This window comes from Lactuca saligna, chromosome 7 (assembly GCF_052625555.1).
Source record: "Lactuca saligna cultivar CGN05327 chromosome 7, ASM5262555v1, whole genome shotgun sequence".
NCBI classification, from domain to species: Eukaryota; Viridiplantae; Streptophyta; class Magnoliopsida; order Asterales; family Asteraceae; genus Lactuca; species Lactuca saligna.
Genome location: NC_136423.1, coordinates 6,123,106 through 6,195,194, shown reverse-complemented (window position 1 = coordinate 6,195,194; position 72,089 = coordinate 6,123,106). Strand labels below are relative to the sequence as shown.

General features: G+C 36.6%; 3 protein-coding genes, 1 long non-coding RNA gene and 2 pseudogenes across 5 annotated transcripts; 3 read left to right on the top strand and 3 right to left on the bottom strand.

Moving 5' to 3' along the window:
* The first annotated feature begins 362 nt into the window (after positions 1-362).
* On the top strand, positions 363-1,530 carry LOC145006392 (putative carboxylesterase 8 pseudogene; annotated as a pseudogene).
* Positions 1,531-17,221: 15,691 nt separating this feature from the next.
* Positions 17,222-18,390, top strand: LOC145006086 (putative carboxylesterase 8 pseudogene; annotated as a pseudogene).
* A 622-nt stretch (positions 18,391-19,012) lies between these two features.
* Positions 19,013-43,625, bottom strand: LOC145006525 (uncharacterized). 2 transcript variants are annotated; one of them, XR_013662933.1, is made up of 3 exons: positions 43,478-43,625; positions 19,808-19,884; positions 19,013-19,188 (listed from the first exon to the last, which is right to left on the bottom strand). It is a non-coding gene; the product is annotated as an uncharacterized LOC145006525 (long non-coding RNA). The 2 variants fall into 2 exon arrangements; XR_013662932.1 differs by lacking the exons at positions 19,013-19,188; positions 19,808-19,884 and adding exons at positions 42,477-42,542; positions 42,818-43,027.
* Positions 24,235-25,380, top strand: LOC145006849 (putative carboxylesterase 8). Its single transcript, XM_078965884.1, has one exon. The coding sequence runs from the start codon at positions 24,274-24,276 to the stop codon at positions 25,273-25,275; it is 1,002 nt and encodes a 333-aa protein (XP_078822010.1). The 5' UTR covers positions 24,235-24,273; the 3' UTR covers positions 25,276-25,380.
* Positions 43,626-44,960: 1,335 nt separating the features above from the next.
* On the bottom strand, positions 44,961-46,564 carry LOC145007585 (glyoxylate/hydroxypyruvate reductase HPR3-like). Its single transcript, XM_078966499.1, has 2 exons — positions 45,978-46,564; positions 44,961-45,703 (listed from the first exon to the last, which is right to left on the bottom strand). The coding sequence occupies exons 1-2, from the start codon at positions 46,500-46,502 to the stop codon at positions 45,185-45,187; spliced, it is 1,044 nt and encodes a 347-aa protein (XP_078822625.1). The 5' UTR covers positions 46,503-46,564; the 3' UTR covers positions 44,961-45,184.
* A 14,094-nt stretch (positions 46,565-60,658) lies between these two features.
* On the bottom strand, positions 60,659-62,283 carry LOC145005543 (glyoxylate/hydroxypyruvate reductase HPR3-like). Its single transcript, XM_078964628.1, has 2 exons — positions 61,733-62,283; positions 60,659-61,253 (listed from the first exon to the last, which is right to left on the bottom strand). The coding sequence occupies exons 1-2, from the start codon at positions 62,192-62,194 to the stop codon at positions 60,726-60,728; spliced, it is 990 nt and encodes a 329-aa protein (XP_078820754.1). The 5' UTR covers positions 62,195-62,283; the 3' UTR covers positions 60,659-60,725.
* Positions 62,284-72,089: the final 9,806 nt, after the last annotated feature.

Here is a 72,089-nt window from a genome sequence, read left to right as displayed (position 1 = left end):
AATACGATATTTTGAAGGTTTATGAAGGGTAAATATGATATTAAGAAATTAAACTAGGCAAATATGATATTTTGAAGTTTAAGAGGGGTATATATGAAATTCTCCCTTTTAATATTACTTTTTTTTTAATCAACTCGTGTAATACACGGTTTTACACCTAATTAAAAATGTATTAAGTAAAAGTTAGTCATGTTTGCCGGGACATTTTATATTCTTGTTTATGGCCAAGTGCTTTTCCGTATCATTTGCCAATAATATTTTAATGACAAGAAATAAAATATAACTATATAGAAATAAAGTAGGATTAAAATTGATTTTGTCATTAAAGATTTAAATGTGACTATATATATCTATATACATCTATACATATTTGCATGTATAGCTCCATTTTATTCACAACAATGGCTTCTGAATATCAATCATCCAATGCTTCGGATCCTTACAAGCACATCAATGTCACCCTAAACCCGGATGGCACTTTGACCCGACACATCTCCTTTCCATCCTCACCGGCCGAACCCCAACTCACCACCGATTCCCAACTCACACTCTCTAAAGACATCCCACTCAACCCCACCACCGCCACCTTCCTCCGCCTCTACCGCCCCGTCTCTCCACCCACCCAAAAACTCCCTATCATCATCTACTTCCATCCCGGCGGCTTCGTAGTCGTTAGCGCCACCGCTGGTCCCATGCACCTTATCTGCTCCGAAATATCCGCTCAGACTCCTGCGCTCGTTATAAACGTCGAATACCGTCTAGGCCCCGAACACCGTCTCCCGGCGGCGTATGACGACGGGGTTGACACAATCCGGTGGGTGCGTGACCAGGCTTTAGGAACCGGACTCGACGGTCCCGAGGAGTGGTTGACCGAATTCGCTGACTTTTCTAGAGTCTACCTAATGGGTTCTAGTGCCGGAGGAAATCTAATCTACAACGCGGGTTTACGTGTACTTGATCTAGATCTTGATCCAGTTACGATCGTGGGGCTTATCATCGACCAAGCTTTTTTTGGTGGGATCGAGCGCACTGAAGCAGAACTTCGACTAGTAAATGACCATATTCTCCCTTTAACCGCATCGGATCTTTTATGGTCTTTGGCGTTGCCTTTAGGAGCTGATAGAGATCACGAATACTGTAACCCTTTGGCAGATCGACACGTGAAGATCGGACGGCTTCCGAACAGTTTGATCAGGGTGAATGGTGAGGATCCAATGGCTGACAGACAAAAAGCTTTTGCTAATATGTTGGAATCACATGGTGTGCACGTGACAAGAAAGTTTTATGATGAAGGAAACCATTGTGTCGAGATGTTTGATCCAAAAAAGGCACAAATCTTCTATAATGATGTCAAGAATTTCGTTTGCGCGCAGTTAACTTAGAAAGTCAGAATGAATTATTAGTATTACATTATATTATTATATTATATTATATTATGCTGTAGGCTCAACGACTTCAATTGCTTTTGTATTTAACTACGTTATGGGGATAAAATAATGATCTAAAAGTTATTATTTTTCATTTGCACAATTTATATGATTTTTCTCTGATGTGGATGTCATTAAAATATTGACGTTAAATACGTGTAACAGACTGTTGATTTCTTTTATAAACCAAGACATAATACTTGTATTTAACTGCAAAATGCAATCATTAAACAATTCTAAACTCACTAAATCAAGTAAAATATAGAAGAAAAAAAAATGGTCTGGAAGAGTAAAGAAGTAGTCCCAAAATAGTTTTATTTTTTTGGGTCCCACATGTGTCAGACTCGAAAGCTCAATGTCCTAAAAATTCCACATTTGGGTCGAACATGATTTCACATTTGACCATAAGGAGGTGGATATGCTTGACGGTTATCTGTCCAACATGATCATCAATCTCACCAAAACGAGTAAATGAGTAAATGACTCATCACTTGTGACTCACTTGGAAGTTGCTAGGGATTGGGGACGAGAGGTTCGGACTATTGAGAGAAAGAATGGTGAAGGTGTGAGTTTTCAGAGTGGTTTACGTTTCTATTTATAGGTTGAGTTCGGTGCGAACGTAGCGCATTCCCTAGACGAACGTAATGCGTTCGCGAACAGGACGCGTTCCCTAGAGGAACGCAACGCGTTCGTTGCCATCTCGTTCCAAGCTGTGGGGAAGAAGGTGTGGCCCAGATTACGCCATGTGTCACTCACAGATTACCTCAAAAACTAATTATCTTCTAAAATCGTAAATTTCGCATACGAGCTCCGTTTTTTACGTTTTTTATATTAATGTATAGACATAAACATGATCTACAACTTTCGCTTAGATTCCGTTGGCTAATTTTGAATTTATTTTTAAAGTTATATTTTTAACAGGCCGGGACATGAAAAATCTGTTAAAAATTCATAACTTCTTCTTAGAAAAATAATAACTTCCTCATACGAAGTCAGATTTAGGCATTCTTTTTATGCACACTCTCGGTTTAACGTATACTACAACTTTAGTTTAGATCACTAAGGCCAAAAAGTCATCTATCGTAAATTCACTATTTACGTTTCCCGGTTCCGTGCCGGTTTTGCCGTAAAACTTTGACGGACCATAGCTTCTTCATTATAACTCGGATTTCGGCGTTCTTTATACGTACAAAACCCTTGTAACATATACTATAACTTAGTTAAGATGAATCCTTCTAAATATTTTTCCATCAAAAACTCATTTTTGATGCTTAGTGTCTACAAATTGACTAGCCCGAAACTACGGGCTTTACAATTATCCACCCCTTAGGATGATTACGTCCCAGAATCATCAACGAAACAGGGTTGTATAATGATTCCATATGTTATATCTTCATCCTAGGTAATAACCGTAACTTATATGTTTGTTCGAACGAGTATCAAACTGTTGGACTTCTTGACTGCAGGCGGCGCTCGATCTTGCACCCGCTCTCTATCCCATGTTAGACTCCAGATTATAGTTGGAGTAGGTGTCTAAGACCATAACTATTTTGGTATGTACTTGACCCGATTGTGAGCACGGTCCTTTTGGGTTGCCTTCACCATAGCAACTGATAGGATGAATTAAGGAGAAAGAGAATTAATTATGATTTATTAATATATTATAAAAATAATATATTAAAGGAGAAATCATATTGTTTAATTAATATTAGTCAAGAATTAATTAATAATTAGTTTTGTGACTAAAAAAGATTAATTAAAGAAAGGGGACTGATTGTGTAATTATAAGATAGTTGCATAAATGGGCTAATGCACTACATAAAAGTTGGAGTGGATGAAATCTTTGGGGAAACTCATTAGAATTCGTCCAAGGCCTCTAAGTAGGGAGTCCATGGGCTGCTTAGGGCTTAAGCATTCATATTAGGGTTTCCAACTAAAACCCTAGAAGCCTAAGTATAAAAGGAACCCTTTGGCCTGCAAAAATGTGTCCAACCTTTTGAAGGGAACCCTAGAACATTTTTGGTGCCTCCTCCGTCTCTCCTTAGTCATCTTGTTGCTCATGGTGTTTGAGACTCCATTAAAGGTGCAACGTTTGAGGAACTAAGCTTTCAGAAGTCAATTACAAGAAGGATTTGGATTGTTATTGCTACATAACAATCAAGGTAAGATCTAAACCCTATTCTTATGTTAATATCGATTATATCCTTTGCCCCTTTATGGAGTTTTGGGGTCAATAAGCTTGATCCTTAAGACTTGGACGTCCCAAGTCGATTCACCTTCAGATCTAGACTCTAGAACCAAGTTCATGGCATAAACTTTATGGTCATATTAGCCCATGCATCCCTTTAGACCTTATTTTGGGTCCTTAAAGCTTATACTTCCATGCATGTACGTAAAGTTCATAACCTTACGTGCTAGATCGATATTAGAAGCCCAGATTTACCTTTTGGATGAGAGTTGTAGGCCAGCAATCGAGTTATAGACTTGGACAATAGGCGACTCGACGAGTTGTTCTTGGAACTCGGCGAGTCCGGGGATTCAGTCCCCAATATGTTGTGGTTCAAAGGGACCCAACTGAGTGATAGCAAGATTTTAGATGAGTCCAGAGGAGTGATTCGACATATTGAGATATAGCCTCAATCTGGAAACCATGGGACCCGATGAGTGTTAGAACACACTCGGTGAGTCCAAGGCAATCTCCTTACCCACAAGAACAGACTCGACGAGTTGTTCATACAACTCGGCGAGTCATAGTTTGGACGTGTTCGTATGATGAAGATCAACTCGACGAGTTGTTCATACAACTCGGCGAGTCGCATGAAGATTGACTTGAGTAATTATAGAAGGACAACTCGTCGAGTCTTTGCTAAGCTCGACGAGTAGAGTCGGGTAAGGGGGCATAAGAAAGGATAACAAGATAGAAACTTTATACCTTCTGAGACTTGCAAATGAGTTATAGAACTTGGATCCAAAAGCTCTTCCTTGATCAATGAGGCTCCAAGATGATCACCCTATTCAAGAACACTAAGATGCACTCCAAGATGGCCTTACAAGCTCACACTCTCACCATTATGGCTAGGGTTTCGAGAAGGGGGGGGGGGGGGGGTTTAAGGGTGAGAAGGAGGTTGACCCTTGAGGGTGTAATGTTCTTTATATAGTTTCACACCCTAAAAATTAGGGCTTAGTTACTCTGGGCGTACTCCTCATACGTTGGGCGTACGTCTCCAACACCCGCGACCATTTACTCCATCTACGCTGGGCCTACCACAACTTACGTTGGTCGTACTCTTGTGCTGGCCACCTCGCATGCATGGGATCTTCTTGTCACTAATTTCCATTAGGGGCTAAAATTGAAAATAACTTCAAAGTTCCATAACTTCTTCATTCTAAGTCCATTTCCGACGAACTTTATATCCACGAAAAGGTGGCGGGAAGCCCTATGCTCCTATCCGCACCCCAAGTATAAAGCCTTCCAGATAAAACCCGGGACCCATAAAAGATCGAATCACCCCAACCCTTTAGCTTCCGAGACCCCAACCGAGTACTTTCCAAAACAGGGTGTTATAACTCTCCCCCACTTAAACTAGACTTCATCCTCGAAGTCATGCATCACCATCCCCGACACACCAGACTACCTGAGCAACACGACCACAGATGACCCCAGTCTTCCTAAAGTAATCAAAACCAACCCTCGTAGGGTTCTAGAACCCTAAGATGAATGAATTCCTTGCAATCTGATTACATCCGTTCCATCTGAAACCTAAAGTCTCGAGATATTCTGTCTCCCTGACAGACTACCTACATCAAACTGATTCCACAAAAGACCAGCCTAGATTGAATACTTCCACTCGTAATACCTTGAGGCTTCTTAAAGAACAACAGTCACCGATTAGCTGCAACTACTGAATAACCCGCAATTCCACACGCAAACCCCAAATCATTGAAGTCGCTCCTACTCCTATTGTTGCCACATAAATGCTTTCCTGAAGAACGACAGAGACCTTCCTGATCCCAACTTGCCTTCCAACTATCCGGAACACCGGACACCTTCCCGATTGCTGAGCCAGAGATATACACTCAACAGTCCCACATGACATCCGAAGGACACATCGTCTGACAATAACTTCCCTGACAAGACCTCTTCTCTCGACTCCTTCAATCCTTGATCCATCCGACCATAACAGGCTGACAACTCGTCGCCACTGAATCCGTCGCAAAGATGAATGCTATTAGAACAACTATATTCTTACATCATGCCGAACTCCTTTGACCTGTCTTTTCCTGGTTCCAACATGTCGTGGTCCCATTATTGATAGAACCAACTCGAGACACATCGTGATGGCTTGATCTACCATCGAACCAAACCCATTCATTACCCTGGTATGCTGCGTTTGATGCCCTAGGAATCCTTATGCTCCCGAATCCCATCTCACATAATCAAAATCCTGTACCGAATCTGTGTGAACCCCGATTCAGAGTTCTTTCTGAAACGGTAAATACCCCCGTCACTACCTCGAGATCCATTATGCACCATAACATCCGATTACCCTTACCTGACCGGTCAATAAATACCCTTAGCCGAACCTCGAGATTTCCAGTCTCGCACCCGGTCCAACGTACCGCTTATCCAAAAGATCTTGCAACTCAAGGTCCAAACCCTTGCCTCAAAATTATGTACCAATTCCATTCCGAATTCCCATAACCATCCAGGCTCGCCCACAGATATCCGATCGAATAATCATCATCAACCCTGATTACACCTAAGATGTGGATTCACCATGACCTTGCAAACTGGTCTAAGTCATCTGAATGAATCCGTGAATGCTACAGCTACACCTGTAGACTTACGACATTCCCCATAATATCTAGCCACTTGTGAATGCTACGGAACCCCAGTAGTCTTAGAACACTTCTCGCACACACGCGATCATTGTCCATAACCCTATTGCTCATCTATCAATCCGAACGCATCTCAGCGTTGAGCGCCCATGCGGTCTATCCTCCCAGCTGAAATCAAATACTGACTATAACTCTACCTAGTTTTCCTCCTCCAAATCCTGGTATATGGCATCAAGAATATGTGATTCAAACATTGGGGAGTTTCCTAAAGTCCCATCCCTCGATATCATATATTCAGTCAGGCCCTAAGGCCGCCTTTCCTCCCCCCAATGGGGATGTGAAATACATCCTCGTGTCACGCTCGCTTCCATCCTGAATATCTAAACGATTCTCTCCCACTTAGATTCAACTAAATCCACTCGACACACGAGAATTGAAGGATTCCCTAAAGCCTCTCCCGTCCCAATTGACAATCTGCTAACGACCGGTGCCTAACAGAGTTAGAGCACCACAAATAACCTTTCCAAACAACATGACTCTTGAAAACCAGCTAGCACTTCTCGAATCCCAAAAATGCCAATGATTCTAGCTGCTCAAACTAATATCAATCTCGTAGCACTCGCACTGCAGAAATCCAAAGTTCCTGGCGTGTCCCAGAACTTCTTGCTAAGCGCAAGTGACACAAACGATCGGGCGGCCATTAGTAATGGCTATTCACCGCTGGAGCATCCGCCTTGGTAGGGCGGCCATCAGTAATCCTCATTGTGGCGGGTGCAGGCGCCGCCACCGCTCTTCCCCCCTACAACTTCATACAGTTGACCCACCTATGGCCAGTCTGGTTGCAATGAAAACAAATCAAGCCCTTCGTAGGGAAGTCCCTACTCAAGTGGCCCTGCTAGCCACATGCATAGCATCCCATGCTTGTGGTACGAAAAGCTCCATTATGCATCCTACTACACATGGAACACCGGCCCTAACCCTGCTGACCCATGCTGGATGTATCTGAGGTCTTAGGCTTCTTAGCCTAACCCCCTGCTTCCTGCATCTGTTCTGAATTTTGTTTGGTGTGGAAGTCCAATTCCATCTCCTATTCTCGGGCCTTCTCTACCATCTCATTCAGGGTTTTTGTAACACCCCGAAATTACCGGTTAAAAATTTCATTTTTAATTTAGGTTAAAACGTAAAACATCATTACAAAACATTCATGATAATAATCCATGTCTGAAAACCGGTGACATCATAATAAGAATTCAGAGTACATCCCAGAAAATCTATAGTGTGGAAAAACAGAAGCGTATGTGTGATATGATGCTACCGCGCCGACTCTTTTCCCTTAGCTAAAAAGGTACCTGAAACCAAAACTGTAAACTGTAAGCACAAAGCTTAGTGATTTCCCCCATAATACCTCATACCATGCAAGCATATAACAAACAACATTCAACTAGGAGTTATGGGCCTCACCCACACTCGGGAAGATACGGGCCATGCCCACACTTCGCTAGCCGGGAGATACGGGCCTCGCCCACACTTGTGAAGATATGTGCCCTGCCCACACTTCGCTATCTGGGTGATACAGGCCTAGCCCACACTCCACTCTCGGAGAGATACGGGCCTTGCCCACACTCAACCGCTAACTCATATTATACAAGTATCACACAGACAACAAGTACAGACAACTCTATCATACCGTCACATATATCATACTCAACTAAACCCAGAGATACAGGCTCAACCCACACTCTAGTACTAACATCTCGTCTACACGGGTCGGCCTTGGTGCCTTAGACCCGTTCCTACTGGAAAGGAAACTCACCTCGAAATAGCTGCTGGTCTGTGTGGGAATCGACTGTCTGTTGTTGCTGCTGCTCCGGAAATCCTTCCGCTGTAATTCCCACAACATACTCAATCAATCACTGCTAACTCTCCTTTGGGTAAAATGACCATTTTACCCCTGATCATGTCATAAGACAAGGTCAGAGTCAACTTTCAGTTGACCCGACTCGCCGAGTTGGCTCTCCAACTTGCCGAGTCCCTATTCAATAGACTGTCCTAGATCCCGTCCCTACTCGTCGAGTTAGACGTTGACTCGACGAGTTCTCTTTCTAAACTGAGGTTCAAGTCCTTCATCCTACTCGCCGAGTTGTATGAACAACTCGACGAGTCTGATCTTGATCTAAGGAGATTGCCTTGAACTCGCCGAGTCAGGGCAATGACTCGCCGAGTCCTTTTATGGATGAGTTCGGCTTCCAAATCACTGAGTCACAGCCCGTGACCCGCTACTCCACTCGACACAATGAAAAGGGACAAACTCGGAGACTCGCGAGCAGACTCGCCGAGTTAGATGAATGACTCGCCGACTCGTTACCATGCACTCACTATATACGCGATGTTGTTCGATTCCAGTCCATGCCATTCACAGATCTGGGTTCCTAGAGCATGAATAACACGTAAAGTTTCCAACTTTATGTGTAAATATTCCTCAATGAGAGTTTTAGGGTTCAAAATGCACCAAAAGAGTAGATCTAGGGTGTACAAGCAACATGGGTCCATAAAGGCAGTGGATCCAAGCTCCTGCAGCTCGATTCCACCTAGATCTAGAGGCTAATCAGCCTAAAACGAACCCTCCACATACACAGGCTTGGAAAATGGGTCAAGAAGGACTTTAATGGGGCCATAAGCATGAAAACATAGGGGAAAACGAGCCATACCTTAGTGAACACTCTAAGATAGCTCAAGGATGCTTGACCTCCTCTTCTTCTTCTTGATCTCCTTTCCTACTCACTCCAAACTTCAAGAGGACACACCAATGGCTTCAAATCCACAAAAACGAGGCTTAGAACGAGGTGTAGGGCTCTGAGGGTGAATGGGGGTTGGCTTGGGGCGGAAAGAGTGATTAAATAGGGTGCAAACCCCTGAAACTTAGGGTTTCATCCAACAGCGCTGACTCGCCGAGTCGCCAACTTAAACGTGTCCCGGGTCCCGTGTCTACTCGGCAAGTCGGACCTATGACTCGCCGAGTCCAAGGCTAAAAATGGAAAATACTCAAATAAGATTTACATACCAGGAACCAGGTGCTACAGTTTTGCACCCTGTAAAACTCACAAATTCCCGGATATCATCCCTTAGCATGGACTGATACCTTGTCTTCCGCATCTACTCATCGTTGACATACTATGGAATCAACAACACTCGCTCTCGAAACTTGGAGGTGATCTCCGCCACAGTCTCGGTGGTCTGTTGTAAGTCATGAAACTCCCTCACAAGTTGAAGACATTATGTGACACAATATGTGACCCCTCGATAGCGGGAGTGTATGGGTTGGTCCATTAAGTGTTACCGACCACGCTAACTATGTTAGTGAACCTTGAAAACGAGACTTTGGCAATGACTTCAACCGATTACTCATGAGGTTGATTATTGGAAAGGGTTCAAAAAGTGGAAGGTTTCAAACAACAAAGTAAAATAAGCATAACATGTGTTTTGAGTTTAAAAGTCTGGATAAGAAAATAATAATCCCCAAAATCAATATATTGTGCTATTGGAAATATTGTGATAAAAAGTACGGAATTTATGATTCCATTAAGTTTTCCTTAGGATAAGACAGTAAGACTACGCTGATTATTTCAGACCAATGTATAATTGTCCAAGAATGACACTACTTTGATGAGTTGTTAGACTTCATATGCAGGTCAATATATTGTACTAAAAGTGGGCGGAATCTGCAAGTAAAACGAATTGCTAAACGAATGAAGAAATGTTGCAAGGAAAATTGACCATGCTTCAATGTTTTGGTCATATCTCAAGTTCTGGAGCTCCGATTGACATGACTAATGAAGTTCTAAAAAATAGACAAGATTTTATACAACTTTCATGTTTTGTGTTTCTGCTAGTTATGTCGTTTTGGCCACCAAAACTTGCACGGAAAATGAAGGATGCCTCCAGGCGTCTAAGACGTCCCCTAGGACATCCAAGTCTAACAGTTGGCATCTGGTCAAATTTTGGAGTAGAAAAGAAAGAGAAGGGCCCGTCAGCGTCCTACATGGCATCTATGATGTCCCCTAGGACATCCAGACGTTTTAGGGGCATCCCGTGTTGGAATGACGTGTTTTAGAAAGTTTGGAAATCAAGGAAGGACGTCCTAGAACGCGTCTAAGACGTCCCCTAAGACGTCTGACGTTTTTGGCCATTTTTAGTGTATTTCAAGGACGAAAGATGGCATGCAAGGACGTACAAAGAACGCTTCAGCGTTATACACGACGTTAAAGACGTATCCTAGGACATCCAACGTCCCAAAGCGCCCGATTTCACTCTTTTCTGTCAAATAATATAAATAGGGACTTATGCATTCGTTTTTAGTGTTACCACCTGCGATTTTCAGAGTTTTTCCTGTGTTTTTGAGGCTTCTAAAACCCTTGGAAACATTTGGAAACACAAGTCCATTCCATTTCAATCCAAATTCAAGGCAAGATTCGATTCAATTCATCATCAAGCAACAATTGAAGATCATTCAACCAGTGATTCTCATCAATTCTAGTAATTTTCAGAAACGATTACTTTCTCCCAAGGTTTATTCATTTCATACTTTGATAATTATTAGGCTAAATTTGTTTGATGATTCTAAGTTTGATTATCAAATCTATTATGTATTTCATTTATTTCATTCAAGTAATTTGTTTTATGAACTCAATGGAAGGGTAAATCATTAGGGTTACTTTCAGGGATGTTTAGGACTTTTTGATGAACACACTTGATTATTACTTGATTCTAGTTAATTTCAGTTGTTGTTTTATGCTTCATGTGATGATCTTTGGTAATGGTAATTGAAATTGGGTTGTATGAATTGTTTGATGTCATAATTAAGATAGTCTATTGTCAATTCATCATTTGTTCCAAGTTCAATTAGTTTAGAAATAAGACAAGTGATTGAATCAACATATATTATTCCAACTTATGATATTGAATCTTAATGTTGTAATAGGAAGTTGTAAGACATTTTATGCTAGTTTACTAATTGTTCCTAATCTATTTAGTCATAAATGAGTAAGAAAACTAGTTGAATGAACATCTAGTGTGCCCAAAACCATGTTTTACAAGTTAATAAACCCTAATTGCATCTAAGTAACTGAATTAGGATTCTAGGGAAGAAAGTGTGTGAACCTAAATTGTCTGTAACCGAAGCGGGAGTACTCTAGTTTTCTCATTGAGATTTTTGTTTTAATTAACAAATTTTCAAGTTTTTTTATTTGATCATTGATTTCTTTTTCGTGACCATTGCAAATAATATATTTTTGTTGATTATTTTTACACAAAGTTTGACCACAAACTCCTCATGGAATGGACCCTTACTTACCCTAACTATCTAGTGTGTGTAAGGTTTATTTTTGACCGAGACAACGACATCAATCACCCCACCCGACTCGTAATCTCGCCCCACCAATCTCGGGACCTGTCTCTCAGCATACAAGAAGAAAATCCCATCTTTGCTGCATCTGGGTAAGAACTCATGCGCTCGGCATTCTCGATATCCGCCACCCAACGTCGGCTAATAATGGGGTCCCTGGCCTCGAAAAACTCTGGCGCCCCACACGCCTTGAACTCCCTAAATAAGGGAGTTCAAGCCCCAACTTGATCCGCAACAATCTCAGCCCTGAATGCCCCGAGTCTCTCCTCCATGATCTCCATCATGCCCTCCTTGACCATCCCAGAAATGACTAGGGTACCATCAAGGATGGCCCTGGTAACCTCAGCTGCAATAAGCTCGCACAACCTCTCGTCAATCACATCGGTAGTGTCGCCTGATCCTGCCCCAGATCCAGATCCCTATCCTGGTCCCACTGCTCCAAATTGTGTCACCACCATGCTGAACTGAAATGTCATAAATCATCACGATCATGATTTCTATATAAGGGATCTTCCCACATTGGTCTTCCTTGAAGTCGTCAGATCTAACATTGGTTCGGGTACAGGTCTTGTGCTTCCAGTAGTATGGGCCCAATGCTACCTTCCACACCTACCTTTACCTTTCCCCACTACTCTACCTGATAACTCCAATTTGTCCCAAAACCAAACCATATCCCACAACTATCGTGTACATCAATCTCAGGCTTTCCTAAGATTTAGTCTACTCATATCAATCATACCAATCATAATTGGTCGACTTTATGCATGCAAGTTGTACACAGAAAAAGGATCAAATAGACTTTCGAATAAAAGATTCTACCCTAGGACAACAACCAAACAAGGAATAGGAAATAAGGCCAAATTAATCATTCTATGGCTATAAGCTCCTATCCGTATAAAATTTTAAATGCATACACATGGCAAGTTCCATATAATCAACAAAGCTCAAGTATCAGTATAACACGGCTAACATATTGGGGAACTACTTACTTGGCTTGGCTAATCACGCACGTTGCGCTCTCATCTTTTCATTTCTTTTAAAACCCTTTTATGTTACTTTTGAAAACAATTTTACCATTTCTTTAGTTTGAGTCCTGACACACTCAAGAGTGTGCCCGAATCCCTCAAACCAATGCTCTAATACCAACTTGTAACGACCCAATTTTTACAAAGGAATTTTTCATTTTTGATTATGCAAACACATTTCCATACATTAAGAAATCCATTTATAATTGTTTTCAAAACATAAGTCAAATACAACTTTTATTCCAAACATCAGAGTGTCCCTTGAAAACGCCTGATAGAGAGTGCACGCTGCACCATCACGCATTGCCCTTACCCTTGGGATATGAAGTAGCTAAAACAAATCCACAGTCTGTAAGCTAATGCTTAGTGAGTTCCCCAGAGCATACCAAACACACAATCTACATAACATATTAGCTATAAAAGGTATCTCTACTACATAACACATATCAATTAGCTATAAAAGCTACCTCTACCACATAATACATATCAATTAGCTATAAAAGCTATCTTTACCAAATAATGCATATCAATTAGCTATAAAGTTATCTCTAACATTAGCCACAAATTCTATCTCTACCCTTAGCCATAAAGGTTATCTCTACCATTAGCCCTGGAGGCTATCTCTACCATTAGCCCTGAAGGCTATCTCTACCATTAGCTGTAAAAGTTATCTCTACCACGTATCAATGCATTGTCATGCCACACACCTTTACACAACATGTATACCAATTATCATAAAATGGTCCGGCCTTGGTGCCTTAGATCCATTGGTATGGGCCGGCCTTGGTGCCTTAGACCCTTGAGGGTGTAATGTTCTTTATCTAGTGGCACACCCGAAAAATTAGGGTTTAGTGACTCTGAGCGCACGTTGGGTGTACTCCTCGTACGTTGGGCGTACTCTTGTGCTGGCCACCTCACATGTATGGGATCTTCTTGTCACTAATTTCCATTAGGGGCTAAAATTGACAATAACTTCAAAGATCCATAACTCATTCATTCTAAGTCCGTTTCCGATGAACTTTATATCCACGAAAAGGTGGCGGGAAGCCCTACGCTCCTATCCACACCCCCAAGTTTAAAACCTTCCGGATAAAACTCGGGACCCATAAAAGACCAAATCGCCCCGAACCCTTTGGCTTCCGAGACCCCAACCAAGTACTTTCCAAAACAGGGTGTTACAGTGTAAGAGCTACTCACCAATCTCCATCAATCCTTTGGACCCGACTGAAGAAAGTTTAGGGCGTGCTTGACCTTCTGGTTAGCAGAGAAACAACATGTAAAGAAACGACCCCCCACATCAGAGAACCACCTCATCGCCACAATCGGGTCCTTGACCCTATCAAAATCCGGGAGTTTCGTATTGTTGAAGTCCCGGTACTAAAAAGACCTCTCCCCTAGAACTCCCGCAACAGAAACAACCATGGTAGCTGCAACAATAACATCATCCAAAAGAGCATCATATCAATCGTCAAAGAGCTCGATCATAGCGGTTTTGATAGAACCAAAAATCTTCGGCATATTAGGGGGTATGCAAAACAACATCCTTTTAATTCGCTTATTTTAGAATGAAGGGAGTGGATTCGGATAGGGTGGTGTAGCTGATATGACTATTTGACAACAAGTGAGCACACACTGTCATGCTAACACTACAAGAATTTCACACCAATTGGGCGTGGTTGTACCACGATGTTGGAGGTGACAACGACTATTTGTTTTATTTTAATGTCTTAAAAATTATAGATATTTTTCAATTTTCTCATTTTTCAGATATTTTTTTTACATTTTAAAATGTTTTATATTTCACATCTACGATTGTAGATCGTTTGCTTTCTCGCTTATTGTATTGTGATAACTAATTTTTTTTAAAAAAATATATGATTGTAAAATGGATTCAGAATAATCTAGTTTTGCTTTTTTTTTTTTTTTTTTTTTTTTTTTTTTTTTTGTCATCGAGCTCATACGATGATTTGTTCACGGGTGCATTAATTTGAGGGTACCATTAACTTTGTATCAACAATGGCTCCAACTATGTTCATTCTCTTTGGTGATACTGTAAGTTCAAGAGGGGCTGACATATACACGAAATTATATCAACATAAATTTTGACGCAACACTTGTACATGATCATCTCATGGAAGATTACTTAGCTAACATTTCTCGACGTAGAGTTGAGAAGTTTAAATCAAGATTCCATATGCGAAGAGAACTATTCTTGTGAATTGTTCAAGATATGAAAAGACAACATCCATATTTTAGAATACTATGAGATGGTAGAGGAAAAATGTCTTTTATTTCATTACAGAAGTGTACGTCTTCAATATGTCAACTTGTATGTTGGATAGTTTCTCACACTTACTATGAGTACTTGAAAATGTCTATAGGAACTTCACATGAAAATTTAGATATGTTTTATGTGGATATTATTGCGATGTATGGATGAGAATATTTGTGTAAATCACTTGAAAGCAACGTACAAATGCTTTTCACAACACATGATCTAGAAATGGATTTTTAAAAAAAAAAATTAGGCAGCCTTAACTTTGTATATTGATCTTGGAAAAAATTGCTCAACAACATGAGTACATGACCATGTAAATAATGAGTACATATGAGGTCCCAACGCTATCCAAAATGTCAATCATATTCATATACATGTTAGGAAATTGATGACATCTTTAGTGTGTGGCTACCATCTCTTCCAAGTGCCAACCATATTATGTATTATAGTGGATGCGAAAACTTTGCCCTATTTATCATAGATTGAATTATTTTGTTTTCAATTTTCTTACTCAAACTTATTTTTTTAGTTTGAAGATAAATATATTAAAGTTGCCCAAACGTTATTAAAATACATAAGTTGTATATTAATCGAATAAACTTAATTGTTCAAATTGAATAATTTGAATTCTTCAATTGAATAATTTGAACGATTAATAACATCTTTAGTGTGTGGCTACCATCTCTTCCAAGTGCCAACAATATTATGTATTATAGTGATGCGAAAATTTTGCCTATTTATCATAGTTTGAATTATTTTGTTTTCAATTTTCTTATTCAAACTTTTTTTTTTAGTTTGAAGATAAATATATTAAATGTGTTCAAAGTTGCCTAAACTTTATTAAAATACAGGTTTATTAATCGAATAAATTGAATTGTTCAATTGAACAATTTGGACCAGACTATTTGGTTCAAATATTTAAATTTTTAGATTTATTTAAGCAAATCCGATTTATTATTTTGGATTAGTTTTGGTTTATAAAATAAGAACCAAACAATCCAAGAAATCGAATAACAATTTGTTCTTTATTTACTTATATTATTTTGTTTTAAGATATATTTTTAATCGTTTATACAATTACTAAATTCTTATTAATAGATTAGACAGTTTCATCCAATATAATAATATACTTCCACTAAAAAACAATTATCTATGAAATATTAATTAGAATATATCTTTCTTAATAGTTGTTTATATATTCTAATTCACAAATAAATAATTTGTATTAGTTTCATTTGAAAACCGAATTGCAAAAACTGATCCAGCCAAGTAGTAATGTTGTTGGATTAGATCATATTTAAATTTAGTTTGTATTATTCGGATCCGTATTTTGAAAACCAAATCAAATTGCATTCAGTTGATGAGATTGGATTGAACCAATTAATCCAAACCAGTGTTGTAAAAATCGGTATAGGCGGAATCTAGACGCTAGACGACCTTTTTACTGTCTACAATTAATGTTAATCGATCGAGTTAGACGGAGTTGGTTATGGACGGTTGTAGGCGGTTCTAGGAGGACCTATGCAGTAATGGGCGATCGTAGGTAGTATAAGCCAGTAAAAAGGCCAGACAGTCAAATTTAAAAAAAAAAAAAAAAATCAATTAATCAAATTTATGATATTTAGTGACTAAATTTTGATGATTGATGACTAAAACTACTTAAAAGATCCCCCAATTAATTTAGAAATTATTATATATGATAAATTAAATATTTAGATGACTGGATATGTCAAAGTTTCATGATTATTTACTTATTTTGTTAGGATATATGTAATATTTAATTTTTAAAAAAGAAATTTTATTACAATTAAGGATCTCCGTTTAAGCGTCGATTAATCATCTCCTAGACCGATTAGTCATTTAATCTTAATCGACCGTCTGATCACCGCCTAACGATTTTTACAACATTGATCTAAATCAACATCCCTAAAAATACATAAAACTTTTGAAATCGATTATTCAAAAATACGGAGTATTAAAATATCATGTTTTGATATTATTTTTATAACGTTTAATATATTAATTGTTATAAATTTGCACAAAAATAAAATAAAATTTCGTTTTGTACGTAAAGCTCGTAAATACCCTTTTTAATTGGTACTAAAAGGTATTCATTTAATCATTTTAAACCATTGTGGCCACAACTCGCCTAATAGTGCAACATGATGCCTTGTCTACATCGTACATTAAATATTTTATGGGCAACTACTCAACCTTCGTTAATAAAAACACACACTTTCACACTAACTAGGTGTGCTTATATATATTGACAACATGTCTTTCTTTTATCCACAAACAATGGCTGATCCAAAATCCATTTCGGATCCTTACGAGCACCTTAAACTCAAACTAAACCCGGATGGGTCATTAACCAGACTTGCCCGGGTTCCAACCTTACCCGCAACACCCGAACTCACATCCGATAACCAACTCACTCTCTCCAAAGACATACCACTAAACACCACCAACGCCACCTTCATCCGCCTCTTCCTCCCCGTGTCACCGCCAACAAACACCACCAAGAACCTCCCAATCATTATCTACTTCCACGGTGGCGGCTTTATCCTCTTTAGCGCCACCTCTTTGCCCTTCCACAATTCATGTGCTGCCATGTCTGCTCACTCTCAGGCGATCGTGATCTCCGTTGAGTACCGTCTTGCCCCGGAATACCGTCTCCCCGCGGCATATGACGATGCCGTGGACGCGGTGTTGTGGGTTCGTGACCAGGCTTTAAGAATCAACAGTTCTGATGAGTGGTTGACAAACCACGCTGACTTTTCTAAAGTTTACTTGATGGGAAGTAGTGCAGGAGGAAACATAGTGTACAACGCGGGTTTACGTGCACTTGATCTTGAACTCGATCCGATAAAGATTATAGGGCTCATAATGAACGAACCCTTTTTTGGTGGGGTCGATCGTACCGAATCAGAACTTCGACTAGTAAATGACCCTATTATCCCTTTGGTGGTGAATGACCTCATGTGGTCTCTCTCACTCCCAAAAGGAAGCGAGAGAGATCATCAATATTGTAATCTATCACATGATCAAAATGGATATCGAAATGAAAAGATTGTACGTCTACCAAAATGCCTAATCAAAGGTTATGGTGGGGACCCACTAGTTGATAGACAAAAGGAGTTTGCTAATATGTTGGAGGCACGTGGGGTGCACGTGATAAAGAAATTTGATGAAGAAGGGTTTCATGGTGTAGAGTTCTTCGATCCCCAAAAGGCACAAGTCTTGTATGATGATATCAAGAGTTTTATTTGGGCTCTTGATGATAAAGTGTCAGCTTTATGATCCATTGGAAACATTGGAAAGTTGAGGGTGTTATTTTGTAATGATTTTGTTTTCATTGTAGTTTTTTGTTATTATACGAAACAAAATGTATTATATTATAACATATGCACTTGGTACTTATATCGATAGTTATGTAATAGGTGTTTTATCATCTTTTATTATTTCTTAATAAAAAAAGTTGAACTGAAGTCATACATAAAAAAAAACATATATAATATACAGTGTTAATCAGATTGAAAAGTAGTTGGGGTGATTTTGTTACAAGTATATTCAAGTTTGACCCAAGGTTTCCAACCCAAAAATCCCAACTTTCTAGCTTCTGTCCTCTCCCAACCAAAAATCAAAGAATTAAGACAGCATTTTAAGATTGGAATTTTTGGTTTGCAAAAAGTGATATGATACGACTATCAAAATAACCATACGTTTGGTCCCTGTGGTTTCTATACCTTACTCGTTTTATAGAACAATTACGACCAAAGCAACAAGGAATTAAAACACCGCCGAGATCAAGAATATATTGATACTTAACTTGATTCAGGTGAGTATAATTTCAAAATCCCGAAAAATTGAATGAAATCGAAGATAATAATAGTGTTTTGTAAAATGGGTACCGAACTTGTACCGGTACCGGAAACATACATGTGGGTCGGTGTCGGTTCCTCCGAATCAAGCAAAACGGTTCTCGAAACTTTGGAAACTCGGTGCTTCGGGTTCAGGAATTTATTGGAACTGAACCAGAATTTGTGCATTTTTTTTTCAACTTTAATCACTCATAACTCTCTCGTATGAACTTGAATCTGAAGCGGGTTTGATTCTTCTTCTTGCAACTTCTTATTTGACTTGGCTACATGTTAGACTCAAAGAATCAATTGAATTAGAGATGTATTCCCCGAGTTACATAGTCTTAAACATGGGCACCTGAAAATATAAAATTTCCAGATTTTAGTTTTTTTTTTTTTTTTACTAGACATGCGTAAAGTTTTCCTCAACTTGGGGAACTTCTTCTTCATGCATCTTTTTCTATGTATTATTTATATGTTAGGCTCAATAATCAACAAATTTGGATAAATATAGCCTCAGTTGCATCGTCCTCAACAAAGTTACTTGAAAGCTTAAATTTTCTAGATATGGTTTTTTTTTTTTTTTTTTAATTAGAATTTGTGCATAATGTTTTTTAGTTTTAAAAACTCATAGCTCATAGCTCTCTTGTATAAACTTTAATTTAGCTGATTTTCCTTTTCCTATATTTACTTTGTCGTGTTAGCTACATGTTAGGCTCAAGGACCTCCAGTTTTGTTACACTTTAGCTCAAGTTTTAATGTTTTATAGCCTAGAATATGTTTGTTGCACATAGAAAGTCAGTATTAAAATGGAATAGTATCGAAGTAGTGGTGCCATATAGTACACATCATTTTGGCACTCAATATCCACAAAATCACACTTCCGTTTTATGTACTTTCGCACCCCATACAAGGCTTACATGAAATAATGTTTAGAATCATTTTGATTCTTGAACATACAATCACCAAGCACCCACCTGTCATTGAACTTTATCATCATCACCATAGCCTTCACAACACCATCAAGTTCTATTCACCAACCTTATTCACTCACCTGCCATCAGATTGAAGCAAAGAAAGTAGTGGTAGACTATTTTATCCTTTCAACTTTTTTAACCTTTTTCTTATTAAAGGATTGTACTTTGAAAGTACAATACTATAATTAGCAGCCTTTTCAAAGTATACCTAATTATAACATCTTACTTTTAAAATATAATGGTTTAAATTCAAGAAACATAAACATACGTTAATTATTATTTCTTGCATTTAACCAATCTTTTTATATACATACACATTCACATAAAAACATCAGATAAACCAACAAAATTAGCAAGATCAACAACAATTTAACACATAACAACAGGATCAGCAACAGATTTCAGCAAATGAACAAAATCAACAACTTATATTAGCAACTAGTAACACGTTTTCAATAAAAAAGAGCAAATCAGCAACTAGGAACACATTTAAGTAATATATTTCACCACATAAACACAAAATCACCAAAGTTCAGCAACAAAATTCAACTGTACATAAACATATATTTTAGAAATCAACAAAATCAGCAACTTATATTTCAAAAATCAACCCATCTCAACAAAATGAACACAAAAAACAACTGAAATCCACCCATATATTTTAGAAATCAATCGATTATAAATGAAGAATATTTATGTTTAGAATTTTTGCTTGCTAACAAGAGAAACATAATCTTGTTGTGGGGACAGTTGGAGATGGCGATGAGGAGGGTGGCGACGTTCGGAGATGGCGATGGTGGGTGTTATTCGGTTTGGTTTTCCGGTTTTCGGTTAAAACGGTTCGGTTTTATTGGTTTTTTTACATTTTAAATATAACCATAACCGAACCAAATAAGATTCGGTTTAACCGGTTTCGGTTTATTCGGTTCGGTTTAACAGTTAAATCTAATAAAATTCAGCATGTAAAAATAAATATTAAACTTAAAGAAAAAAGGACTTAACAAAATATACCAAACAAAGAAACTACATTAATATATAAAATACTATATTCAAGTTTTCAAAATAGATCAATATAATTTTAATCGTACGATTAAAGATTATTTTGTTAATTTGTTTTTGGTTTTCGTACAAAATATGGAACAACTATAACTTTATAATTGTTAATAACTAAAAAAGTCATGAAAACCTTAGCAACTAATATATATATATATATATATATATATATATATATATATATATATATATATATATATATATATATATATATATATATATATATATATATATATATAAGGATACCTATTCGGTTTGGGTTTTGGTTATATTTTCATTGTTTTGGTTAAACCGAATAACTCAAACCAAATAAACCAAACATCATTTGGTTCGGTTTGGTTATTCGGTTTTGGTTTTTTATGACACCCCTAATGGTGAGGGTAGAGAGCGAGAGAAACGGATGAGAGAAATGAATAGAACACTTAGGGCTAGGGCTGTCTTTTTTTTTTTCTTTTCAGATGGGCTTCTACATATGTTTCCGTTAGTGCATTTATTCATATTGAGACAATAAATTAAGAGGTAAAAAAACAAGTTTGAATTTTACATATGTATATGTATCTTTTATTAAGAGATATTAAGTGGTAAACAAATAGTCCCTTAGTTATTGCCACACTCAAACGTGGATCACGATGTATGTCACTAATGTAGCACTCTTTGTCTGTCACTAGAAGGAAAAGCGAAGAAGCCATCATTTTAGAGGCATTCCTCCCACCTAAACATCTTTCGAAAATCGGTCATCAAACCATCATCCAAATATCTTGACCATTTCAAAAATGTTGTCACTTCACCGCTTACCAATTTCCCACCACACTTAGGAAATGATCACCACTCTTCATCAACTTTTATAACTTTACCCCAAAGTATTATGTGTTGTACATTTAAAAGAGAGAGATGAAAAGAAAAGAAATATATACAAAGAGAACTGTGGTAAGCCGTTGTTCGGATCACGACCAACAACGGTCGTGTCCCCAGGCCACCCTTGGGGTGGTGTTCACGTCGATAACGCGCATAATACCGTCGTCAATGGCTCACTCCGGATAGTCTAACCGTCAAAGATGCTGACACAAATGTGTACCATACAACTTCTTTTTAAGATAATATTTATTTTTACAAATAAATTTTTTTACTATTATTTGTAATTAACATTAATCTTAATGTAGTTATATGTTACCTATTGTAAATACATATTTTCCGCAACATCGGATGCTACCTCTAATTAATTACATTAATTCGGTTTCCATTTTTAATATTTTTGTTTTCTGTTTTAATTCCGTCCTGGTTTACACTTTATGACAATCATGTGCCACATGTAAATGTTGTTGAAATAAATGCCATCTTTAAAGTTCCAAGTATACTTCAAGAAGTTGTTGGTTTTAAATGTAAAATTCATTAATAACTTCTATAAATAATGCATTTAATATTTAATTATGGTAGTATTTTTCATAATTAATACTTTTTATATGTGCCCTTAGAGCACATATTAGAAAATCCCAAAATAAAATACTTAACCAAATCATTTTGGCCTTCTAAAGAAACCATACATTATGCAGGGATGATAATTTCGATATATATATGAATTGGTCAATTTGTGTTATATTATATAGACAAAATTGCAAAAATGGTCCCTGTGGTATACATTTTTTTGGGGTTTTAGTCCAAACCACGACTTTTTTGGATTGATGGTCCTTTTGAACTAGTTTCATTGCGTTTTTGGTCCCCCTAAATAGTGGAATGACGGTAATACCCTTATGTTATTTATTTTTCATTTATTTTTCATTTCTTTCATATTTTTTAAATCTAAATACTATTTATTTATTTAACTAATTAAAAAAATAAAAATCTCTCTCTCTCTCTCTCTCTCATGTTATCCATCCTAGACCCATCTTCTTACCATTCTTTTTCTTCTTCCTTTAGAACACTCAAGAACATCTTCGCCGCCACCACTGTTCGATCACCATTTGCCACAACTACAACCCACCACCATTACAATCCACCACCTCCATATCCACGTAAATCATATCAGATGAACACACATATATACACAATATCAAATTAACAGACACATGAGATCGATTTTTCCTCCTGGTGAACTTAAATCAAACTTTCCAGATCTGATTAACTCAAACAAAATTTCCAAAATTTCTAGATCTCATGAACTTGAACCAAAATTTTCAAAGCTACAATTCAAACTTTAGATCTATCATATTGGTAAACCCCTACCATCTGTCTCTCTTACAAATTCATACACATACATAGAAAGATGAACAAAATGAATATCTAGAAACCATATGAAGATTAGAAAATTCAACACAAACATACATATAAATCCCAAATTTAATTGGTAATTTCTCACCCACTATTCCACCGACGAAGAAAGGAGGCTACCGATCACCACCTTCGCAGCCCCTCCATTCTACGCCTCCCTCTGATCGTGTAGAACCACCAAACACTCACCATTTCACCCACTACTCTGCTGACCCCCTTAATCGATGGTAACAACCTCGTCAAAGGCTTAACAGACGAGAAGAAACTCACATCCTAACCCTCAGAAATAAAAACCCTAGCCGCTAAGAAACCCTAACTTTAGAGTTTGCAGCAGCTCAAATCAAGTTTCTTTTGGGTTTATAGTCATCCCACTGGATACTTGCATCTGGATATGTGGGCGGTGACAGGTGGTCGGAGACAACAACGTTGATGGGTGCTGAAACGACGACAAGTAGTGGTAGCACATCAACTCTGTTGCTTCCATCTTCCCAATACAACGATGATCGAAAAGAAAAGAAGGAGCAAGGATTGGGGTTTGTTTGGGGCTGCTCAGATCAACAGAAAAGAAAAAAGATGGGGTGAGGCTAGAATGGTTCTATGGTGGGCGGAGATGTAGCGGTTCACGGTGGAGTTTGGTAGTCGAATGGAGGCTAGCAGGTGGTGCGGTGGCTATCTCCAGATTGTTGGAGGTAGCACAACCTCTTCTTGTTCGTTGAAATCAGGAACGGGAGAAAGAAATGGGTATATGACCCGGAGAGAGAGAGAGAGAGAGAGAGAGAGAGAGATTTATTTTTTTAATTAGTTAAATAAATAAATAAGTATTTAGATTTAAAAAAATGAAAGAAATGAAAAATAAATGAAAAATAAATAATATAAGGGTATTACCGTCATTCCACTATTTAGGGGGACCAAAAACGCAATGAAACTAGCTTAAAAGGACCATCAATCCAAAAAATGCGTGGTTTGGACTAAAACCTCAAAAAAAATGCATACACAGGGACCATTTTTGCAATTTTATCTATTATATGAAACCTTTGAAATCCGTTTATTTAATAACATTATATTATTAATTTATTACTATATATTAGGTACACCTACTCTTTATTATAAACTCATTAACAAGACACACTTTCAAAGTGTCTACGGCCATGGCTGTTCCAAAATCCAAGTCGGATCCTTACAAATTCCTAAAAATCACACAAAACCCCGATGGGTCATTGACCCGACTTGCCCCCCTTCCATCCTCCCCTGCAACACCACAACTCACAGCTGATTCCCAACTCGCTCTCTCCAAAGATATACCACTTAACACCAGCAACACCACCTTCATCCGCCTCTTCCGCCCTGTGTCACCACCGACAACCATCACCGGAAAACTCCCGATCATTATCTACTTCCACGGTGGTGGATTTATTCTCTTTAGCGCCACCTCTTTTCCCTTCCACAATTCATGTGCCGCCATATCCGCCCAGTCTCCGGCGATTGTGATCTCCGTCGAGTACCGCCTTGCTCCTGAACACCGTCTCCCGGCGGCGTATGATGATGCCATGGAGGCGGTGTTGTGGGTGCGTGACCAGGCATTACAGATCAACGGTTGTGATGAGCGGTTGATTGAGGTCGCTGACTTTTCTAAAGTATACTTGATGGGAGATAGCTCAGGAGGAAACATAGCATACAATGCTGGCTTACGTGCCCTTGATCTTGATCTTAATCCAATAAAGATCGTAGGGCTCATAATGAACCAACCGTTTTTTGGTGGGGTGAAGCGCACTGAATCAGAACTTCGACTGGTGAATGACCGTATAGTCCCTTTGATGGCTAATGATCTCATGTGGTCTCTCGCACTACCCAAAGCTAGTGATCGAGACCATGAATATTGTAATCCATTACGAGATCTAAACAGATCTCGAAGTGAAAAGATCATACATTTACCAAAATGTCTGATCTTAGGTAACAATGGAGACCCACTAATTGATAGACAAAAAGAGTTTGCTAATATGTTGGAGGCTTTTGGGGTGCATGTGACAAGGAAATTTGACGATGAAGGGTACCATGGTGTACAAATCTTCGATTCCCAAAAGGCACAAATCTTTTATGATGATGTCAAGTGTTTCGTTTGGGGTCTTGATATGAAAAGATCAACTTTATGATTATATGTTGATATTTGCATGTTGGTTTGTTGTAGTGTTTTTTTTATTATCTAATTTACTATTAAGAATCATTTAGGGTATTAATAAAAGAAGTTAAAAGTGAAATTACACGTGTTGGTGATATACTGATAGGTATAATTGATCGTTGCACAACAGAGAACAAATTATGAGGGCATTACAATTGGAAACTTGCTGGAGGACATTCGGATAGATAGTGAATGGAGTGGAGTAGTTTTTTTGTGCATTTGGGTGAATGAGATTATGCAACCCATGGCCTAAAGTCTTGTGGCAACCCGTGACCCAATGTTTCCAAGCCCAACTTTCTCGCCAGCGGATCGGAAACATGAGCATTATAACTTATAAGATCTATCACCCAATGAATGTTTCATATTCTTTCAAGGGCTTTTACATGAAAACCTTAAAGTTTGACATTTTTGTACGGTTTTACCTTGAATTCAATTTTTTGTTCACTAATGTCTAATAGTTTTGAGACTTTTCTGGTAAATCTCATTTATTAGGTCCCCTTCCACATAGCCGGTTCCCACTACATTGTCGGAAGACACATTAACATGTTTTTAGATGGCTAAGATTAGGGGTGACCATCGGAACAGAGTACCCGTTTTAGGAACCGGAACTGCCATGGAACCGCCGGTTCTGAAACCGGAACCGCCTTACACTGTTCCGGTTCCCAAAGTTTTGTTGTCTTATGCGGTTCCGGTTCCGGTTATTAGTTTTTTGAAACCGCTAACCGTTGGGTAACCGTCGGTATATATATATATATATATATATATATATATATATATATATATATATATATGTGAAAGGTTTACTATACACATTAATTCACATTCATTACTAAGAGGTGACATTTAATAGATGGGAGTTGAATAAAAATGAAAAAAAAAAAAAAACAAAAATGATAAGTGGAAAAAAAATAATTTTAAAATTCAAAGAAAATAACATGTGCCAAATATAATAAGAAGTTGATATTTGACCAAATTATCTTTATTTATTAGGGTATATATATATATATATATATATATATATATATATATATATATATATATATATATATATATATATATATATATATATATATAATGTGGAAATTCAAGAAAAATATATAGATTTGAACAGATAAGAGTTTAATAAATATTAAAAAATAATAATAATTTAAAAGAATCGATATAAGAAAATTTTGGTCATATTAGATGAGTTACTTTTCAAAAAAATGACAAATATATATGGCTAAGTTATAATGTCGATGAACAACTATTGCGCGGACGTGTGGATAATGTTATTTTATAAGAATTAATTAGAGAATAAGTTGTTTAGTAATGTGAATACGTTCAATCTCACACAAATATCGTTATTTTCATTCATTCTTACTAATTCTTATTCAAGTTTATTCTCACGCATCGTTTTTCACTCATTTTCATTCTTAGAGAATATGACTCAATAAACATTCTGACACAATGAGAATATTAATGAAAAGTCTATAATAACCTTATAGACGATTTAATTAATAAGAATGTGTGATAATAACAATAGTTATGTAAGATTGAACGTATTCATATTATCAAACTGATGGGTTTTATACAAAAGAACATCCTATGTGCTCATGCAAACCCTAAAGCTTGGATCTAGGTTTCTCTATTGTACATGCAATTCATCCAAGACTTATAAACCCTAGATCTAGTGATATATTTCAAAATAGACATAAAAATATAGATCTAGATGATTACCTCTTCTTCAATGGCTTGAATCTCCTTGTCTTTGGAGCTTAGAGTCACATGGGTCAATCCTCTAATGGCTTACAAACACCACAAGCACGAGAATGACTTATGAGAAGGAGGAGGAGCACCAAAAATGACCTAGGGTTCTTCCAAGGGAGTTCCACACGTTTTTGGGGCTATATAGGTCCTTATATAGTGAGGAAATTAGGGTTATCACCTAGGAAACCCTAATTTGACTGCTTAGGCCCTAAGCAGCCCATGGATTCCCTTTAGAACAACCCTTGGACGATTTCTTTATGGGCTTCCCATAGAATTCGTCCAACCTATGTTCCAAGGTGATCCATAGCCCAATTGCAACTATCTTATAATTACAATTCCAGTCCCCTAAGTTTAATTAATGTCTTTTAGTCACAAAACTAATTCTTAATTAATTCTTGACTAATATTAATTAAACAATATGATTTTTCCTTTAATATATTATTCATATAATATATTAATAAATCATAATTAATCCTCTTTCTCCATAAATCATCTTATCAAGTTGCTTTGTTGAAGGCAACCCAAAAGGACCATGCACAACCGGGTTAAGTACATACCAAATATTGTCAATCCATATTTGAAGCTAACTTTCTCTTTCTTTCTTTCTTTCTTTCTCTCTCTCTCTCTCTCTCTCTATATATATATATATATATATATATATATATATATATATATATATATATATATATATATATATATATATATATATTATAAAAGAATGGAATTCAAAATTCCATTTTATATCTTACCAAACAAAACCTATCAGATTATTCAATATCAAAATTATATCTTTTAAAAGAATGGTATTAAAAACTGTAACACTGCCAAAAAGATTATCATAACATGTACAATAGCGGCTCCTTCAACTCATCAGAGTTTGGTAAATCCTCATCAAGCATCAGTCCAAACCAGACTCGGATACATGCATCATAGTCGGGTAAAAATTCCATATATATATATATACACACACACACACACACACACACACACATCCTTGAAGAGAATCTTTGGGTAGTTTTACACATTTTATCATCTCCAAACATTTTTCCGGATTGACTCTCCTTCCTCAAGACCAATGTACATGCACATACATAAGTCAAGTGATTCAAGGTGATGACATCCCTCAAGAATCACGTCCAACCCAATATTTGTGAGATTGTTTCCAATAGTTCAAGGTCTCTTAACTCGAGTAAGTTCACTCTTATAGTTATTGCTATCTCATTACGAGTCATTGGGTGTTCCCCATATCTCAATGGGGTGTCATTCAATTTCATTGTTTTTAGTAAGGGGTAATAACATCCATCAGTTTCAATAGCTTCTTTCGGGATATTTGTTATGTAGATACTCAGTTCCTCTAACAATGCAAACTTCCTCAAAGCTCTGGTCCAACTTTCATATGCATCATTGTAACAAAATGAGATTCCAAAAGACCTTAGCTGACTTGATCTATTTTTTTAAGCAACAAAACCGATTAACATACAAAAGCATGAATGCACAATAACTTTCAATAAGCTAACATACCTATCAGCAGCATACCGAAGAAGCTCATTATCACCAAATTCCATAATAGTGATATCAACTAATTGGCCTTGGCTTCTATCCATAACATGTTTACACATCTCATGTAGCTGTTGTTGAACACGACTCTTTATATGAGAAACAACAATACTTTTACTAAGTCACTTAATAAGAACTTACAATTTCATAGACTACTATACTTTGCTTTCTTGGAGGCGTTCCTTGGATACTTGGATGTTGGGATTGTTTTGGAGGAAATTAGTTACACACCTATTTATAGATGTTTCCACATCCCTATAGGAAGTTTCTAGATCTTCCTATAAGCTATATACGTTCATTACTATTCTAGAATCTTCTACCATAATCTATATCTATAACATGCTTATATATGTTTCTAGAATGTTCTATAATTTCCTAGATAAGTCTAGGACATTCTTGTTTCTTCTATAATCTTCTATAATGTTCCGTAACATTCTAGTGTCCTCCATCTCATTCTATAATATTCTTAAGTCTTCTTATATGTTCTAGAATATTCCATAGGCTTTCATTATGTTCTAGAATATTCTAGATTATTCTAGAATATTATAACATTTTTTATACAGGAATAAACTCTATAAATCTCCATCGGGCTAATGATGACCTTCAACACACTCCCCTCCCCCCATCTCTCTCTCTCTCTCAACAATAGCCCCTATTTGTTGTACCATGTTGAGCTGAAAATTAAAGCCCTCACACTTTTCAGTGCTAAAGCCTTTGTGAACTCCATATAGTACTTGATAAGTCGTCTTGATATGTCTCATATTAACTTCTTCCTTAAAAACTTTTTCTCTTCCACATGCTTTGTTTTTCCCCAGTTGTTGCAGCCGTTACTTCGTATATTGTTTCTGTAGTTGACAATGACATTCATGGTTGCCTTTTGTTTTATTATCCCTCCCTTTGGAAAACTTGTAAGCATGTAGGTTGTCCTTTCACAAGCCTTGGAAAATTCCCGCAATATTAACATGTTATGACATGATCCCTTATTGATCTGATCATCTCATTTAGTGTTGCTTGGTTGAGAGATTCTACTTTTCTCTAACAAATTAATTTACTTTTCTTCTTATTCACCTTCAATTTCTCCATCACATCTTCTACTTTTCGTCTAAGATTCAACTTTTAGACGTCATGTTCTCATTCTCCTTTGGAAAGTCCATCTTCGAGGGAACAACTTCCTCTTTCAAGGTTGTCATAAACTTTGTCTCACTATTCTTGATACCTTTTTCGACTTGTATGGTTGATAGGATTCGAGACTCAATCCTATTTCTCTTCAAGGGTATAATATGAATTGTTAAACCCTTAGTGATACAGCTAGTATCATCTCTCTCAAATGACTAGGGTCGTACAATATCTAATAAATCCATTCCCAATACCACGCAATAGTTATCCATATGTACCACTGTCAAGTCTATGGTGTCTTCCCATTCTGGTATCTTAAGGTGTACTCCAAATACAACACTAATGATAATATTCTTTAAAGAGTTGATGACATTGAACCAACCTGGATTTTTGGTATATTTAATACCCAACTTCCTAGCTTCATCTTCAGTAAGGAAATTATAAGATGCACGAGTATCAACTAATGCCTTGGTGTATCCTCCATTTGCCCTAGCCTCCTCGAACTTTATCCTTCCTCTTTTAGTCATATTCTCTCCTATGGCATATAGTGCCTTGGCATCCCATTCATCATCCACTTCATTTTTAGAAGTCATCAAATTGCTTTCAATTTTTTTTTCTTTAATCAGCAACCCTTGGACATGTCGCCCCACTTTCCATAATTGTTGTACTTTCCTTTGAACCTCCTCCCCTAAAAACTCTTATTTTTAGTCTTTTGAGATACTCCCCTAAAAACCCTTTGTCAGTATTTTTGTATCCTTCTTTAAAAGATGACTTGAAATTCCTCCGACCTTTACTTGTATAAAGTGCATCATCTTCACTCTTCAGCGTAATGCCTCCCATTTTCTTAGCCATAGCTTCTTGGATGGCTAGCAAATTCTTAAACTCTACAAGTGATGGTTTAACGGGCCACCCTTGTACAACAGTAACAAAGCTTTTATATTCTGGCATCAGTCTATGGATGATGTTCCTCTTCATTCGAGCTTCTGCAATGACCGATTGTAGATCTAGTTCAGTAGTCTCCCGATATATCGACTTGACCTTATGAAAATACTGAGCAATCATCATGTCACGTTGTGAGATTGATAAAAAATCGTTCTCCAGAAGTTGTAGTCTCGTATCATTCTTCTTTGAGAAAAGTGTCACAAGCGTGCCCCATGCTTCTTTCGGTGTGTTCTCTTCCCGAATATACTCCAACATCCCTTCTTCGTTTGTAGTCTTCAAGCCTAACATTGCTTTGCCTGCTTTGATTTTCCATTTGTGCAGAGCGTCATTAACATCTTCCTCTGATGGTATAGTTTTGCTTCCACCCCCCCCCCCCCATAAATCTTGTCGTTGTAAGTATGACTTCATACATGTTTCCCATGTTCTGTAGTTTTTTTTTTGTTGAGTTTCTTGATTCCTCTGACAACATGGAGATCACCTATCGTGTTGGTAGTACCTCGGTACTACCAAACAAGCTAGTTTCAACACTAAATGTGACAACCGTCATATTCGGGTCAATTTGTGACAATCGTCAATCTTGAGTCAAGTCAAGTCATCAAGTCAAGCCGGTCAACTCTATTAAACCTTGTGTATTAGGTCGATGAATCGATAAAGCAAGAACATATGAGTTTTTGATTCGCAATTGGATTGATGATTGAGGGATGATTCATGAAGAAAAACGCGAAGTCAAGGACTATGAAATTGTTGGTTGCAAGAATTTAAAAACTCGATTGTGGAGTTGTTGATGCTCATTTTGCGAAAGTAAAACAATCGAGTGTTCGCATCTATGAATCAATTTGAAGTCAATTGGGTTAATATTCGCATATGGGTTCAACATATGAAAATTTTGATTTCGCAAGTTTAGAGTTCAAGAACTAAACTGTGTTCGCATCTGGAATGAAAAATTTTGTGAATCGCATTTGATTAATTAGGTTAAAATGCGAAGGGATGCGAAGGGTGTAAGAATGAAAATGCGAAGGTGATTAATGCGAAGGGATGCGAAGGGTGTAAGAATGAAAATGCGAAGGTGATTAATGCGAAGGGATGCGAAGGGTGTAAGAATGAAAATGCGAAGGTGATTAATGCGAAGGGATGCGAAGGGTGTAAGAATGAAAATGCGAAGGTGATTAATGCGAAGGGATGCGAAGGGTGTAAGAATGAAAATGCGAAGGTGATTAATGCGAAGGGATGCGAAGGGTGTAAGAATGAAGATGCGAAGTATTTCACAGTAGAATGCGAATTGGGGAAGAAAACAGAAGATTTCAAATATTGTCCCTGGAGTTTCGCATTTTTGGAAATAAAGACTCAACTTCGCAAATGGGGGTCATAAAATGATGAAATTGCAGAATTTTTAAAGAGATACACACATATAGACAATTATAAGACATTGTTCTTGACTTTTGAGTCCAAAGGCGTATGATCCGAACTTTAATTGTGAAATCGTCCTTGATTGAGTCAATTTCCTTTATAGGAGTAATATATTCCATTGTGCCTTGCAAGTTAAAAAAAAATAAAAAAAAAAAAAATAAAAAAAAAAAATCAAAGTCACAAGCAACCACCCCACACCCACTCTATGACCAGCCATACCTCCCCACCTTACCTATGTCACTTCAATGTTCCCTTACACTCAAATTTCACTCACTCCCACGTTTTTGAGCTGGAACAATCAACCACACTCCTCATTTTCTCTCATTTCTCTCATTCCACTAAGTAACAAACATCACTTTTTCTCTCAAACTCTTCTACACAAATTTTCGAGATCCAAGGCTGGATTCAAGTGTTCTTCCACACTTAGTAAGTAAAAATTCATCCTCCCTATTATTATTTCACTTCATTCTACTCAAATCTTTGGTTGCTTACACAAACTCCCTAACTATGATGTTAGATTCTCGAAAACCTTCAAGGCATCTCCAAGTGTTCTTGAATTAAACACTTCCATTCTTCAAACAATCATCTACTGAAATCACTCAAGGTGAGTTCATACCCCTACATTTTCATGATTTCTCAAGTTTTAAGGGGGGGAATACAAGTTAAAACACTAAGAATATAACTAGATTTTTCTAACAGCCTTCATCAGAAAAGTTCAACTCCATTCACGGACTGTCTTGGGCATCTTAAACATTTTTGTTTTCAAAACTGTACAAGGTGCAAATAGTTCGAGTTTTTAGCTTTAAAATGGCTACTTGCACATCTCCATACGATTTTTCTACAATTTATGGTGATTTTTACAAAACTGCCTATCATTTCAAACAACAATCCGGACCAGTCTGTGATTTTGGACTTTTTCACCCAAGTTAGAGGTCATTATAAATTGAGATAAAATTTATGAGCAAACTAGACACATTTTTTGAACTCTCAAAATTTACGGATCTAGTTTTCGACTTCGTATGATTTTTCTATGATTTTTCCAAATACAGGGCAGAATGGCTAAAGTTAGCCAACAGCATGTAAATATCATAACACTTTGTATTATGTTGAGCAAAGTGTATAATCATAAGTTCTAATATTTGAATGTGTTTCCATGTTAGTTTATCATTATGAACTGGAATTAAGACATTCATATTAAATATTAAATATTATTCATTCATTTTGGAACACGTATTATTAGACTATAAGAGGTATAGTTTGATAAATTCACAATACTAATATATTTTCATAAAAGAATTCATACATATTACAAACATTTTAGATAAACTATAACAGGTATAGTTTATGATATATCACTCTACGCACTCGTACAAGAAGGGTACATTCATACAAGAAAGATTTCTATTCGCACACATTTCACGAAAGTTAATCTATGTTTTGATAAATTCACAACACTAGTTACATTTCCATAAAAAGGGTTCATACATAGTACATACATTTTAGATAAACTATAATAGGTATAGTTTATGATACATCACTCTACGCACTCGTACAAGAAAGGTACATTCATACAAGAAATATTTATATTCACACACAATTATCGTAAACTTGTTATCCTATATTGTGAGTTTCTCTATTTTTTTCGATCTCTATCTCTCTATCTCCCCGTACGTCCGAGTGCGGGATATAATTCCTGGTAGTTATAATCAGAATCTCCTTGAGGGAGAACGTGATACTTGTATATAGATCTATATTGGGATTGACACCCCACACCTTGCTGCTAGCTACAGTTGGACCTGCAGGTCTACGGGTGACAAATGTCATTTCATTTTTCGCGACACTGAGAACGTCGTGGCAGGTTCACATAGTCATAGTATGATTATAACGGCTCACATAGGGAACAATCCATAAGTTTACGGGATTTTATTTTTAAAACCTAAATGAGTTTTATGTCGATTTAAAATCACCTTTTATCTCTATGGGTACAAATACAAAGTGTCGGGTCTCTATACAAAGCTATTATGATATTAAAACTACACATCCTCTAAAATTGTTAGACTTCAACTATAGTCGCTGAGCGTATATGTTGAGTCATATAAGAATTTAGTCTTGATTGGCCTAGAATTGGTGGTGCCCGCCTCATCTCCTGTTCCTCGTTGGGTTGTGGACCTAGGGCAGACCCACTATATTCAACGTTTTATCTAAGTTAAGCCTTATATAACTTTATATGTTGGACGATTATAGAGGAACTCTACGGATTACTCTAGGGTTCATTACAGCATCATGTAGGATTATTTCTATTCATACTTAACTAAGAAAATATTGGATTTTCTGGAAATCAAACTAAATCGATTTTACAAGGAAAAACGGTTTCTACTTCAAACAAAACTCTTATGAACTCACCAACCTTTGTGTTGACACTCTTTTAAAACTACTTGTATTCTCAGGAAATCAGTGAAACAGGAAAACTTCATCGCTTTGAGGATGGGACGCTAAACCGTCAACAAATTATTTTGTCATCATAATGTAATTGCTTTTGAAACATGTAAACATATACTTTGGTGTAACTTTTGCAATTATATATATGGTGGTTGTTTTTACTTTGAGCACTATTATACACGTTGTTGTGATACTATACATGAAGTCCTCCACCCCCAGACGTTTCCGCCATCCTTGGTTTGGGGGTGTGACAGATTGGTATCAGAGCATTGTTTATAGTGAACTAAGTATATCGAACCACCTAAGATATACAAACTATAAATGCATTGGGACTAAGGTCTCTGATTTTAAGATTTCAAAACCACTATACCTTTAAGAATAAATAACTTTTGTTAAAAGTATACATGCATGCATACATACTAAGGTCAGCATCATTTTAGGACAAAACAAAAGTAATGATTGTTGGATATCACAGTTAAGCCTGGGGATGTATGATCAGTCTTGGGAATAGCATAGCCTGATCAACTATGCTGGTCCGAGGAGTGATTAGCATATGCCCAAGAATGGTTGTGATGTGGCAACAAGTCTAAAAACTTACCAACACTACCACAATGGAATACCATAGGGGTATTTTGGCATTATTAAAAATTACATCTGCAAGAACTAAATAGATCTTTATCAATAGGTCAATAGTTGCTTAGTGGATACATTAAAATTTTATGTATCCAGGACGTCATAGACTTAGAATCTGTGGATCTTTGCTCTACTTCCTGTTCTCGTTGGATTGGGGATTTAGAGTTAGGGTCGCTTATTCGAAGGTCTATCCTGTCCCGAATACATATAATTAGTATGCACTAAACAATTTGTTGAAGTACCTGATAAAGATCATCGTATAATTAGCAAATTAGTACGTTTGCGTAATCATTTCTTATATCCCCATTTCTCGCGAAGATATCATGGCTGGATTCCACCCACACGACGACCCGTACTACCCTAACCACTACAATACCAAATGGCTCGGAGAGGAGCCAGAGAATGATTACCCAACCCCTGTAGATGGTCACCAAGCTGAAGGCTATGCTGATGGTTCTGACTCCGACCCTGAAGTGGAGAACTTAACCCCGATGACTCTTGTTCCGAATCCCAACCCTTGACCGGCTTTCAAGGCCCGATGCCTCCTTGGGTAGAGTGCTTGGAAACCTGGATGCAAGGAACAAGACCAACATATGTCGTTTAATAGAGAACGAAGCTTCTACAACATAAACGAAGGAAACTCAGCAGATAAATTTTTTCCAATCCTAGTCTATAGAGTTGCCCGAAACGAGATTCAGGGTAGAACAACTCTCCATAGTATCGCAGAGGTTGATGCAAATAACGAGAATACATGCGATCCGCACCAATCGCCTTGAGCACACTCGCGAAAAATCTAAGAGAGACCACAAAACCCACTAACTCGTGAAGTTCATTAATATGGACTTCCTTTATGAATTATATATAAGGAATTCTTAAATCGAAGAATAACGCAGGAAAAATCAAATTCTATAACAACTGACTTGTCTTTACTAGTAGGAACTTACCATCTGATCAGTTTTCCTTTTTACAAACTCATGACAGAACGATGCCACCAAGGAAAAGACCCAGACCTTCGGGCAGCACAACGCCACCACCTCCAACGCCACCTCCCCAGTTTGATCCTGAAATGTTCCAAGCTGCAGTGACAGCAGCCGTGGTAGCTGCAATGTCACAAATTGGCACAAATAGCAATGGTGGTGCTAGATCTGGAGCCACAAACCCTAACCACGGGGATAGTGCAGGACGCACAAGGGAATGCACTTACAAGGACTTCACAAATGGCAAACCCGATTCCTTTGATGGAAGAGGGGGTGTCCTCGCACTAATTCAATGGTTCGAAAGGACCGAAGCAATCTTTGAGATTTGTGCTTGCCCCGAAGCGAGCAAAGTCAAGTACGCGACATTCACCTTCATCGGAAGAGCTCTCACTTGGTGGAACGGCAAAGTTAAGTCGCTTACGCTTGCAGTGGCTAACTCGTTAAGTTGGGAGGACCTAAAGAAGATGATGTTGAAGGAATATTGCCCAAGAGGTGAAGTGCAAAAGCTGGAGCAAGAGCTATGGAATCTCCGAATGGCAGGCTCCGACCTTACAACTTACACCAACCGATTTTGTGATCTAGCACTCCTTTGTCCCGCTATGGTCACCCCGGAAGACAAAAAGTTGGAGCGTTACCTCTGGGGATTGTCCCCCGAAATTCAAGATAGCGTGCTCGCCTCAAGACCAACTACCTTCGACAGCGCCAAGGAGTTAGCACAACAACTCATTGACCATCATGCCCACCATGACACTATGGCAACCACCCATACCCAAGCAAGAGGAGGGAACAACGAAAGAAAGTTTTGTGACAACAAGAAAGATCAATCAACCCAAGGCCTCGCTAAGAAGCAACAGATCCTTGCTGTTCATGCTGCCACAACCCTCACCACACCAACTCCCATGAAACCATACGTAGGAACACTTCCAAAATGCAACAAGTGTAACTTCCATCACACTGGGGCTTGCCGAAAGTTGCATTGCAACAACTGCGACAGAGAGGGGCACCCTGCTCGTTTCTGTAAGGCACCAGCACGACCTATCAACCAGGTACCCGGCTCTGGAACAAGCCCAACCTGTTACGAGTGTGGAGAAACGGGACACTTTAAAAGGGAATGCCCAAGAACAAGAGATGCTGGTGGTGGCGGGAGGGTGTTTGCAATCACCGAGGGAGAAACCACTCCGGAACTGCCCGCAAATATCAGTACGTGTTTCTAACATCGACATTTAAATCCCGAATTTCTTTATATGATAAATCTAGCATCGATTAAAGCATGCATAGTAGTAATCATGTGACATCGGGCGAGTTATTCCTCGCCGTAATCAAATTCTTGTACTACGAAAAGTCATCCCCATCTTTCCTCTAAATTCCTGGATCCCCATTCGAAGTGCAAATTTCGGGACGAAATTCCCTTTAACGGGGGGATGATGTGACAACCGTCATATTCGGGTCAATTTGTGACAATCGTCAATCTTGAGTCAAGTCAAGTCATCAAGTCAAGCCGGTCAACTCTATTAAACCTTGTGTATTAGGTCGATGAATCGATAAAGCAAGAACATATGAGTTTTTGATTCGCAATTGGATTGATGATTGAGGGATGATTCATGAAGAAAAACGCGAAGTCAAGGACTATGAAATTGTTGGTTGCAAGAATTTAAAAACTCGATTGTGGAGTTGTTGATGCTCATTTTGCGAAAGTAAAACAATCGAGTGTTCGCATCTATGAATCAATTTGAAGTCAATTGGGTTAATATTCGCATATGGGTTCAACATATGAAAATTTTGATTTCGCAAGTTTAGAGTTCAAGAACTAAACTGTGTTCGCATCTGGAATGAAAAATTTTGTGAATCGCATTTGATTAATTAGGTTAAAATGCGAAGGGATGCGAAGGGTGTAAGAATGAAAATGCGAAGGTGATTAATGCGAAGGGATGCGAAGGGTGTAAGAATGAAAATGCGAAGGTGATTAATGCGAAGGGATGCGAAGGGTGTAAGAATGAAAATGCGAAGGTGATTAATGCGAAGGGATGCGAAGGGTGTAAGAATGAAAATGCGAAGGTGATTAATGCGAAGGGATGCGAAGGGTGTAAGAATGAAAATGCGAAGGTGATTAATGCGAAGGGATGCGAAGGGTGTAAGAATGAAGATGCGAAGTATTTCACAGTAGAATGCGAATTGGGGAAGAAAACAGAAGATTTCAAATATTATCCCTGGAGTTTCGCATTTTTGGAAATAAAGACTCAACTTCGCAAATGGGGGTCATAAAATGATGAAATTGCAGAATTTTTAAAGAGATACACACATATAGACAATTATAAGACATTGTTCTTGACTTTTGAGTCCAAAGGCGTATGATCCGAACTTTAATTGTGAAATCGTCCTTGATTGAGTCAATTTCCTTTATAGGAGTAATATATTCCATTGTGCCTTGCAAGTTAAAAAAAAATAAAAAAAAAAAAAATAAAAAAAAATCAAAGTCACAAGCAACCACCCCACACCCACTCTATGACCAGCCATACCTCCCCACCTTACCTATGTCACTTCAATGTTCCCTTACACTCAAATTTCACTCACTCCCACGTTTTTGAGCTGGAACAATCAACCACACTCCTCATTTTCTCTCATTTCTCGCATTCCACTAAGTAACAAACATCACTTTTTCTCTCAAACTCTTCTACACAAATTTTCGAGATCCAAGGCTGGATTCAAGTGTTCTTCCACACTTAGTAAGTAAAAATTCATCCTCCCTATTATTATTTCACTTCATTCTACTCAAATCTTTGGTTGCTTACACAAACTCCCTAACTATGATGTTAGATTCTCGAAAACCTTCAAGGCATCTCCAAGTGTTCTTGAATTAAACACTTCCATTCTTCAAACAATCATCTACTGAAATCACTCAAGGTGAGTTCATACCCCTACATTTTCATGATTTCTCAAGTTTTCAGGGGGGGAATACAAGTTAAAACACTAAGAATATAACTAGATTTTTCTAACAGCCTTCATCAGAAAAGTTCAACTCCATTCACGGACTGTCTTGGGCATCTTAAACATTTTTGTTTTCAAAACTGTACAAGGTGCAAATAGTTCGAGTTTTTAGCTTTAAAATGGCTACTTGCACATCTCCATACGATTTTTCTACAATTTATGGTGATTTTTACAAAACTGCCTATCATTTCAAACAACAATCCGGACCAGTCTGTGATTTTGGACTTTTTCACCCAAGTTAGAGGTCATTATAAATTGAGATAAAATTTATGAGCAAACTAGACACATTTTGTGAACTCTCAAAATTTACGGATCTAGTTTTCGACTTCGTATGATTTTTCTATGATTTTTCCAAATACAGGGCAGAATGGCTAAAGTTAGCCAACAGCATGTAAATATCATAACACTTTGTATTATGTTGAGCAAAGTGTATAATCATAAGTTCTAATATTTGAATGTGTTTCCATGTTAGTTTATCATTATGAACTGGAATTAAGACATTCATATTAAATATTAAATATTATTCATTCATTTTGGAACACGTATTATTAGACTATAAGAGGTATAGTTTGATAAATTCACAATACTAATATATTTTCATAAAAGAATTCATACATATTACAAACATTTTAGATAAACTATAACAGGTATAGTTTATGATATATCACTCTACGCACTCGTACAAGAAGGGTACATTCATACAAGAAAGATTTCTATTCGCACACATTTCACGAAAGTTAATCTATGTTTTGATAAATTCACAACACTAGTTACATTTCCATAAAAAGGGTTCATACATAGTACATACATTTTAGATAAACTATAATAGGTATAGTTTATGATACATCACTCTACGCACTCGTACAAGAAAGGTACATTCATACAAGAAATATTTATATTCACACACAATTATCGTAAACTTGTTATCCTATATTGTGAGTTTCTCTATTTTTTTCGATCTCTATCTCTCTATCTCCCCGTACGTCCGAGTGCGGGATATAATTCCTGGTAGTTATAATCAGAATCTCCTTGAGGGAGAACGTGATACTTGTATATAGATCTATATTGGGATTGACACCCCACACCTTGCTGCTAGCTACAGTTGGACCTGCAGGTCTACGGGTGACAAATGTCATTTCATTTTTCGCGACACTGAGAACGTCGTGGCAGGTTCACATAGTCATAGTATGATTATAACGGCTCACATAGGGAACAATCCATAAGTTTACGGGATTTTATTTTTAAAACCTAAATGAGTTTTATGTCGATTTAAAATCACCTTTTATCTCTATGGGTACAAATACAAAGTGTCGGGTCTCTATACAAAGCTATTATGATATTAAAACTACACATCCTCTAAAATTGTTAGACTTCAACTATAGTCGCTGAGCGTATATGTTGAGTCATATAAGAATTTAGTCTTGATTGGCCTAGAATTGGTGGTGCCCGCCTCATCTCCTGTTCCTCGTTGGGTTGTGGACCTAGGGCAGACCCACTATATTCAACGTTTTATCTAAGTTAAGCCTTATATAACTTTATATGTTGGACGATTATAGAGGAACTCTACGGATTACTCTAGGGTTCATTACAGCATCATGTAGGATTATTTCTATTCATACTTAACTAAGAAAATATTGGATTTTCTGGAAATCAAACTAAATCGATTTTACAAGGAAAAACGGTTTCTACTTCAAACAAAACTCTTATGAACTCACCAACCTTTGTGTTGACACTCTTTTAAAACTACTTGTATTCTCAGGAAATCAGTGAAACAGGAAAACTTCATCGCTTTGAGGATGGGACGCTAAACCGTCAACAAATTATTTTGTCATCATAATGTAATTGCTTTTGAAACATGTAAACATATACTTTGGTGTAACTTTTGCAATTATATATATGGTGGTTGTTTTTACTTTGAGCACTATTATACACGTTGTTGTGATACTATACATGAAGTCCTCCACCCCCAGACGTTTCCGCCATCCTTGGTTTGGGGGTGTGACACTAAACTTGCAGAGTCACAAACTACTCATGATACAAAGAGAATCACTCATTCTCACTATCAAGATACCTTGCTCTGATACCAGATTATTGAACACAACTCTTTATATGAGAAATAATAATACTTTTATTAAGACGCCTAAGAAGAATTTACAATTTTAGAGACTACTACCCTTTACTTTCTTTGAGGCTTTTCTTGGATACTTGGATGTTAGGATTGTTTTGAAGAAAATGAGTTGCACACTTTTTTATAGGTGTTTCCACCTCCTTATAGGAAGTTTCTAGATCTTCCTACAAGCTATATACGTTCATGACTATTCTAGAATCTTCTACCATAATCTATATCTATTACTTGCTTATATATGTTTCTAGAATGTTCTATAATTTCTTAGATAAGTCTAGGACATTCTTGTGTCTTCCATGGTCTTCTATAACGTTCCATAACATTCTAGTGTCATTCATCTCATTCTATAATATTCTTGAGTCTTCTTGTATGTTCTAGAATATTCCATAGGCTTTCATTATATTCTAGAATATTCTAGATCATTCTAAAACATTATAACATTTTTTATAAGGGAATAAACTCTATTAAGCTCCATCGGGCTAGTGATGACCTTCAACAATTGTGTTACAAGATGGCGTTCGGGCAAGATGTCGTATATAAACGAATGATCTATAACTCTCCACATGACAGGGTCCTTGCAGATTGTATGCCAACTCGTACAGACTTTTTGCACATTCTTAAGTTTGTCAAAAAAACCAACTCTCTATAGAATATTAGGCATTACATCATATGGGAGCTCTAACCAATTCCTTTCCTTTTGTTTCACCTTTTGTTTTCTTCATTTCGATTTTGATATGGATGACAATGTCATCGTAGGTAGTTGCAACATGTACAGAGCAACTAAATCTCAATATTACTTACAATAACTTAGTCAACATACTGTAGTAGAAATGAATAGAGTAGTAACAAATATATCAAACAAACCTAGTTACCTAAATGCTTTTTCTATACCTCAAGATAAAAACGTATCCATAATATATATCAATTACCAATCACTGGACATGTAATTTGTATTACATATCGCAAAGGAAAAGCATTCGCACACTAACTATTCAATGTAAATAAACATAGTTAATATGTTTTATTTGCCAATAACAAGAACATGAAACCTCTAAGTGTTATTTATAAACATAAACTTGCATGGAACACACTAATGATTTACATCCCTCGAAGAAAGACATAGAAAACAATGAACTTAATGCATTGTAAATGATCAGAGCAGGTCGAAATGATAAATCTATAAACCATAGAACCACCTACAGTCCTATCTTGGACATTTTTTTTTTTTTTTTTTTTTTTGTAAAACACACTTAATTAGATATTTTCCCTAAGCAGCTTGAAGTCTAACACAAGTCTTGCCACTTAACAATCCTGCAAAATTTACAGTAATTAAGTTTGTTTTTATTAGAAATAATGGATGAACAGATTGCTTGGATTCTCTGAAATTCGTAATTCACTATCAAATTGAAGTATTTCAATGGCACATATCGAATACTCAATTGGATGAAATTTAGAGATACGAAATCAGAGAATGTATGTGAAATGCTCTTCAAAATTATATTAGAAAATGAACAAAAACAACTATATGATTCTTATCTAAAAACTGTCACAATACAGTTACGAACTGTCATAAAAAACTAACAAACCTGTCATAAACAAATCTTAGGGAAAATGGTTGACTTTCTAAAAATCGGATTTTCGACGAGCCAGGGGATTTGCTGCTTGGACCCCGCTAGGTTGGACCCCACTCCCAGGGGCGCTGCCCCTGAACCCCCGTTCATTTAGGGGCTTCACCCCTAAATAACAGTGTATTTTGAATCTTGAAAACTTGAACAAGAGTGCACTCCTACATCATCCTAACTTGTTCAATATTCAACAAGATCTCTTTTGGTCAATAAATTTAATCCTATTACACTTAAAATTGATGATATTAAATCACCAACAGTTTTCTTGAAAATAAGCCATAGACATTGTAAATTCACACACCAATAGGCAATAGCAGTAGGAGGGAGATAGAAAAGGAAATCTAAGACTAAAAAATAAGCAAACCAAACCAGGTGCTGTCAATTTTTCATTATATTGTCGAAAAAATCGCCCTAAATCACAAGGACTACAGAAAATGTAACAATTAACCATCGTTGAAATAGAATATAGGCAGAAATATCACAATTCTGATCAATACTAACACAATAATTTCAATAGTCTCGCTAACTACATCGATTTAAAACTAAAGTCGCCAAATCACGACTATATGCTAGAGCTAGAAAGAAGCGATTAGTTGATAAGAATAGAAGAGTTTAACATACCAGTGTGAAAGGGCCAGAAGTTGCAAAATGAGATGCCGGAATTGTGGGAGATTATCAGAGCTATAAGCGTAGCTAGTGACAAAGAAGAGAAGCAATTCCGCTCGTGTAATGAGAGTGTGTGTCTGAAATATTTCAAATTCCGCGTAGCATTGTGTAGTCGTCTCTGCTCTTTGGAAAAGCTTCGTGTCTTAAGAATTCTATTCTAACATTATGGGCCAAATAAAATTAAGTACAGGCCCAACTTATTTAATAAATCTTCTAATCTGGAATCGATCTGATTATCAATAATTAATAATTTGATATTTAGATATATTGCTATGTTATAATTATATTAATTGTTTACTATATGATATCAATAATATAAAGAAATAATGTATAAACAATCATTTTTTTTAACAGCGAACATACATAAATCCTACACTATTTCTAAGCAACCACATAAAACTCGCTCTAAGATGTATTGTTCGTGAATATAAATCGACCTGAAAAAGTACATCACATTTATCCTTTTTTTTTTTTTTTTTTCGATTTAACAATCCAATAAATTTCAATTTGATTATCATATATAACTATCTAAACTTAATAACTAGTACCCATGAGTAATACACGTTCTTCTAAACATTCCCCCGATTATATAATAACTAGTATAACAAACCGAGATGTTGCAACAACCTTTATCATAATAATGCAATAAAAAGATTTTACTAGAATAAGTATAATATTATGTGAATCTTTCTCATGATAATATGGGTGTTCTAGATTAGAAACTCATTTTTACTGTTATTAGATGAATAGTATCATGTATAGGAATAGAATAGAAATAACTTCATCCATATTAGTATAATTTTCCACATCTTCCTCCCAACAATACTACTAAACTAGTTATTACTAGAATTTTCAATATAAACTAGTTATTAAATTATGATTCGATACAACATTTTACCTAATATAGAGTTTAATTTACATTTTTATTGATTAGTGAATATGTAAATTATCCCATAACATACAAGATGAATAAAACTTACAGTTGGACCAAATGAAAGTTATCAATATATTGTAGTGATTTTATAGACTAAACATGTAATTTTGCATTGAAAACTCATAAAAATTAACTTATTACATTGCAATATTGACTTGATACTGGATTTTATAAAATTAAAACATGTTATTGTTTTATAAGTTCTCTACATGTAATTCTAAAATGACAAAATAAATGTAACTTACTAAAAGTAACAATGTTACAAATATCATATATTTGATTACTTAAAAGTTGGTCACAAATAGAATATAGATTCTTGTAACAACATAAACAAAGAAGATGATATCATCATACGTTTTATAGATCATTCAAAATAAAGAGTACTTTCTTTGTTGAAAGCCACAAGTACTCTAGTATGATGATACCAAGAGTTTCATTTAGGCTCCAGAAGATAAAACAACAGCTTGAAGATCAACTGTTGACATTTTCAACTTGAGGATCGAATTCTAAAATACGTTTATTTTCATTTTATTTAAGTATAAATACATAAAACAAAACGTCTTGTAGCATATACACTCAATATTTGATATTTAAAGTTATGTAACCTGCTTTTTAACGCCCTCCCACGTGAGAAGGTTGAATTGTAATTATATGCAAAAAGAAAAGGTTAGAACATTTATTATATCGAAACCAAATGGAAATTCGCTAGCGAAGTGCAAACTATAAGACTAGGATACAGGAGTAAGCAAGGGTTTGCTCATGAAAAACGCTTCCAAATTAGCTACCACAGTTTGGGCAGCATCATAAAAGCATTCTCTTGTGCACGCAGTACTGTGGGACGAAAGCACGACATTATCCAATTCAAACAACTCATTTGGTACTTTTGGTTCCTTCTCAAACACATCCAAACCTGCACCACCAACCTCACCTTCAACCAAACACTCCACCAATTCCACTTCGTCAATGATAGCCCCACGTGCTACATTCACAATCACTCCTGTTTTTCCTAATGCCCTCAAGACTGTGTTGTTGATCATGTGACGTGTGTCATTGGTCAACGCACAACAGATAATGAGCGCATCTGAATTGAAAGCGAGTTGGAGGACATTTGGATAAAAAGTGTAGTGTGTGGAGTCTTTTTTATGCCTTGAGGTGTAAGAGACCATGCAGCCCATGGCCTCTAGTCTTGTGGCCACACTTGACCCAATGTTTCCAAGCCCAACAATCCCAACTCTCTTGCCTCCTAACTGAAACCAAACAATCAAAAATCAAATCAATCAATGAGTAATTCATTTTTCTTAATATTAATTTATATTTTCTTTTCAAAGTGTGGCATCTTCTAATCATAAAATGAACGATGGTGTAAACTTTATATAAAAGCCAATTATGTAGCATAAATTCAGAAGAAAAAAAAAAAACAACCCATGATCGATAATTGAACTTAATAAAAATTTAAAATCAAAACTTGAAATAGCGTGTTACCAAAAGTTTGAGGAAAAAAACGTTGTAATAATTACTAACCTTAGAACCAAGAGGATACTCCGATAAGGCAGGCCAACGACCGCCGCGAACAAATCTATCGCCGGCAGAAATTCTCCTCATGACGTCGATCAAAAGTCCAACGGCGCCGTCAGCTACATCATCCGAAAACAAATCTCCGGTGTTAGTGACTCTAATTCCGCGCCGGCGACACTCTGCCATGTCAATGTGGTTGACGCCGGTAGTGGAGGAGACAACAAGTTGGAGGGCTGGAAGGTCATGTAACACGTCGGCTGTGATCGGACTCCCGGCGGAGCATAGGACGACTTTGACGGACCGCGCATAGGTTTGGAGGAAATCGTGAGTAGGTAATGGTGATTCGTATGCTTTCAAGATCTGGAATTTACTCGAGATGTATTGTTCGTGGACAGAAAAGACAGGCGGTGGACGTATGACTAGTACTTGACCGAGATACGGCGGAGATTGGTGGTCTTCTTGAGCCATTAAGGTTAGAAACTGAACTTCCGATCTGTTGCTGAGAGTAGATATTTGTTTAAGCGATTGCATCTCGTTCTCCGGATATAGTGATATTCTCTATTCCATTACTAATAGATAATAATATATTTCTATAAATAGAATTTGCGTGAGTCTTGCCATTTTTCCAGAAAAATAGATAATTATATATTGGGCTTGTATATTAGGTATGATTGCACAATCTACCTACAAATTTTATGTTGCTTTAACCTCTTAATCCCTTAACGAGCAATAAACTGTGTTGTAATCCTTTTTGATGTCAAAACTAATTCTTTTAAAAATATCATCTATAGATTTTGGAGTCATAACATTACTATGTGTGACCCGTTAGACTCTATTGAGTAGCGACATAGTTTTCTCATGTTTTGCCACTTTGTTTGATGCAGCTTTTAAAGCAGTTTGCCCCACAGTGAAAACTCCACTCCCAAAGCCCACAAAAAAGGAAATCCATGTTATATCCACGCATGCATGTTTTCCTCCAACCCATCCAAATACTAAAACATCAGCTGGTCTAAGTGTTGATCTTCCTTCCAATGGGTCAGTTAGAAAGTTCACATGGACATCATTCTTGACAGAAATCTCGGCGTGCCTAAATATGTCAAAAAGAACATCCCTAACCAGATCGTGTCGATACTTAAAACATGTGAGCTCTTTACAATGAACTGCATGCTCCCCAAAGGAGTCCATACATGTCTTGCGACAAACAGGGCAAGTCTCGTCAGCTGGAAATAAAGGGATCATAAGGCGACACTTGAGGATGACACGATACTCCACTGACGACATATGCTTGCCAAGACCGTCAAAAGGAATAGTCATAAGAAAATCCTGAGTATGTGGGGACCTTAGATACTCAAAATTTGCTTTCTGCCTAATCGTTATGTCGAAGTGAACTTCCATGTCTTGGACAGTTTTACTAAAAAGGGCACTTGCCAATGAATGTTAGGCTTTTGGATGGGCGGTGTCCGTATTAGTGAAACCGCTGAAGTCAAAGCCCGGAATCGTATCATGAAGACAGGCCAAAGCACACACATAATTTGAATCCATACCACATATGTTGCTATTTCGTAAGATGTGGTCTTGTAACACCCACAATTGAGCTCGTGAGGCCACAAAAGCATAGGAGGAAGCCTCTACTGCTGAGTACAACCCCTAACCACCAAACCTAATTGGTAACGAAGCCAGCTGCCATTGAAGGTCCCCAAAGAATAGACCCCTGCAAACCGCAATATCTTAAAATATAATTTGTGTAAAAGAAAAAACTGAAACTTTAAATCTATATAGATACTTAGAAACAAAATTAAGATATTATACATTTATAAGACAAAATTAGAAGTGCAATTCTATAATACTAAATACAATGTTTATATTTTCATAATGTTTATTTATAGATATTTTTATTAAGAGTTTCAATTAACTATTTTTTCATAGTTAGAATATTCTTTAAATGTTTGTTACATGTCTATTTCCTACACGAAAGTTTGATATAATTTATAATATATAAATATTAAAAATGCATTTGTAACAAAATAGAAATTAACAAAATATCACTGAAAGAATAAGAAGGTGAAAGATAAGAATAAATCTACGAGCATTCAAGCAAAATTCTAACATAGTAAAATCTATTGGCAGTAAGGAGTTGGACTTAGGAATAGCATTTGAATCTTTGAATTGGACTGGACCGGGAATCGAACTTGGATCTAGACCTGATAAGCCTCAACAAGTCTAGTCTAAGGTCCACTAATTTTTGTCAAACTGGTCTGGTCTGGTTCAGATCAAATGCTCACCCCTATGTCCAAGAACTTGGAACCGGACCTAGATTTGGACTCGATAAGCCTCAACAGGTCCGATCCAAGGTTTACCAATTTTTGTCAAACTAGTCCGGTCCAAATGTTCACCTCTAATTGGACTTAGTTCCACCATGTTAGTTTTTTTGGGTTTATCATGTTCTTTATTGTTTTAACACAAAATTCATAAAAAACATTACAATTTAATACAAATAATTCATAAATTAATACATTTAATTCACAGTTTAATACACAAATTCACAGTTTAATAAAAGGCATAATAATGCATTGTCAAGTTAAATATTATATTTACAGTTTAATAAACATATTAATTCACTAATTTTGAGTTTTATGCAACAATTATAAAAACCAATACATTTTTACATATTTATGCCACAAAAACATGCTAACAAGAAAATTAATACAAACATTTGTATTTTAACACAAAATTCATAAAAAATCACAGCTTAATATAATCAATTCATAACTTAATACATTTAATTAACAATTTAATGCACAAATTCATAGTTTAATAAAATACATTCACATGTTAAAACTTACATCTGGTGATGTTTGGAGCCTTGGAGGTTGTATTAGATACCAGTTCGATACTCATCACAATTCACGCCTTAAAAACGTAAAAATTATATTATTTGATAAAAGAATATAATAAAAACACATTCTAAATTCATATTAAACTTATAAAACTCCATGCATTTAATGTTTAAAACTTATAAATAAATCTTTTAATCATAGCTAAAACTTATAAAAGATCATGCATTACAACTTAATATTTCTAAAAAAAGATCATGCATTCACAACTAACAGTGGATTCACAACTTAATATTTTATGAAATTATTATAAGAATTAAGAAAACAAACTTAGATTCATAACATTTTAACAATAGATTTACAGCTTAATAACAATGAATTCACAATTTATAGTTGTTAAAACAAATATTATAAATAGTAAACAACAAAAATGAAGTAAAATATCATATTCACAGTTTAACATAAGAAAAAACAATCAAATAAAAATTCGAAATACCTAATGCAAATATGGTGTTGTTTCACTAAAGATCGGAGAAAAAAAGATGGAGCTGAGTTGGTGGTGCTACACCGGAGCGGAAAGGTAGTAGTTATGGTGGCAGCTGACATCGATCTCAGTTCTAGTTCATCAATCTCGTCAGAAGTCGTAGAACTAAAGGCATAAGTCATAGATCCATAAGCGAAAATCATAGATCTGTTGTCGAAAATCATAGATCTAACTTTGGAGATCATAGATATGGACTGAATCGCTTCAGATCTAATGAAAGCAAAGGATTTTGGAGGTTGAAGACATACATCTATGGTTGGTAGAGGTGGTGGTGGACTAGATCTGAACAGATTTGGTGGTCTTTCATGGAGATCGAGAGAAAAAAAGATAGAGGCTAGATGAAGATATGTCATCAAAACTCACAGATCTGAACATCAATGGTGGCAAAAATCAGTAGTGGAGAAGATCTGATGTGGTAATGGAGTAGATCTAGACTTGAAATGCATCGAACACACCAGATCTGGTGGTGTTTCACTAAAAAATAAAGAGAAAAATCTGATGCTGGAATATGAATATGACGATGGCCGGAACCGACGTCGGTCAACGGCGGCGGTGCCGATATGTGGCAGCGACGGTGGTAGTTGATGAAGATAGATGGAGGGTTTGTGTTTTAGCTTTTAAAGGTGAGTGGGAGTGTTTGGATGCATGAAAAATAACTCAGATCTTATTTTGTAGTTTAAGTTTTCATTTTGATGTTAAGTTCAAAATTAGAGGTTCTTAGGGTTATTAACCTTTAAGGGTTCTCATTTGAACTTTTACCTATATATATATATATATATATATATATATATATATATATATATATATATATATATATATATATATATATATATATATATATATATATATATATATAAAATGAAAAATATGATAATTATAATATCAATTTTAGTTTTTTAATTTTATAGTTTCACTTTGATTTTATTTCTAAATTTATAATTCATAAAAGGCAAACATTAAAATTCTTGCAAATGAACACCTTTGCCTTTTGATTAATGTTGTCGGATTTTTTGTACTTAAAATGCACTTTCATATATATATATATATATATATATATATATATATATATATATATATATATATATATAAAAGTAAACTTAAATGGGCCGTGATAATCACGACCTTCGAGAATAAATTTCGAAGATAAGTATGATTTAAGTGAAGAGAAAAGAGATATTGAATACTAGAATGTAAAGAGATGATGTATACAGACTATCTGGTCTACCAATGACAACTTGAAATATAGTAGCAAAGTAATAAGCAGTTATGTTGATGGTCGTTAGCAATACTATGTGGAATGAAGAATGGTGAACCATCAATTCAAACATTATGTTAGATGCTAGTAAGAGCAATATTATACCTGGTGAAAGCAACATAATCAAATGTATATGTAAGGGTTTAATTTTAAAAGTAAAAGAATATGTTATAACAAATAAACTAAACAACAATATTCCTATTAATTATTTGAAGTCACACACACATAGAGAGAACCACAAAGAAACAGAAAGTGTACAGACGCTTTATGGTGTCATGATCAGGTGTTGATCCTTATTTAATCACACTTAAACATAAAGACATGATTGTTTTTTTAATGTTTAAAAAATTAAAATAGGATTCTGATCAAATAAAATATGATGTTATTTCCTCTTTTGTATATAAAAAGCTGGAAATAGCATTGTACTTTTAATAATTAGATTATTTTTAAAAAAAATCTATAAAATACACACACATGCCTTTTAAAACTAGAAACCACTACATTGTCAACATTTAAAGACTCAGTTACAAAAACAGGTGCAGATAAAGATTCTCATGAAGATAATAATGAATAAAAGAAGTGAGACTGATATCGATGGGACAAAAAAGTTTGCATCTCATATCTTTCACTACATATAAACCTTGTTGGGGCAAGAACAAATGGGTGTTTAATATGGTTGGCTAGTTGCATGCCTTTCATACGTTGATCTTCCCATCAACATGCTATACACTATATTCTAAATTACATTAGTAAATTTTTTTTATTTATGTAGATTAATTAGATTAATAATTGAATGAAGTAACTTACATTGTGATTGTGTAAGTGATTCTGATGACCACCAAGTTATCACTTGCTTCCAAAATGAAAGGCATTAATAAATGAAAATTAGAAGACCAAATAGTTTTCAGATGTAACAAAAGGTAAGGAAAAGAGAAAGTTGATATGATATTAATGGCTCCATAACTAATCATTTATCAATAAAAATATATGCTCATAAATAAATATAAGAGCATAATCAACATATGAGCGTGAGTAAAGATTTAAAATAAACATGAAATGAATAAAAAAATCCAAATAAATTGATATCTATCGGTAAATATAAAATCCAAACAAAATATTTGAATTTTAAAATAAAATACATTATAATTTTAGAAGATAAACTACTTAAGTAATAAAGTTATGAGTAAATCATAATTTGGTCTGTATGGCATATTGTTTTGGTGGCCATTTAAAAACATTAGCCCTAACCTAGATCGATAACATCACCTTATAATCATTATGTTCTTTGTGATGCTGATCCATTTCTATTTCATTTTTGGCTTCAAAGTCAACAAGAACATTTAAATTGCCAACAATGAATAGATTAGTAAACACCTACATCATTAGAGCATATGCACGACCTTTGCGTAGTTGCTTGCTGTTGTGACAAGCTCTTCAGGGAATTGGTCGTTTGTTGACGAGTTGGTCTTGGAGGTTTACCTGAGAACACAACACAAAAGAATCGTTAAAGGACGATCGGGGGTTCTCCTAGGACGTCACTCCGACGATCAAGTTATCTTTATTTCTGAGAGAGACTTAGGTCAAATTATATGGGGAAGAAGATGATCCCCTTCCTTGGGCAGGAAGGGATCCTTTTATACATGTTGCTAACGAAATGGGGTGACTCTCCCCATGTGGGAGTGAGACCTAGCACTTTCTTGCTGGGAGAAGTACGCTCATGTCGTCTAACAGCCAGGTGACGTCACTTCTGGGCGTCATCATGCTCTTTGTCATGACCTGATTGGTCATGAGAGAATGAGAGGATCACGAGGAATATTCTTCCTCGTGGGGGAAAGTGAGTTATCATCCTGGTGCTGGCCTGGCCGAGCTAAGACTGAGACTCGACCAAGGCCCTGGCGAGATAACGTCCCATCAGTGCTTTCCGTCAGATTTAACGTGGTTGCACACGGTAACGTTAACAAGTCCCTTAGACCAGTAGGCTTCTGCGTTGGGGACGTAGCAGAGTCGTTATGGTGTAGTCATAGACACGTCGCGGACTGTGATTGCTAGTCTGTGCGGCTGACAAGACGGAGTTATCGTTGCTCGGCGGTTTCATCATGAGACGGTTCACTGCTCTTTTTGTAGCATTTAAACCCTTGTTTCTTCAGGAATTTTCTTCTCACTCTCTACCTTTCTCACTTTGCTTCTTTTCTCTAAAGAACCCTTTCGATCTTTCCTTGAATTCTTTCAGGGTTTCTGCTCGTTCTTTAGGAATGGAACTCACTGCTGAGGAATAGGAATCCTTCCAGTTTCGGTTTGGGTTTGTCCCTAAACATGGGGTTCAAATTCCTCTCCCTAATGTATCGCTCTATAGTCCCTATGAGGACAAGGTCGACATTCCGAAATCTGTGTTTGAGGCGGGTCTACGTTTACCCACTATAGAATTTTTCAACCTGATCATTCGCGAATACAGGTTTTCTGTGAGGGAACTGGCCCCAATCGCCATAAACAAGATTGTGGGATTAGAGTTTCTCTGTCATGCCCTAGGTTACCAGCCAACTGTCCCAGCATTCAAGCACTTTTTCAATGCTTCCACCCAGTCTGGATTCAGACCCTTTCTCGCCAACGAGGAGTCCCTACCCTCATCCATGATCAAAAATCCAAAAAGAATTGGCATGAGAAGTTTTTGTGGGTGAACAGTGACCTTGTGGTTCTTAGTTATCCTAATACGAAGGCGTATGTAGACCGTGCTCCAATGCTCTTTGGTGCTGAAAAAGAGTTGGCAGATACCCTGGAGAAGGTTAGCATCTATGGTGAGGATTGGCTCGAATGCTTCTTGGCTGCTGGTGGGATGAGCGCCGCTTGGAGGGATCATGGTAAAATGCTCGAGTTTTTCATTGAGAGAGAGAAGGTGTGATGCTTCTTCTTCTGCTTTCCATTCCCCCCCCCCCTTCTCGGCAAATTACTTTGAAATCGATAATTTTATTAACCTCTATTATCTTTGTTTTTTATTAGGTGTAAAGGAGATTATCTCCTTAGATAGATCTCTATGTGGTTTATTCGACGGTAATCTTGAGTGCCACAACATCGACGTTGTAGAGACTCTCCCACCACCTATTTCCGGTCGGGGTATCGGGGCTATATCGGAGTCTCCCGCCAGTTCATAAGATGTTGTTAGCGCTGGCGAGGAGCCGAATCTGCAGGACATTGTTGTTACCGATGCTTTTCAGAATAATCCCGTCCCTTCCTGGTCCCTAAGGAGTTTCCGATGTGTTAAGAGGCGATTCGCTTTTCTAGAAACCTCTTCTGATGGTAGCGTTGAGATGGCTAGCACTGAGCCCCCGTTGGTAATCTTGAGTGCCGCGACATCGATGTTGTAGAGACTCTCCCGCCACCTGTTTTCGGTCGAGGTATCGGGGCTATATTTGAGTCTCCCGCCGGTTTATAAGATGTAGTTGGCGCTGGCGAGGATCCGGATCTGTAGGACTTCTTTGTTACCGGTGCTTCTCAGAAGGATCATGTCCCTTCCGGGTCCCTAAGGAGTTTCCGACGTGTCAAGAGGCGATTTGCTTTGCTAGAAACCTCTTCTGACAGTAGCATTGAGATGGCTAGCACCGAGCCTCCGCTTCGCAAGAAACATAACTTGAGTTTCTCGCTAGGGGGTTCCAAAGGTTCCACCAGTGTCCCTGATAAAAATTATTCGAAATTGTTGGAGGGGGCACACAATAGAGCGACTAAACTGCCCGGTAATAGATAGAAGAAAACTACCGATGTGACTGACCCTGATCCTTTTGCTGAGCCAAGGCGAAGGCTGGATCTGTACCTTCTTGTGGACATGTGTCAACTTCTCCTGGTAAAACGGGAGTTGTGCCTCCTCCTTTAGGGTCTCACTCGGGCATCTATGGGCTGTCTTGGAGCTTAACCTCTAAAGACCTTGTATCCGACCACGACACTGCTCTTGAGTGGTGTCGGCATGCTTTTCTGCCCGCCACAACTGAAGCTTTCACCGTTTTGGCAGATGAGCACATGGCTGGCGGTCTTCGTTATGTCGCCGCCCAAGTTTCGTCTTACTTGGTATTAGCTGCCGAGCACATTTCCAACATAGAGGCTATCCGGTCCTATTCAGACAAGATGAGCGTTGAATGTACGGAGTTGAAGGATCAGGTGGCTAAGATGGAGGATGATAAGCGCAACTGGCAGGCTTATCAAGAGCTTGTGTTGTGCGAGAAGGCGAGCCTGGAAGAATATGTGGCAAGGCTAGAAGGGTACGTAAAGCGCTTAACTGATCGTGTAGGGGCCCTGACCTTGGAGAACACTGGTGTGAGCGAACGAACGGTGAAGCTAGATGCTTACCTGGTTGGGGAAAGCGCTGCGAGGGGTGTGTTGGAGAAGGACATTGCGTTGATCCTTTGTGACGGTCTCTGCCGGATTGTAGACAATGTGATCGAAAGCCCCCACTTCCTCAAGGGCTTGGTGCACGTGCAGGCTGCTTGCGTGGCAGCAGATATGAAGCAGGGGAAAGGAGATTTGAAAGAACTGGTGGTTTCTGGGAAGTTCGGCCCATACATAGAGGTGGATGTGGCCACCAAGACTCGAGAGATAGAGAACGTCATTGTTACATTCATTGAGACATATTTTGTTGGCTTTCTTTGTCTTGGTGACATAGATTTGGATGGGCTCCGTGTTCTCTGCCAGGATGCTCAAAGTGATGAGTCGGGTCCTGGCCCAAGTTCTCCACCTGGTGATGGTACTGCCCCTACTCACGAGTAGTGTCATTTGCTTGATTTGGTTTATGCAGCTTTTGTGACATTTTTTTGTCTTTTCTGCTCTTCGTGGCAGCTTAAAAGTCCGGGAGTCCAGCAACTGACAATGTTTATTTTTATTTTATGAATATGAATGTTTCATGTTATCATATATTTTTTCTGATTGTTTCGTATATGATTTATGTTGGCAATCACGTAGTATTTATTCAGGGCTTGCTTAAATCCCTGGTCTGAGTCCTTTTACTTGTTAACTCTTTGACGAGAGCCTGAACTACGTCAAAGTATGCTCTCCTAACAGTCCGTAAGTGGGGAACCCAAATCCCCAATTCCTTTCATAAAGCCCCAAAAGGACTTTCGTAGCTAATGGGCCCAAAGTCCATATCCAAAGTTATTAATGGGCCCCATGGCCCAATAAAGCCCAATCATAACATCCATGGTCCAAAACAGATAAACTAGCCGCCTAACCCCAAAACATGACCAAGCCCAATGACTAATTGAGGCCCAAAAGTTCAAAGGCCTAAAACAAATCCAATTCTATCTGTTATGCGTACGCTTAGCGTACTACCTTGGTACACGCATCGTACTGAATCCTTGGGCCTTACGCGCTGCGTACGCTAGGTTACGCCCAACGTACTAACAGATTAAGCAATTTCTCCATTATGTGCTTAATACTCAATTTTCCCACGTCTAATAGTCAAATCTAAGCTTATTAGGACGACCTAGGGCATAAAGTTGGCAACTTTATGCCATTGCATGTCTCATATGATCCCAACAACCCCATTAAGACCTTTTTAAGGTTCTTAATCCATGCATGATGTCAAAACACCCATCAAGACTTCATTTTTATGTTATGAATGGACCAAAGGACCTCAGATCTAACCTTTCCAGCCTCTGGAGTTGCTCAACTCACAAGAAGAGGTCAAAAACCAACCAAAGGGACAAGGCTAGAAAACCCTAACTAGATCTAATGAATAAGATGGAAAGATCAAAGTTTTATACCTCCAGAAGCTTCTCAAGGTTATCTAGATGCAGGTTCTTGAAGCCCAATGTCACTCCAAGCTTGGTTGACAACTTCTCCTTCTTGAATGGACACTAAAATGGCCACAAGTGGACTCTTTAAGCTCAAAATGATCCCACAAACTCTCTCGGGAGTAGAAGGGAGAAATAAGGTTGTGGAGGCTATCTAGGGTTACGTCCAAGAGGTTTAAGGACGTTTAAATAGGCCTCAAGTCCATAAATTAGGGTTTTAGATGTCTGTCACGTACGCCCAGCGTACAAGCTATCCCTCTGCGATCAATCATACATAGTACACTAAGCGTACCCATGAGTACGCTCAACGTACTTAAGGGAATTATTATGAAAATTTTAAAATTCTCAAGGGCTTCAAGGTAGTACCTGATTTGGAGTGTTACATTTTGAGCTGAGGATAAGTTGATAGATGTGTAGAGCTTCTCGCCACCTTTTGGTGGAAATAAAGAACATTAAAAACGGAGTTGAAACGAAGAAGTTATGGTTGTTTGTAGTTGGAGTAGTTCAGGTGAGTGATCGTTGACTTGTTGACCAAGCTCATTTAAGGCTCACGACATGAGCATGAAGTGCTCACGACGTGAGGAGCACCTGATGCACCAAAACGCTAATTTTCGTGTATTTAAAGGTATGAGATGATTAGGGTTTCTTATCCCTGACCTCTTTCACTCCCAAGACCTCTTGAAACCCTAATCTCAGCCCCCATTGAAGTCCTTGGTCATTCTTGGTGTTATTCAAGAGATTTTGAAGCTTTGAAGCCCTTGGAAGAAAAAGAAGATCATTGGTGGTGAATTTGTTAGCTTCTTGGTTGCTTCATTAGCTACTTCTGGAGCTTTTGGACCCTTATAAGTCCTCAAGCTCATGCCTTTCCTTTCATTGCTTGCTAAATCTAAGTTTCCATGCATTTTATGGCTTGTAATGTTGGTTAGCATGCATGGAATCCATAAAGTTGGCAACTTTATGGATTATGATGGTATCTTAAGTCATATAAGTTCTAGATCTAGATTTTAATCATGGTTTTGGAATCTAAGTTTGAGTCTTGGACCTTTTTCCTTGTTTTGTGCCCTAGTTGATGTTGGGACATGTATTGGACATGCATATCCAAAAAGCTTCAATTTTTATGGTCCTTTGGGTCAAGGAAGACCCTCTAGACTGTTCCATGTCAAGGCTTAATGGATTAGGAGCTTAATGCTAATTTTTTGGTCAGATCTAGACTCGCGACGTGAGGGATAAAATCTCATAACGCGAGAGCGTATCCGAGGAAGTTTCTGGGCAAAATCATGACCTCACGACGTGAGCATAAGGTGCTCACAATGTGAGCATCTCTTGTGCATGTTTTGGACTCGTTGAATGTTGGCTGGTTTGGTCTTGGACTTTATCATTTGACATGGGATCATAATGGATTAAGGATTTTAAAGTAATGGACTTCTGGTTGGGCTTTCCTTGCTGCACTTGCCTTAATGGGCTTTGGATGGTTAATTGAGCCTTAGTAGGCCCAATGGAGTTGGGCCTTGTTTAGGCCCAATGGGATTGGACTAATTGTGGGCTTGGTTAGTTGGACCATTTATGGGATTAGTGCTTGGTGGTTTTGCCATGGATAATTATTAAAGAATGGTTTGGTTGTTTGGTTCAGTTTGTGGAAGCCGGTTTGTAGCAGCGACAATAATTGTGGGATTTATCTGCCGTTCGAGGTGAGTTTTCCTTACTTTACTAATAGGGTCGAAGGCACCAATGCCGCCCCTTTTGGATTGTTATCCTAGTTATCACATAATGATATGCTTAGTGATCTATTAGATATGTATCCTGGTATATAGGATGATACTATGTCTAGTGACCTATTAGGTCGGTATCCTGGAGTATAGGATGATGTTATGATTAGTGATCTGTTAGATCGGTCTGACTGTTTGTACATGCTAGAGTTTGATATATATATATATATATATATATATATATATATATATATATATATATATTGATTGTATGTTTGGGGGGTGGATTGAGGCAGACCTGCTTTGTGCTGTAGGCCAACATACCCAAGGCGACCCGGATAGACTGCATGCCTAATGGGGGATATCAGTCAGGTCGAAGGCCCGGAGAACGGTCCAAACAGGCTCAAGGCCCGGTAAGAGCGAACCAGCCATGCTAAAGGTTCTAAGAGTGGGCCAGATAGATTGAAGGCCCGGTAAGGACGATCCAGTAGTATTGAAGACTCTATATCCGGAGAATGGTCCAGACATGCTGAAGGCCCAGTAGAGCGAATCAGACATGCTGAAGATTCTGAGAGTGGGCCAGATAGACTGAAGGCCCGGTGAGGGCGGTCCAGTCATACCGAAGACTCTATATGTATGCTGTTATTTGTATATGTGCTATTGTTTGTGTGTTGGTACTTTGGGGGAACCCACTATGCTTTGTGCTTACAGTTTCGATTTATTGTTTCAGGTGTTTCAGATGTTTTAGCAAGGCAAAGGCGTGACCGTATATATCCTCGCGTTTTGGACTTATGGTTTCTAGGATACTCTGATATGAAACAATTTTGAAACATTTTGTAATAACTAATGACTTTTGGATGTTTGCAAAAGTTATAAAATTTACTTGAATTTTATGGATGTTACAACTTATCACGGTTCACATCAGCGCCACCTAGAATTTGCCACACTCTCTTTAATTTTTTTCATTTACATGGTGTGGGTTGCCACACTTGACATGCCAATTTATTTTAAATAATTAATATAAAAAACAACATTTCAAACATGGTATTTGTTTTTTAAAAATAAAATTTTACTTAACTAGAATAATAATTAAGATATAGTCAAGCTTTCAGTAGAATAATAAATAAGATTTATAAGTTAAGGGTTAATTTTGTAATTTTAGAAACTAATTTTTATAGAGAGAATTTAGGGTGTTAAATTTTGTTATTAGACCAAACCCTAGGGACCTTTGATGTCAAATTTTGAAAAACCTGTTATCTTCTCCATTTGGACGAGTTTCTTCCATTTCTTCCATTTTTGTTGTTTCTTCCATTTCTTTATTGCAACCTTGTAATAAAAAATTAATCCCTTCGTTCTCTCTATTTTCCCTAAACCTTAGACTCTCTCTCTCAACGGCACACTTCCATCGAGTTGCCGAGTCGAGCTTGGCATGCCGAGGGTTCGGCCCGGTGTTCACCAAGCATGTCAAGTCCCTTGTCGAAGCCACACCACCTAGCCTTACTAGTATTAACAAACTTTGTTTATATACATATAAAAAATATATACTGAGGGTCAATTTTTTACTTTTCACACATGACTTTCAAAATCAATGGATCGGCTTGCATTTGATCTGAATCATGCAGAAAATTAGTTGTCATCCAGAAAATGTTATCCCACTATTTTTTGATTGTTTGTCATTGGGAAAATGATACAAATACCCTACAAACTTTCTAGGTTTTATCCGTTGAGTTCTTAATTTTTTTTTGGACCTTATGGGTCCCTAAACTAGGATATGACTTGCTCTTTTAATCTCTATCAACTTATAATAGTCGGTTGAGTGACATTTTAAACAAAAAAACCCACATTGTGCCCTTATAAAGTCAAAAAAAAAAAAAGATTGGAGATCAATACAAATTGAGTGTGAATCGGCTTCAGAAGAAAATAAGAGTTTTTTTTTTTTTTTACGAATTAATCTCTGAACTTATTTATTATTATTATTTTTTTGGCTTTATAGAGGTACAATGCCAGTTTTTTTTATCTAAAAGGTCACTGAACCAGCTATTACAAGTTAACATGGACTAAAAGATCAGGTCATATCCTAAGTTAAGGACCCATACGTTCGAAAAAAACTTTTGGGACTCAAAGGATAAATCATAGAAAGTTCGTAGGACATTTGTATCATTTTCACTTTGCCATTTACCTTCTAACTTAATGTTTTTTTTGTAAATGCAGATATATTATAAGGTCAAATGTTATCGTTATAAATGTTTACTATTTAGGTTATGTTTGGCGTAACAGTTGAAAAATTAACTGTTAGCTGAAAAGCTAACTATTAAATAAAAAACTAGTTGATAGCTGAGTTTACAAAAAAATAATGAATTTACAAAGAAATAACTACTCTTAAATATCATTTATGTAACGACTGATTTTTAATCCATCAAAAATAATAAAAATTTAGAAAGAACAAAAATACTTTTAGATAGATCTATAGTCATTGATGACCTGTAATTAAAGTATTTTTTGCTTTTCTCTCTCTCTTTCATTAGAAACACATGAACTACATTTATGCATGAAAAATGAAAGTTATGTAACTACATATATCAAAGCTTATCATCATATTCCAACAAAAGAGAATACATTCGCAAGTAAGGCACATATTGTGTGACTAGAATTCATTTGCAACGGGAGTGAGCAAGGGTTTATTTGTGAAAAACGCTTCTAGATTACTTAACAAAATTTGAGCAGCATCATGAAACGATTCTCTCGTGAAGGCTGTTCTATGAGGTAAAAGCACAACATTATCTAATTCAAGCATTTGTGTAGGTACGTTTGGTTCGTTCTCGAAAACATCCAAACCAACACCTCCAATCTCTCCCTCAACTAAACACTTCACCAACTCCACCTCATTAATAATGGCTCCACGGGCCACATTAACAATCACTCCTGTTTTTCCTAATGCCTTTATTACTGTATTGTTCACCATATGGCGTGTGTCATTAGTCAATGCACAACAAATAATGAGGGCATCTGAATTAAAAGCTAGCTGGAGGACATTTGGATAAAAAACAAATGGAGTGGAATGCTTTTTGTGCCTTGAGGTATATGAGACTACGCAACCCATGGCCATTAGTCTTGTCGCAACTCTTGAACCAATGTTTCCAAGACCAACAATTCCGATTCTTTTTCCTCCTATCTAAAAATCATCATATCATTTAATTCAATCATAAATAAAATATGTATTAGATATGTAATATTAGAAGTAACTCGACATAATCAAAAGATCGTTTTTTTAATGCAAAGATGAACTAAATTGTACGAAATTAACATACGTAGGTTGGTAAATCAACTTGTTGAGAAAACAAAGTCAAAAAATAAAATCATATGCTCCAAACACAACCATATATTAAATTCAAAAAATAAAATTATACACTCCAAGCACAACCATAAATTAAATAGACGCGTTAATGTTGTATGTTTATGCTTTAATTAGTTATAAACTTGAAAATTAACTTAATAACTTTTTAGGATTTCTATTTTATGATTATATTTTACTTATTTAAAAATAGCTTTTGTTTGTAACGGGTTTGTAATTATTAGAGTGTTTTATATATATAACAATAATCAATATTATTTTACCAATAAAATCATTTCTCCTATATGTCACAAACTGACCTTGGAACCAAGAGGATACTCCCCTGTAACCGGCCACTGTCCACCGCGAACAAACCTGTCACTGGCGGTAATTTTCCTCATTACGTCGATATAAAGCCCTACGGCGGCGTCAGCTACATCATCAGAAAACACATCTGCAACATTAGTAACCGTAATTCCGCGGCGGCGACACTCAGCCATGTCTATGTGGTTGACGCCAGTAGCGGAGGAGACAACGAGTTGGAGAGCCGGCAGGTCGCGTATCACTTCAGCCGTGATTGGACGTACGCCGGAGCATAGGATGACTCTAACGGATTGCGCGTATGAGCGGAGGAAGTCGTGAGTAGGTAAGGGTGAGTCGTATGCTTTCAAGATCTGGAATTTGTTGGAGAAGTATTGTTCGTGGACGGCGAAAACAGGAGGTGGACGGAGGATTAGTACTTGTCGGAGATCCGACGGGGATTGGTGGTCTTCTGGATCCATTAAGATAAGGAACTGAACTCCTGAATCCCGATTGGTAGAAGTGGGTGATAATTTGGGATCGCATCTTATCTTATATGCCAGACCACAATTTGATAAAGTTAGTAAAGTTCGAATATGATTTGAATTTGATTATCTTCTGCGAAAGTCGCAATAAAGATTTGATGTCATAAAATAACTACTTTTCAATAATTTTAGTTTGCATCACATGCATTATGCATATGTGTTTTTAACAATCTTATGATCAGTTGATTACTTGATTAAAATAAAAAGCATAAGCTTGAAGTTTATAATACATTTCAGGAATAAATGTTAGGTCCCCGATAGTAATATATCGTTAGTACCTGATGGCATAAAATTGTTCAGTTTTGGTGTGTTGAGGTTGTCAGGTTTAAATTGTTTTGGGTTTAGAATAAAGTAGGGAACAGGGATGAATAGAAAATATGTAATACCTTATGGGATTTTTTTTTTCTAAAAAAGTGGTGTGTTTTTTATTTTGAACTTAGGGAAAATGACTTAAAAGCCCAAGAAAGTTTTCAAACTATTCAAAAAATCCCGATCATGTTTTGTCTGTTTAAAAAAACCCAACGAACTTAACTTTTTGTTTAAAAAGTCCAGCAAAGTTCCAAACCATCCAAAAAATCCCAATTTTGTTTTGTTTAAGTTCATTGGGTTTTTTTTGAACAGTCAAAACATGATTGGAGTTTTTTAAACGTTTTGGAAACTTTATTGGTGTAACAAGTCATTTTCCCGATACGGAGTCACGTCATCTATTTATCTTATTTGACTTTCAGAAAAATGTAACTTAGTTGGGCTTTTTAGATAAAATGTTAAGTTTGTTGGGTTTTTTTTTTACAGACAAAACATAATTGGAGTTTTTTGAATATTTTGGAAACTTGGTTGGGTTTGTAAATCATTTTCCCTTTTAACTTATTTGCACATATAGAGGTTTTTAGCATCTTTTGTACAAATGGGTGTTGTTGGGCCATATAAACCAATGTTTTTTTACAAGTTACATTGTTATTGTAATTAGATAAAATTACAAGAGTCGAAAAATTGTCACTTTAGGCCAAACAGATCTGGACTAACATTAATGGTCCAAAAAGTTTCATTTTGTTGCGAGTTTGGTTAATTTTGGTTTGATTTTTTATAAAATGAGGATTTTGCTCTTCATACTTTTTTTCAATTTTTATTACATAAATTAGAAAAAAAAAAAATACTCTCTCACACATACCGGTGGAACCTCTCATCTCCTCACCCCTCGCCTCTCTCTCTCTCTCTCTCTCTCTCTCTCTATATATATATATATATATATATATATATATATATATATATAGAGAGAGAGAGAGAGAGAGAGCACCCTAATTGCCACCGCCATCCGCCATCACCACCCTCTGTTGCCCTCTTCCTTTCTTCCGTTAACTCCCATGTCATGAAACCCTAACGCTCAAATTCCTGAAACCATAACATTCTTGTCGTTATCATTTTTGGCAAAGTAGAATCATTTATATCCATCTTCCATCCAGCCATCACATTTCTCCTTGTCGCCACCACGACCATGCAACCATTGAATCTGATATGATTCCCGCACCACCATCTCCAATATGTTTCGAAAGCCGCTTTTACAAAACCCTAGCACAACCACCCTTCTCATTCGTAACTAGGGTTTTCGTCTTCAAGATTTGATGAGAAAGCGACATTGTTGGAGAAGGAGATGGACGAAGTTAGGGTTTGCAGAGGCGACTGGAACGAAGGGAACAAGTCTAAACCCTAGCCACCGTTACCTTTGGCCCCTTGCTAAGGATTCAGTATACTTATGGCAGCTTTTGAAGATGCAATGCAGGTAACCATTTTGAATGGCGAAGGAAACGAAAAAGTTCAGGATCTGTTTTTTCTCGATTTCATTCCTCTGTCGCTAAGGCTTGAAACCCTAAGTAGTGTTATGACGATGTTGATACCCAGAAACACCGCCATTCCACCGTCACTATGTTCATCAAATCCGATTGTGTTTCTTAAAGCTGAAAATAGTGATCTTTGTGTTGGGATTCGAAGGGAAAAAAAAGGAAACCCTATTGAGAAATTTAATGGTGAAAGCTTCAAGTGTCATGACTGCTATGAGGATTCAATGGTGTCCAGGATCGGGGTAATCTGTTGTTTCACTGCATATGCCCTTTTATCATTTTTTATTTCCTTTTTCATTTTATGTTCTTATAAGATAATCTGCTATCAGAAAAAATGTATGCTTGTTTCTTGATCGTGAAGGTGGCTGGAACACAATTAGTATCGTGATGATGGTGATCATGTGAAGGCAACAAGGAGATGGTGTTGTTTAGAGAGAGAGAGAGAGAGAGAGAGAGAGAGAGATTTTAATTTCTTTAATAAAAACAATTGAAAAAATAACAAAGGAAAAATCATCACTTTATAAAAAATCAAATCAAAATGAACCATACTCGCAACAAAATGAAACTTTTTGGACCATTGGTGTTAGTCCAAATTTATTTGGCCTGAAGTGATAACTTTTAACATACCACGGAGATCATTCTTGCAATTTTATCTTAAAATTATAATATTACAAGTTTAACCATTTATCTCATGACAAGTTACAAATTATATACATAGATAAAAAAATATGTTCCTTTAGGAACAGTGCGTTTGTGTCATTGGTGGATATATATATATATATATATATATATATATATATATATATATATATATATATATATATATATATATATATATATATATATATATATATATATATATATATATATATGAATGAAAAAAATGCTTTTCTGCTATCGGGGGATTAATTTTTTTTATTCTTTTTTGAGTGAAAGACATTGTTTCTTTTACATTCCCTTTTTACCTGCTTTTCCGTTATTGGTTCCACCGTTTATGATGTGCACATGCTTCCCTGAGGTCATCCGATGTCAACATGTTTCTTAGAGGATCATCTTCTCATGTGTCATCAAGTCTTAATGTTTTCAAAATAGTTGGGAAGGACATCTATTCAAATATCTATGTGCTTGGTCCATATGGATTTTTTTTGCCTATCATTTTGCCATAATTTTTTTTTTCATAAAAAAGAAAATTAAATTAACCCCACCCACCTACCCCATTCCCTACTCTTTCTCTCTTACTTGAAAAACACCATCAGCCTCATCATCTTTCCAGCCACCACTACACCGGAAAATCCAACCACCACCTCCACCAAAAATATAAAAAACAAGATTCAAACTCATAAGTCCATCACATGAAGCACCACCATTTCCTTTTTGTATATTTACCACTCCAAAGCCACATCATCCTAACTTCCAACTAACTAACAAACTCAAAATCTTCCATTCTTCCAATCATAAAGAGAACAATGAAAGGGTGACTTCGAATTTGAAAATTCAATTGATCCATGTAAGGAAATAATTTTATATTTTTAAATGGACCATGATTTAGGTTTTTTTGTTATTAATTTTTTAAACTTCTCTCTCACATACAGACCACAACTAATTTATAAGTTAATTTATTTTAGAATTTGTGTTAGGTTGTAATTTTGTCAAATCCAAAGTAGCTTATAAAATAACTTTTTAAAAAATTATTTATACTTGTGGCTCAACAAGTTTATTGAGCACTTTAAAATTCTTCAAAATATACCCTTTATTAATTATCAAAATCTCATTCTTCTACATGCTCTTTTATGAAATTTTACACTTTCTGCTAGTTATCAACTAATTTACCAAACATTATTTTTAATCAATTTGCAATAGTTTTTCGTTGATCCATCAAACACAAGCTAAAAAATACTTTTAAAATCATCTATATGTACCGTGTAGCCATGGATATATTATGATTTACGTATTTTTTGTTTATTTTTTTAAACTCTCTCTCTCTCTCTCTCTCTCTCTCTCTCTAGAAAAACAACTAACTATAAAAACAAAAGTTATGTAACTAAATAGATCCAAATTTATCATATTCTAACACAAAGAATCACGAGTAAAGCACAAATCGTGTGACTAGAGTTCATTTGCAAATTGCAATGGGAGCGAGCAAGGGTTTTTTTTCGTGAAAAATGCTTCTAGATTACTTAACAAAATTTGAGCAACATCATGAAACAATTCCCCACACCCTCGCACACATAATCGTCACCAATACCCATACATCTTCCCATATGCACCTCACCCCAACCCACCCACACCCATACATGCACTCGCATGTCCATCTTCATGACCATGTCTCACCCCCTCCCACACCCACACATGTACATAAATACACATCTCCATGTCCATGTCTCCCCCACCTTTACACCCATATTTACCCCTATTTAACATTCATAATATCTGTTTTAAAAACTTATATTTTTCTTTACATATTACTTTTAAATTCAATAAAAAGAATATATGTTTGAGCGGATAAGAGTCTAACAAATTAAACTTTAAAATAAATGGAGTTTTTATTAAATAAAAGTTATATCATTTTATTTAAAAATAACATTAAATTAAAAAAAAATAGTTTGGTTATGTTACATAATTTACTTTTCAATTTATTGGACAAATAAAATTTTGATCATTTTCTTTAAAAATAATATTTAATATAAAAACAAAAATAAAATAGTTTGGTTATGTAATTTACTTTTTAATTTATTTGACAAATAAAAGAAATTCTATATCATCATACATTGCAAATACAATAGAGAAAAAAAATCATTTTATATCAACCAAGCCATAATATTTTTCAACTTATTTAAAATTGAAGTATTTTAACGAATAAGTAAGCCTCAACCCAATGTTAAAGATTCATAAAAAAAGGTCTACATATTTTTATAGATATCTCTTTAAAAAAATGGGACTTATAAGGTTGGAGGGACTGGTGCCATAAGAACCGCACTTCTTCCTGTAACACGTAGTAGCCACATCATTTATACCATGCAAAGTGTGGCTCTTTACCACACTTAGGGTATGGGAACTATGGTAGCGAAAGAGAGAGATGGGAGACGAGGAGAGAGAGAGAGAGAGAGAGAGACATTAAAAAAAAAAGAGAGAGAAAAAGGAGTGCAGAAGAAACTGAAAGAGGTGTGGTCAATTCGCTCCCAAGACTACATAAGGGGCGATGTTACCCTATGTCACACCCCCAAACCAAGAATGGCGGAAACGTCCGGGGGTGGAGGACTTCATGTAGAGTATCACAACAATGAGTATAATAGTGCTCAAAGTAAATACAACCAACACAAATATAATTGAAAACGTTACATCAAAGCACATGTTTACATGATTCACATCAATTACATTATGATACAAAATGAACTGTTTGACGATTTATCGTCCCATCCTCAAAACGTTGTTGATTTCCTGTTTTCACTGAATTCCTGAGAATACAAGTAGTTTTGAAAAGTGTCAACACAAAGGTTGGTGAGTTCATAAGAGATTTCGTTCGAAAAGTAAATCGTTTTCCTTGTAAAAGCGTTAGAGTATGTATCCAGAAAATCCGATATTTTCTTTAAAATCTGTGTAATGCAGTCTTATGACTGAAGACCAAAATGTATAAGTAACCTTTCTTATTAGTAGAAAATGTTATGCATTTAAATGGACATGGACGCTTTTGAATTAAATAAAATTTCTGTACGTTCTCATGTTTGTTAATACATTATATATATGTAGTCCTAAATTAGAGGACCGAGTAATAACAAGTATTGACCATACTTAAAAGTATAAATGTGGTTTCAAATGATGTGTAGTCGTAACTACCAAAACCAAAAGTGTACAGTAATTATCTGTACTCATAGAGATAAAAAGTGATTTTAAATCAACATAAAACTCATTTAGGTTTTAAAAATAAAATCCCATAAACTTATGGATTGTTATATCCCTATGTGAGTCGTTATAATCATACTATGACTATGTGAACCTGCCATGACGTTCTCAGGCGTCGCGAAAATTAAAATGACATTTGTCACCCGTAGACCTGCAGGTCCAACTGTAGCTAGCAGCAAGGTGTGGGGTGTCAAACCCAATATAGATCTATATACAAGTATCACGTTCTCCCTCAAGGAGATTCTGATTATAACTACCAGGAATTATATCCCGCACTCGGACGTACGGGGGGAGAGAGAGAGAGAGAGAGAGAGAGAGAGAGAGAGAGAGAGAGAGTCTCACAATATAGGATAACAAGTTTACATGAAATGTGTGTGAATATAAATCTTTCTTGTATGAATGTACCCTTTTTGTACGAGTGTGTTGAGTGATGTATCATAAACTATACCTATTATAGTTTATCTAAAATGTATGTAACATGTATGAACTCTTTTATGGAAATGTATTAGTGTTATGAATTTATCAAACTATACATTTATAGTTTAATATACGTGTTCTAAAATGAATGAATAATATTTATTATGAATGACTTAGTTTCAGTTCATGATGATAAACTAACAAAGAAACACATTCAGTAATTAGAACTTATGATTATACACTTTGCTCAACATAATACAAAGTGTTATGATATTTACAGGTTGTTGGCTAACTTTAGCCATTCTGCCCTGTTTTGGAAAAATCATAGAAAAATCATAAGAAGTCAAAAACTAGATCCGTAAATTCTAAGAGTTCAAAAAATGTGTCTAGTTTACTCATAATTTTTATCACGATTTTTAACGACCTCCAACTTGGGTGAATAAGTCCAAAATCACAGACTGGTCCGGATTGTTGTTTGAAATGATAGACAGTTTTGTAAAAATCACCATAAATTGTAGAAAAATCGTATGGAGATGTGCAAGTATCCATTTTAAAGCTAAGAACTTGAACTATTTGAACCTTGTACAGTTTTGAAAACAAAAATGTTTAAGATTCCCAAAACAGTCCGTGAATGGAGTTGAACTTTTCTGGTGAAGGCTGTTAGAAAATTTTAGTTATGTTCTTGGTGTTTTAACTTGTATTCCCCCCCCCCCCCCCTGAAAACTTGAGAAAACATGAAAATGTAGGGTTATGAACTCACCTTGAGTGATTTCAGTAGATAAGTGTTGAAGAAGAGAAGTGTTCAACCCAAGAACACTTGAAGAATCACTTGAAGATTCGAAGCTCTAACACAAATATAATGGAGTTTGTGTAAGATATCCATGATTTGAGTGGAAATAAGTGAGATAATCATAAAGAGAATGGATTATGCTTACCAAATGTGGAGGAAAAACTCAAGATCAGCCCTTGAATCTCGAATTTCTAGAGAGAGAAAGTGAGAGAGGAAAGAGTTTGATCTTCTTGTGAAATGAGAGCAAATGAGAGAAGTGAGGAGAGAGGATGAATATTCAGCTCTCAAAAACGTGGGAAAGAGTGATAATTGAGTGGAAATGACATTGATGTGACCTAGGTAAGGTGGGGAGGTGTGGCTGGTCATAGAGTGGGTGTGGGAGTGGTTGCTTGTGTCATAAGGTAAAGCAAAGTCAACACTCCACCTCTTTGTACTTTACCCACTTGCTTTTATTATTTAAATAAAGATTTTTATGAAAATATGATTAAATTGTGAATATTTAGGGTTTATTATGTTAAAATATGATTTTGGGTGAAAATCCCGCGTTAAAATAATTAAAAACGGGCCTTAAACGCAAAACTACGCGAAAACCGGGAAGAAAGGCATTCCCAGCGAGACCTCTCGGTCCCTAGGCCGAGGTTCGGTCCTTGCTGGGAGCTGTAGCCGGAAACGAGGCGAACAGAAGGAAACGAAGGGGCGAGGAAGCGAGAGGCGAAGGCGAAGGCGAAGGCGAAGGTCAGACCCGAAATGAACCGAATGAACAGTAGTGAACAGTACTCTCGGGTTCGGTTCCTCCTGGGTTCGGGTTCGGTTCCACCTGCTCTCGGGTTCGGTTCCTCCTGGGCTCGGGTTCGGTCCTCTTGCTCTCGGTCCCTAAGAGGACCTTCGGGTCCTAAGAAGCTTCGCCTCTTATAAGAGGGTTTCGGTTCCTAAGGTCCATTTTTCTCATTTTTACCCCGTTTTAAGCCGTTTTTGACCCAGTTAAGGGTCGGAATGACCCGAATGATTCTAAAAAGTTACGGGAAGCTTTTGAGAGAGATTTGGGAGAGATTTCACATACTTGGAGAGATTTGGGAGAGATTTAACATTCTTGGAGAGATTTCTCATAAAAAGAGATATTTGAGAGAGGTTTCACATACTTGGAGAGATTTGGGAGAGATTTGACATTCTTGGAGAGATTTCTCATACAGAGAGATATTTGAGAGAGATTTCACATACTTGGAGAGATTTGGGAGAGATTTCTCATACTTAGAGAGGTTTGGGAGAGATTTCACATACTTAGAGAGATTTCTCATTCAAAGAGAGTTTTGGGAGAAGTTTCACATACTTAGAGAGATTTGGGAGAGATTTCACATACTTAGAGAGGTTTGGGAGAGATTTCACATACTTAGAGAGATTTCTCATACAAAGAGAGTTTTGGGAGAGGTTTCACATACTTAGAGAGATTTCAAATAGAGAGAGATGGAGTGAAAACGATTGAGAGAGGTTTCGAGTGTGGCATTTGTGAGTGTCCGGCTCCGCAATGCAAGGTCCGTAAATATTGTTAAGCCTTGTTTAAGGATCTGACACACTCCCGATGAGTATGCAACATTCTTTTATCGGTTTGGCTAGCCACGTACCACAGCTTTCGGTTAACGAGATCTAGATGTTCGCACTTTTGATTTATGATCTCTCATTAGAATAGAGAGTTGTGTAGAAATTTCATAATGTAAATTCTAGTACCCAAGGGCAAATTGAGTCAAACGGTTTGACTTGTTGACTTTAGTTGACTTTGTCTTGACCGAAATTTGACAGTTGTCACACCCTATCTATGTGGCACTGAATGTGGCCAAACCACGATCCATTCCCTTAAGCCTAAGACCATCTGGTATGGTCATCACGAGAGGGTTAGTGGTCTAGGTGTCCACTAACCACAAATACGAACACCATCCCAAGGTGCTAGTGTGGATAGTGGTGGAACTATTTCGTGGTCATTTGTGGTGGAGAGCACGGAACATCAAATCCAATCAACTTACTTCTATCTCTATTTCTCTTTATCTCTCTCTCTCTCTCTCTACCTTTCTCCACATCTCACTACACTTTAATTAATTAAAAAAAATTATTTTAATAATAAAAAATAAGAAGGATATAACGATGAGTATCTCAAGCTTTTAGTGGTAGTTAGTGGTGATTATGTGGTACCCATCACTATAATGGCTAGTGGTAGGTATAACAGATAACCTAAGGCCATCTCCAATGGGAGCTTAGTGAGAGGTTTAATGTGGAGTTTAATCTCATTAAACTCAAAATCTCATTATGGAAAAATGACTAGGATTCAATAGAATGTGAAGTTAAATCCCCATTAAACTCTATCCTGTCTCTCCTCACACATACATACATACATACATACATACACACACACACACACACACACACATATATATATATATATATATATATATATATATATATATATATATATGAAGAGGTTATAATGAAAACGTATAAAGATTGAGAACACGAGAACAATTATGGACCAATCATTTTCAAAGGGGTGATATAGGAATTTTACAATTACAATAATGAGGCAGTCAACTTAATTAAATTATAGTTTCCTATAATATTGCCATCATTTATTTCAACTATTTTCCAAAAAAGTTATATTTTTTTATTAAAATAATAATATTAAATTGAATGAATTTCCTCTAAAATATGAAAGTCCACGGTTTAGTTGTAATGAATTACTAATTTGGTAATATCAACAAAACTCAATTTTATTTCAGAATTTAGTTGTATTTAATTATTAATGAATATCTAATTTGGTAATGGTTTTTTTATTCGTTGATAAATGAATTCAATGACTATCATATTAATAAATGAATAAAAGAAAGTTAGATTCATATATTTACAC

What these genes read in the sequence shown, in the direction of transcription:
- LOC145006849 (XM_078965884.1), top strand. Translation starts at nt 24,274, where the DNA reads ATGGCTGTTCCAAAATCCAAGTCGGATCCTTACAAATTCCTAAAAATC.
- LOC145007585 (XM_078966499.1), bottom strand. Translation starts at nt 46,502, where the DNA reads ATGCAATCGCTTAAACAAATATCTACTCTCAGCAACAGATCGGAAGTT. An exon ending in AGTATCCTCTTGGTTCTAAG is followed by an intron (nt 45,704 to 45,977) that starts GTTAGTAATTAT and finishes GTTTGGTTTCAG; the next exon opens with TTAGGAGGCAAGAGAGTTGG.
- LOC145005543 (XM_078964628.1), bottom strand. Translation starts at nt 62,194, where the DNA reads ATGGATCCAGAAGACCACCAATCCCCGTCGGATCTCCGACAAGTACTA. An exon ending in AGTATCCTCTTGGTTCCAAG is followed by an intron (nt 61,254 to 61,732) that starts GTCAGTTTGTGA and finishes GATGATTTTTAG; the next exon opens with ATAGGAGGAAAAAGAATCGG.